Genomic DNA, 72,089 nt, shown 5'->3' with positions numbered 1-72,089 from the left:
CAATGTATTTGGTTTTTCTGATTCGTTCAGATTCTTGTGCACCTTGCTTTTAAAGCCAACTAATATAATAATCAAAGAGATAAAGTTTTAGTGCAGTATAGGCTTGGCATGCATTTAAACAAAAGTTGTTTGACATAACATGGAAAATGTCCTTATAAAAGAATACACTCGGTACCAGTGTGGTATTTTGGTAATCCTGAGCCACTCAGTCATGATCATCTGGCATCAGTGTGTTCAGGTGAGCTACATGGACAGTTTGCTGATTAGGGTTAGACGCATGGAAATGAAAGAACAGACCATAAAAATGGAAATTGGCTGTTGAGCTCACTATTAAAACTGCTATATAAGTATTGAGATCAGCATTAATGCTGATGTGTGAGTGGTTGTAAGAGGAGCCATTATTCACTGAAATATAACATTCTGCTTTGAGCACTTTTCTCACTTTGCTCTTCTGTGTTCACTAAAAGACTGATTTACCAACTTAAGTAATTGCCAAATAGCTTTCACTATTAAGCCAATGCAAATGACATGCAGAGACATACATAAAATACACATATTTCAAAATTCCATCGCTGTGTGGAAAATTCTAAAACCAAAACTACATCTTTATGTTCTGGGATAGTACAGCTACACACCACCTCACATCTAAAAAAAAAAAGAAAAAAGTTTTGACTTTTGAGAGTAGCACTAATTATTACAAATTATGACTGGTAATCTCAGTGTAAATACATTTGAAGTGAGTTATTCATGTTTTCTTTCAAACAAATGCATCACTCAATCTAATATCAACCATGATTTTTATACCACTTAAGTTTTTTTTTCTCATTTGCAGTAAACATCCCTGTGTGAGAGAGTTATTAAGTGAATAGTGGGTTAGAAGGAGGATCCTTACCTTGTCCTCCACAGGAACCATACGGATTGGTGCCTGAAGTTAGAAAGAAACTGGTCAGGCCACTGCTGTGGCAGAAGGTACATAGACCTACTGGTCCTGCTAGTCAAATAAGGTCTAAAGCGGGGCACACAAATTACCGTCCTGGGTGAAAGTTGCACAAAATCACTCTTACTCTATTGGCCCATAATTTTCATACCATATAAGAATTATTTCTTTCTCATTTGTGGTAAACATCCCTGTGTGAGAGTCTTGAGTGAATAGTGGGCCAGAGGAAGATCCTTACCTTGTTCTGCAGAGTTAGCACAGAGAGGATCCCAACATTTCTTGCTGTTTGACCTAGTGTGGTCTGTAGTTAGACCTCTTTCTGCTGTGGCAGAAGGTATGTGTAGACATCCTGGTACTGCTAGTCAAATAAGGTCTAAAGCAGGGCTCACAAACTACCATCCCGAGAAAAAGATTCATGCAGCCCTTCACATATTTAAAATTTGTCCTTTTGATTTTTTTTTTTTTAAATGGCTAAATAATTACATTTGGTGGGTAGATTTGCTTTGTTCATCCAACACTATGAATACTAACCTGAAATAGCTGTATAAAATCTAAAAAAACTAAATCTTACCACGAAAAATATTTTTCAAAGCTAAGTCTGCCACAGTTGTTAGCACCCCTTTTATCTAATACTTTGTGCAGCATCCCTTTGTAAAGATAACAGCTCTTTTCTCCTGAGACTGGGGAACACAGGCAAATGACCTGAGACAATTCCTCCATACAAAACCTCTTCAGATCTTCTACGCTCCATGTTTGTGGAGTAGGTCAGGGGGGATGACCATCGCAAAACCTTCATTTTGTGGAAAGTGAACAACTTTTGTGTTGATTTTTAGAGTGTGCTTTGGATCACTGTCTTACTGGTAGATCCATTCACAGTCCAGCTTAAACTTCCTGGTTGAGCTGGATTTTGATTTAATGTCTGCTGGTAAGTGACAAGGATGGACAAGATTAGAAATGAGCAGATCAGAGGGACAGTGAAGGTGGAGCAGTTTGGAGATAAAGCCAGAGAGGCCAGGTTGAGATGGTTTGGACATGTGTTGAGGAGGAAAAGTGGATATATTGGGCAAAGAATGTTGGAGATGGAGCTGCAGGGTAGAAGGAGAAGAGGTAGACCTCAGAGAAGGGCTATGGATGTAGTGAAGGTGGACATGGAGATGGTTGGTGTGAAAGTAGAGGAGGCAATGGATAGGGCAAGATGGAGGCAGATGATCCACTGTGGCGACCCCTAAAGGGAGCAGCCGAAAGAAGAAGAAGATCTGCTGGTAAGTGACACAGTCTGGGATACCATGTATACAAACAAGTTGTTCAGGGCCTTTAGAATTACAGATCCACTACTATACTTCATAGTGTGGATGAGGTACTTTTCTGCATGGCTGTCTGTGTCTACACCAAACACACCTGTGCTGTTTCCAAAAACCTCTATTTTGGTCTCATCTGACCACAGAACGCTGTCACACAAAGTTTCAGTAACGTTTGGCAAAATGTAGGACCTTCAGTTTGTTGGTCTTTGACAGCCGAGCCCCCCCCCCCGCGGGATTCTGGGATGCTGGGACATTCTTTGTCCAGACAAACCATCCAAACAATGAAGACAGTGCATGGGGTCAGTAGATAAATGAGTCCTCTTCCCTGCTGGTTCATAAAAATGGAAATTGGCTGTTGAGCTCACTATTAAAACTGCTATATAAGTATTGAGATCAGCAATAATGCTGATGTGTGAGTGGTTGTAAGAGGAGCCATTATTCACTGAAATATAACATTCTGCTTTGAGCACTTTTCTCACTTTGCTCTTCTGTGTTCACTAAAAGACTGATTTACCAACTTAAGTAATTGCCAAATAGCTTTCACTATTAAGCCAATGCAAATGACATGCAGAGACATACATAAAATACACATATTTCAAAATTCCATCGCTGTGTGGAAAATTCTAAAACCAAAACTACATCTGTTATTTGTCACGCTTTGATCTGGTATGAATATCCATTTACACCCTGTGCTATTTAACACACTGCAGATGTGAAAAGTAATATATGGGTTTTTCTTGCACTGTATTTTGGCTAATATGTGGATTTTGATAAGACATAAGGGTTTGGTAGGCAGATTGTTTGTGTTTATTTACCTTGATTTTGTGAATGCACCATGCTGTATTCAACTAGTAGAATGAAGGTCATTACAGCAAATATCACTTTCACCATTCTGTATTCGAACAAGCACAATAAAAAATCAGTGTCATAGAAACATATGGGTTTTCATGTAAGATCACTTACTGATGTTCTGTCTGTCTTAAAGCGAAATCAAATTGAATTGGACTACCTGAGTTAGACAGCTTACTGAATAATTGCTATTAACCCTGTTGATTGTAGGAAGTTATATTTTTATACATGAATGTTGCTTGACTAGATCTTTCAATTCTAAGATAGTTTACTGTGTCTTCACTTCAGCTGATCAGCACTAAGGGCCAAATATACAGATATACAGTTGTAGTGCAGAATATGCCCTGATGTGACTGCAGTATGTGGCCACACTGCACCTGAATTTAATGTTGGATTTACTGTGACTGAAGTTTATCATACAAACTGCAAACACTCCTGAGAGGTGACAAACAAGTCCAGTAATGAAGATATAGTGTTAATACATACATTCCACAGGGTGTTATTTTATGTTACTCTGGCTATGAAAACAATGTTTGTGACCAGGAATGGATCTTCATTTAATGGGTTTCCATGGCCGAGCAGCTGCATCCAAGCCTTACATCACCAAGTGCAATGCAAAGCATCGAATGCAGTGGTGTAAAGCGCCACCACCGGACTCTAGAGCAGCTCTCCATCTGGCAAACCAATGGATGAGTCTGAGTTTGGCAGTTGCCAGGAGATCAGTACTTATCTGACTGCATTGTGCCAAGTGTAAAGTTTGGTGGAGGGGGGATTATGGTGTGGGGTTGTTTTTCAGCAGTTGGTCTCGGCCCCTTAGTTCCAGTGAATGAAAGGAACTCTTCGTGCTTCAGCAGACCAATAGATTTTGGACAATTTCCTTATACATATAGAAGTTTGAAGAAAACCGTATTACTAACATTTGACACATATTTGGTCAAAAATCCATTTATAAAGGTGTAGCTTAAAAATGATTGTAAATGTCATAGAATTGCAGGGACGCTTTTACATAAATACAGCAAGCATATATTGGTCTGCTGGCTTGATAAGGTCAGCACACTGTGACTGTGTCATTTACTAATTTACATTTTCAAGTATAACTTAGGGAAGGAAGGAACATTAAGTAAATTGGACTGTGAGTTGAGCACAAGTGATAAGTGACAACGCTGTGCAGAATGCCTTTGACATTGAACTTCACTGAACTTCAGGTAAAGCTACGATATGAGATACGGACCTGGGGCCGCACTCATGAAAAGTCTTGTGTGTTTTTGTTTTGGTTTTTTTGGGGTTTTTTTTATCATTCTTTAGAAAAAAAGTTGAAAAAACATTTTCTTATTTTTCTGAACTATTTACCTAAGAATAATTCTAAAAAAAGTGGTATTCATTAAAAACTGTGTGTACAGGTGTTCTTGGCCTTTTTACAGTCGCTCACCTGCCTATGGCTGTAAGATTTGTCAAGGAAAGAATCTAAATTCATTAAACACATTTGCTTATCTATCTCCATCTTCTGCTTTCTGCTGTCAGCTGTCAATTATCTGATTTTCTAAGGAGGATTTTTTTCATTGTTGGCTGTTTCTTCCACCACCACCTCATTGTTGTTGTTGTTGTTGTTGTTGTTGTTTGCTATCATTTTTTATAAAAAATAATACTGGGTTCGATGCTGTTCCTCTATTATGCTGCCTTCTGAGCAGATTAAACTAAATAACTGAATTAAAGCTTAAACAAATTCAAAATGTCATTCATGGTAAGCTGTAAAATGCCTATCAACAAAGCCTACATAGTAAAACAATGATCTTCACAAGAAAATCTTAAGACAATCATTATTATTTTCTTAAAAGAACATTTGTGAATGATTTTTCTTAGGACAACTTTTGAATATCCAGCCCCAGAACCTTCTGAAAATCACCTACATTCCAATATTATTTCTCCTCACATCTGCATACGTATAGATATTCCTGTCTGCATATGTACAAATGTTAATCCCTCACCTTTGCTCCTTTCTCTTTCTTCCTTTTCTCTTTTTTTTCTTAAACAGCATGTACATGCTAAGCATGTCGTACATGTGTGCGCTTACCAACACACATATCTTATACATGTAACATACATGAAAATAGTCATTTCAATTCAGAAAACCTATTTTAATACCTCCTCTTTCTTTGAAAGAGGGGGAGGCCTTAGCACTGCTAGCTCATTTAAACCTGCCTCCACTGATCAGTACACCCTGATGTTTATTTGTACTAAAAAAAAAATCTATACATTTTGATTCAATACAGTATTTACATCATCCTGCATAACAAATGCACAATTAAGTCTAATAACGCTTAAACAAGACTAAGTAACACAGTCTTCATTGTTCACTTAGCAGATTTCTGTATATTAAAGTCTGAGCAGCTCTCAACATTAGTGGTGTTTAATCAGTAGTACAACAACAACAACAACAACACCAGACTGGACAGAGCATCATAAAAAAAATGAAAAACTTAAACTTAAAATAAACAAATTTAGCAGTAAACTCACCTTTCTGGAATCCAGAATCTGTGCAATTAAAATGACATATAACCCAAAATTACTAGTAGGTTATGGAGGATGATTTTCAGGATCATGTACATAGACGCCACTGATACGTCCAATGAAGATCACACGCTAAGAATAAAGCAGGAATATTCACACTAGATGTTTTCCTGTTCCTTCCTGTGCCATCACTAGCTTTGCAATTTAAATTATAGCAGACTTGTTAAATTCAGATAGCATTAAACAATGACTGATTATCCTGAGTTCTCTACTTCCTACATACCATGTGTTGCCAAGAAATTCAAATATATACAAACAGAGAGGGCAAAAAAAAAACCCTGTCAAGTATAGTTCAGTATAAAACCAGGAAAGTTTATACAGTGCACTGATCATTAGATATTACATCTATGAAAAGAATTCTCTATGTTGTTCAGTTTCCTCAAAAATAACTGGTCACTTCAAAGGAATGGTTCCCAAAAATAAAATTATTTTCTACGTGTCCAAAATGCAGTAGAGCACAGGCATGGTTAGTGTCCAAGTTTACTTTTACTTTAGAACTCGAGCTGCCAAGCTAGCGATGCTAACAAGAACAGAAAGCAAATAGTCACCAAAACAATTTTTGAACAAGTTTCCACAAATATGCAAAAGAAAAAAAATTTAATTCAAAAATTTTTAAATGGCTCTTTTAAGAGTTTGTTGAAAAGAGTTGGCAGACTCGCTAGGCCGGATTACTAAAGGGACACTGCCAAACTGAAACATACAACTGTTGCTACAGCTGTTGTTGCGCATTTTTCTTTACAATTTAGTTTGACAACTAGCTAATGCTAGCCTGGTTGTATTTATTAGCTTATAGAGCAGTGGCTAGGCTACAAGTCAAGATTTCCAATGTTTGCATGGCGTATTTCCTTTATATATGTTGAGTAATGACAGAACACGGATGAGCAAAAACATGAAAATGATTAATGTTGATACTTCAAACATACTCAAGTATATATTTTTGGGTCTAATTTTTGGTACCTAACAATGTGTGTCTCTATATACTCTTAAGTTGTGTCAAGATTCATTACATTTTCATGAGAACAACTAATATGTTCCTGTGGTAGGGAGCTGACTAGGAGGGATTGGCCCAGAAACATTAAGGCCAGTGACGACCCAGTTTTGCCACAGCTTGGCTTGGTTAGTATTTGTTGAAAAGCTTCTGGCCCAACTCGGGATGGATGGCTGTGACTCTGCACCCACTCTTTGATTCAGGGCCAGTGCCATGCGCTGGTAACTCCAGCAGCACTGAGGTAAAGAAAGTGTGGGAATACTATGGAAAATAACGCCAACTTAAATGCAAGGGGCTTAGCCCAATGTGGCAAACTTAGTGACTTTGTTGCTGGTTTTAATGACTTTTCAGACCCCTTTAGTGCCTTTTTCAAAAGAGTCAACTGACATGAATGAGCTGCACATGAGCAAACAATGTTGACAAGGACTCATCATTACCTTGTAGTATTTGCTCCTCCTTTGTTTTAATTTAAATAATTTCATCTGATCGTTTTGACCTTTATCAGTCTCATCACACTCGTGGTTTGTCACCCAGATGTGTAAGAGAAAAAAAATATAAAGGTATATCGCTTCTAACTTTCTTTCCGAGTGATCATTTTACTTGTAAATGTAACCGGAATCAAAGCACAGCCGTTGTCTTTAAACTATGTTTATGTTGAATTTTGTCAGATGGTGTTGAGGTTATAAACTCAGCACTTTAGTAGTGTAGAGCATCAGTTTGGAAGGGGATTGGAAGTGACTGCTGATGAACATGTAGTTTTCAGTCACTTGTTTCTACCTGAATGCCAACATGTTATGTAAATGAGAACAGCCTTATCAGGAATTTGGCTGTAGTAAAATAAAGTCTATGTGTCTATATATAGCCTATGTCAGCAGTAGTAAAGAGGCCACTAGAAATAGTGTTGACACTGTCTGACACTAAGCAGAATACAAATACAAACTCTATCTTAAACTCACAAGAGTGGAGAGCAAATGTTTGTACAAAAAGTCTGACACCTGAGCATTTCTTGTGCTATTCAAGAGTCAGTACAGTCTTATTGTTATTTCTTGTATATGTGAAGCCGAGCTAGCAGGGAACGTACCCACAACCTTGGCTATGTTACTTATAATTCCTAATAATGTTTAAGGAAATCAAATTTTCAAAGAACATTTTAAAGATGTTCATCATTTCTTATAATGTTTCCATAAGGTTACATGTCAGCTAAGACAATGTTTTAACTGCAATATGTTTTGAGGATGTTATCAGAGCCACAGATTGCATTACATGATGATGTTTTTGGAGAACATTCCCAGAAACACATCCTGGGAACAACAACGACAAACTCCCACTGAATAATAGAACATGTGTGCAATATTCTCAAAATGTTTTAGAGCAAACATTTTCTAGGTGGGATCCCACTACCGACAAAGTATATTAAAAAATCTACAAATTGAAGTGCAAAGTAGTAAAGGGAACAAATGAAAACAGTGATTTTTAGGTTTGTGGTCCAGTTATGACAGACAAATTTGGCATCTGAAAAAAGATTCAATCAAAAAGAGTCTGAGATGGGCCGTCAGCATTGGACCAGCTGTGGCACGCTCAGCTGAGCCAGGATTTCATGGCTAAATAGGATGCTACACATTTTTTCTGTCATTAGACATGTTACAAAATTGCTGACCAAGATTTTTCTGTTCTAAATCAGAACTTCAAACAGAGGCCATGAATTTTTTACTTCGCAGGAAGTTGCAGGAACTCGGCCACTGCATGTTTCTGAAGATGTGAGCTGCTTTGTGTTTATGATGCTGCAGGATGTTCCAAATAAAAGGATTTATCAACTGCAGCTCCCTTAGCTGACCAACTGGTACTACAGCACCACCAATTAAGCTGCTGCTTCAATGTAAAAACACAAAGGCACTCTCTAAAGCCCACGTGTCAAACATAAGGCCCGTGGGCCAGGTCCGGCCCATAGCATGATCCTGTCTGGCCCACAAAATTATTTTCATTTTCTGTTAATACTAGCCCATTTCACGGTGTGCTACAATACAATCCCCAACACGCACTGCAAGGTGAAGTGTACTCCAAACCCTCTCCCTGAAAAGCAATGGGACAGCAGTTACACCTCCTACCACACCAGTCACATCACCAGACATGCTAGCTATAGTGTTTCACCAGCAGTGCTAAAAGTGAGAAGTGGACAGTAAACGCTGGGGATTTCAAGATGGGTGAGGGCATAAATACCATTTTACTTCCGATATCTGTCTCGTTTGCAGACATGGTGTGGCTGTTATGAAGGAATAGCACATTAAAGTAGTAATATAAAACAAAACATAGATAAACAGCAGTGGCATCAGAAAAGTGGTGGAGATAAAGAACCTGTTCTCTGGAACACAGATTTGTTGAGATTTTTAAATATGGCCCCTTTAGCAGTTGAGTTTGACACCCTTGCTCTAGAGCCAGTGTTTGGTCTGTCCATTCTGGGCTACTGTAGAAACATGTTGGCACATCATGGTGGTCTTTGTTGGTAGAGGAGCTGCTGTACATATGAAGGGCTCATTCTAAGCTAACAAACACAATGCTGTACATTTACAATAATAATATGTACATTTACATAGTTTGCCCGTAATGAATGAAAAGTGTATCTACTTAGTGCCTTTATGAAGTGCAGCGTGCTGAAAGAAACAAGAAACAAACTTTGGAGAACATGATGCTCAGCCTCTTTTTGGGAGACTTACTTTCAGTTATTCAAAGAACTTTGCAGGGATATTTTTTTTTCACACGTCCAAAGTTCAGTCTTAGAAGTTAGTTCATTTTCTGTTTCTTATGATCCAGGTAATAGAAAACGCATTCAGCTTTGTTGAGGTCTGGGCACTGGGATGGTCAGTCTGTTGTTCTGAGAACTTCAGTGGTTTCATTTGAAAATGTTTCATTCTTTTTCTCAGTAACGACTTTGGATGGACAGGCTGAAAAACCTGTGGATTTTTTCGGAACAGAGAAGTGGAGCTTGATTTTCTTCTTTATCTAAAGTTTCACGTACTGTTAATCTGATGGTGATGACAGAGCATCTTCATCTTTCTTGGAAACATATTTGGGTGAATCCTGAACATAACATGGGGCTGATTGACCCTTTTATCTCTACTATAGTTATGAAATGTTGTGTGTCTCTGAAATAAATGTAATTATACCATTGATACTGCAAAAATGGTGAGGTGATCACATGAGCAGATAACCCAGTCCTGTCCTATACTCCAATTAGTCAAACCACTACCGTCAAAGTCTGTTAGAAGGAAAGGAAACATCAAACCAGCTTTATTACTGAAACGCTGAAAAAATAACAAGCTTTTATAAGATTTTGCTTTATGCAATTCAGAAGTAAGTGAGTAAGTGTTACATTTCTAAGTAAAATGTTAGCATGTAAATGAATGAATATAGCTTGTACATTACTATTAGTATATTACTGCCTTAATCCATGCCCATGAATTACAAATATCCCTCGTATAAAGAAGGCATCTGAATCAAGACTTCAACCAGGCTACTTTTGGATATCTTTCAGAAATTCCATGCACTCTACACATGGTCAGGAGCAGGTGTTTATTTTTATGAACATTTTGAGACAGCAAACACTCGTGAAAGTAGAAATTTATTTACGCAAAAATTTATTTTGCTCACATTTCATAAAACGGGCCCAGTGAGTATAAAGTAAGACAGATGTTCCAGTAACTTACATTTTTTTACCGCCCCTCAAATGGGTTCCTAAGAGTAAAACACAGTGAGTCAGAACTGTAGTTTAGTTTAGACATTTTACTCTGCAGCCCTCAACACCATAGAAATGTGCAAATATCTGTTTGCAATCCTTTTTTGCAACCAATTAAAAAATATCAAAAAATGATTTTGAATGTTTTTGAATTATTTTACTTAAGAATGTCAGTAAGCTTCAAACACACAATGTAAGACTATTTACCAACTGAATAACAGAACTTACATTATCAGGGCCAGTACATAAATGTTGAGATAAAACATACCCTGATGTTGCCATGAAATACACAAATGTAGATGGATCATTCCACAGAACTGGTTTCAAGTCAGACTTCAAAACGATTTTGGACTTTTAACAGACTCGGATTTTAGACCCTCTACCTTGTGTTTATTTTATTAAAACAAGTGCTTGAACATGCCACTTTGTCACTACTGAAACAGTCATAACACTACTGAAACTTTACTAAATGTTTTGGTAGTGGCTGTTTTTGAAATTAAAATTGATAACCAGTACATAACTAGGAAACACAGTTTTGAACAGCTGTACACATAAAATCATAATGTTTGTCATTAAATATGTTTACTTCTAATGGCTCACCAAGTGGCCATGAGGGACAGCGATGCAGCAGATCATAGCATTTTAGATATTTACAACGTTTGTACACTTAATTGTTTTTGATTGATAATTAATTTTTCATAGAATATTCCACATTTAGTGCCCTCCACAAATATTCCCACCCCATGAGCAAAATGAGCTGTAAAATATATTCTTATTTGCTTATTCTTTTGATATTTTATTCGAAATATTAGCAAAAATATAACCTTTATTTAAGATATAATGACAATTTTTTTTTTCATGAAATTTTTCTTAAATCTCTGCTCTGCAATTTACTGGAAAATATATATGAGATGAATCACAGGCCAAATGCCCTCAGTCATCCTTTGTTATGAAAAAGATCCGACAATAGGACAGTGACGTACAAAAGGACAAAAGGTTGTTGAGCTGCACAAATCAGGAAATGGCTACAAGAAAATAACAAAACAGCTGAAAATGCCCATTTGGATGGACAAAGACACTCCAAGGATCACAGATGGGTAAGTACAGACATTAGTTAGGTCTTGGTGTCAGAATGTCTCCCAAACTACAATCAAATACCACCTATATAACCACTGATCGTTTGGGGAGGGTTGGCGGAAGGAGGCCTCTGCTTTCAAGGACCAGCAAAAAATCAGACGACTACAGTTTGCCAAACATTACTGGAACTTTCAGTGGGACTGTGTTCTGATTTTTGCAACAAACACCAGAGGTGAGTTTGGCATGAACACAATGATAGCCATGCGGAAAAGTAGTCCATCTCCATGGTGAAGTATGGTGATGGATGTGTGATGTTGTGGAGCTCTTTTTCTTCTAAAGGCCCAAGACAATTTGCTCGTATACATGGTATCACAGACTCAAGTACCAACAGAAATGAAGTCAAAACCTGACAGCTTCAGCTAGGAAGCTTAACCTGAGCCATAGTTTGGATCCAGGGTTAGGTCCCGGTGAAAAAAATAATGTTATTGATTGTTAATGTTATAATCTAAGTTTTTATACTTTTTTATACAAACCGGATTCCAAAAAAGTTGGGACACTAAACAAATTGTGAATAAAAACTGAATGCAATGATGTGCAGATGGCAAATGTCAATATTTTATTCAGAATAAAACACAAATCACAGATCAAAAGTTTAAACTGAGAGAATGTATCAATTTAAGGGAAAAATATGTTGTTTCAAAATTTTATGGCGTCAACAAATCCCAAAAAAGTTGGGACAAGGCCATTTTCACCACTGTGTGGCATCCCCCCCTTCTTCTTACAACACTCAACAGACGTCTGGGGACAGAGGAGACCAGTTTCTCAAGTTTAGAAATAGGAATGCCTTTCCAGACATGCAAGCTGCCCATGCCACAAGCACTCATGCAACCCCATACCATCAGTGATGCAGGATTCTGAACGGAGCGTTGATAACAACTTGGGTTATCCTTGTCCTCTCTGGTTCGGATGACATGGCGTCCCAGTGTTCCATAAAGAACTTCAAATCGTGACTCATCTGACCACAGAACAGTCTTCCATTTTGCCACACTCCATTTTAAATGACCCCTGGCCCAGTGCAAACGTCTGAGCTTGTGGAGCTTGCTTAGAAATGGCTTCCTCTTTGCACTGTAGAGTTTCAGCTGGCAATGGCAGATGGCACGGTGGATTGTGTTCACTGACAATGCTTTCTGGAAGTATTCCTGAGCCCATTCTGTTATTTCCTTGACAGTGGCATTCCAGTTTGAGGTGCAGTGACGTTTAAGGGCCCGGAGATCACGAGCATCCAGTAGAGTTTTACGGCCTTGACCCTTACGCACAGCGATTGTTCCAGATTCTCTGAATCTTTTGATGATGTTATGCACGGTTCATGATGATAACTTAAAAGTCTTTGCTATTTTACGCTGGGTAACACCATTCTGGTATTGCTGCACTATCTTTCTGCGCAACAATGGTGGAATTGGTAATCCTCTTACCATCTTGGCTTCTGAGAGACACTGACACTCTGAGAAGCTCTTTTTATACCCAATCATTTTGTCAATTGAGCTAATTAGTGTTAATTGGTCTTCCAGCTGTTCGTTATATGCTCAGTTTCCTTTTTCCAGCCACTTATTGCTACTTGGCCACATAGGCCTGATCTGTGATCCATCCCTGTCTATATAATAATAACTTAAACTTATGATATAACTATGCATAAATGCACATCATTTAAATGCTAAAAGTAATATTAGTTAAGCCTTTTTTGCACCAATTTAATCATTTTCAGCATGTTAAGTTTATGCTTTATTGCATGATTTGGAACTGAGTGCCAGAATACAGCACAATTTGGTAATTTCCCTGCTCTAGCACACCAACCAACCCAGGACTCTAGGAGTGTAGTTCCACACCCCTGCTTTATTGAATGTACAACCCCAATTCCAATGAATTTGTGATGTTGTGTAAAACATAAATAAAAACAGAATATGATGATTTGCAAATCCTTTTCAACCTATATTCAATTAAAAACACTACAAAGACAAGATATTTAATGTTAAAACGGATAAACTTTATTGTTTTTTGCAAATATTCACTCATTTTGAATTTGATGCCTGCAACACGTTCCAAAGAAGTTGGGACAGGGGCAACAAAAGACTGGGAAAGTTGAGCAATGCTAAAAAAGGACCTGTTTGGAACATTCCACAGGTGAACAGGTTAATTGGAAACAGGTGAATGTCATGATTGGGTATAAAGGGAGCATCCCTGAAAGGCTCTGTCATTCACAAGCAAGGATGGAGCGAGGTTCACCACCTTGAGAACAACTGTGTGGGCAAATAGTCCAACAGTTTAAGAACAATGTTTCTCAATGTGCAATTGCATGGGATTTCATCATCTACAGTCCATAATATCATCAAAAGATTCAGAGAATCTGGAGAAATCTCTTCAAGTAAGCTGCAAGGCAGAAAACAAACACTGAATGCCCGAGACCTTCGATCCCTCAGGTGGCACTGCATTAAAAACCGACATCATTCTGTAATGGATATTACCACATGGGCTCAGGAACACTTCAGAAAACCACTGTCAGTGAACACAGTTCGTCTCTCCATCTACAAGTGCAAGTTAAAACTCTGCCATGCAAAGCGAAAGCCATATATCAACACCCAGAAACACCGCTGGCTTGTGTCAGCTCTGGAACCAAACTCCTTGATAGGGGTTGGTCCCTGTCCTACTCAGAGGTTGCACAGGGTGAGAGGCGCCGGGCAGGAGTGGGGATGCTCACAAGTCCCCGGCTGGCGGCCGTGCAGTTGGAGTTTGGCCTGGTGGAGGGTGGAAGAGGGTTGCCTCAATGTGAATTAAAATCACAGAGAGGAAAACTGATTGTTGTCTGTGCCTATGCACCAAACAACAGGTCAGAGTATTCAGCCTTCTTGGAGCAAATGGGCAGGGTTCTGGAAAGGGTCTAACTATTAACTGATGTAGTGTATTCCAACACTTCTAACACTACAAGGTGTACAATCTCTACAACATAACTAATTATACCCTCCATTTCTATTCACAGAAATAGGTATCCTCAGAGAAGGCTGGGGCATCACACCACACTGTACTGACTGGTGTCCCTCATTTGTTTATTTTGATCAGAAACCTTAAAAGGCTAATGTACATCTTCATATTTGGCAGTGTGAACCAATTTGCACATCAGCCTACAAATGGGACAACTGCTAAAATACTCCTGTATTCACTGGATCAGTCTGCTTACCTCACATCTTTGGAAAAGAAAACACCATTCTTTTCTGCAGGAATATTATAGATTGTACATCTTCTAGTGTTAGAAGTATTGGAATACGCTACATCAGTTAATAGTTCAGCAGGAACCTTGTCACACTCAGTTACTGAGCAATTAATGTGGAATTGATTGGTAATTTATTAGCAGTTGTTCAAAGAAACCATAATTACTAAGTAATTTTCTATGAGACTCAGTAGTTATTGTTAGTTAACAGTGAATTACCCTAATCATTAGTTCAATATTACCTATTGAGTAGTTAATTAGTAGTCCTTGGTAGTTAAGAGTAGTTACTTAAGCATTAATGCAGATCATTCATTTCTGCTTAGTTCCTGATTAGTTACTTATTAACTATGAAACAGTATTGTAAATTGTTACCCACAATCCTTTGGTACAACAGTACTAAGGGTCTGGGGGTCTGACATGTTTTCCTAGCTGCCCCTGCTATCACTTGTTTATCAGGAAGTCCATGATCCACCAGAAGATAGGATCTGGCACTGACAGCTGGGACAGCAGCAGTTCTGGCACTATGGTGTTGAAAGCTGAGCTACAGTCCACAAACAGAACTATAGCGTAGGTTCCAGGCCTATCGAGATGCTGTAGCATTAAATGCAGGGCCAAGCTGACCATACCATCAACAGGCTTATTAGCTCTGTACATGAACTGCAGAGAATCCAGCAGAGGGTTTCGTAATGGCCCTCAGGTGGGCTAGGACCAGGCGTTTAAAGACCTTCATGAATACTATGGTCAGAGCTACTGACCTGTAGTCATTTAGTCTAGTAACATTTGTTTTTTGGGGAATGGAATGACAGTAGATGTTTTGAAGCAAACGGTAAAAGCAAAGTGAAGTAAGCGCACAGGGAGAGGAGACTGGGAATTAAAATTGTGTGCTGACGCCCTCTGGTGGGCTGCACAAGGAATCGCTCTTGTTTTCAGACTCAGCTTGTTTTAACAATGAAAGAGAGCTCTGCACCTTTGGCCACCTACTTGGATGTGGTTCAGAAACTTTTAATTTTTTGAAAATGTGTAAACATTTTGGGAGACAAAACTTGGATGTAAATGTTTGATACACTTTTGTCTCTTCCCCCCAGGCTGAACTCAAACAGAAGGGCTAAAGGGGATTTTGAGTAGAAAACCACAATAGGCAAAAGAGCTTGTCATGGTCCATGGGAGCATTGAGGAGATCCACTTTTTCTCAGTTACTTAATTAAGCCAAAGTCATCTCTGTCTCATGGCGTCATGGCATATGGACTGGACACAACTCTGTACAGCACTACAAGATGTGCACAGACTCAGATTTGCAATGACATGGATTCCATGAAGTATCTTCTCCAATAGCTTGGCTAGGTAAGAGTGAGGTGGCACTGAGCCTGTGAAGGTGTTTCACTTAATTGTCATCTACAGATTAGTATGGTATATTTTGGTAAGACTGAATAATATCTCTGGTCATTTATTAGCTGGGTAGTCAATTAATTGATAAATGCATTCAGTTGAACAGTTAATGACCATATTAGAAACAAAGTGCACACAAATCAAAGAAGATTAGCTTAACAATGGCCAGAATGGCAATGGCTGTTCTATATTAGTGATTGTAATAGAATACATAATTAAACAAAATATAACAACACTTTTATCAATGGATATGATTTTTCAGAGTAAGGTAAAATCCTTATTTTTACATGAATATCCAAATAGCTTTCACTCAGCCAGTGATGACGTAGATGATAATAAAATTATGTAAAATACAGGCATGTTTTCTTATTTTCTGGATGTGGCGAAAAATTTCAAAATCAAAACATCTACCATTTTGTGATAAAGTTTATGAATGTTTTATGAGGTAATTTTACAATGATTTTACTGTGTTTTGTTCAACTGTTCAATAAATCCCCAGATTCTGCCAATAAGTGGATTTAGAAAGAGTAGGTGAACTGGAAGACAAAGAGACAGATTGCTTTCAAGGTTCATCTCCAGGAGTGCCAATCTGTTCCTAGGGAACAGTGAAATTAGAGTCATTACAGTAAATGGCACCATTCTCATTCTGAATTCAACCTAAGACAGAACAAAAACAAATCAGGATGTCATGAAGGCAGCATGGTCAGATATTGATGTTTTATTTAAAACACTGCCTGGTCTGGCGTTGTTGACGATGATGACCAAAAATGATCATAGTCATTAAGATGTAAACAAAGGTATTCAGAATGGTTTGATGTGAAATGCTGTCTTCTAGAGAAAATCTCTCTAGATGAGTTCACAGCGGTGGTGATAGGAGCCAGACCACTGACGGGTTTAATGCTGTTTACATTAATAGCGCTATTTACACTAAATCTATTTCATAGATGGTTGTGAATATGACGTTTGTTGCCTCAGGCATTGTTTTGCAGTTGCTGTGCAATATAGTTGGCTTGAAACATATTTTTAAAATATTAATATTTAATATTAATAATTATCTATATATATATATATATATATATATATGTGTGTGTGTAATTATGAATTAATATTCTATACATTTTGTTTATTCAAATATTAACACTTTTCTCAGCAAATAAACATACACTACAGAAATAAATAGATTTTGAAAATGTGTCTTGGGTGTCTAAGACTTTTGCACAGTACTGTATATTACACAAAATGGTACTTTTTAACACTAAACATTTAAACACTAGGCTAAATGCTAAAAGCCCACTGACAGCAATCATACAATGTTCAAAATAATTATTAGGATTTGTATTTAATGCAGCTATAAGAATGATTTAACAGACATTCAGAGTCATTTGATGTGAAATGGTTCGTTGTAGAGAAACTTAGCGGCTCAGATTTCTTGACAGTGGTGGTTATAGGAGCCGGTGACTAAATGTCAACAATGCAAATTTAGCCATTTTATTTACTGTCCAGTAAATCTACTCTCTGTGTGTTGCTGATAATGGAAAAATGATTGCAACTCTGACCTGTTACCATTTTGCCACACAACTCCCTGCATGTACTTCACCATAAATATATTGAAAAATATTCATGTAGCCCTGATTGGTGTTCTTGCTTCGCACTTCTTTTGTTTTGACATGTTACGCTTTAATACACACAGAAACCAAAAGGAACGACAGATTTCTCAAAATGTAGTGGAGGAAAAAGTGAGATATTTGACTTTGAAATGTGGTGGAGTGAAAGTAAAAGTCACCCAAAATGGAAAAACTTCAGTAAAGTACAGATGCACAGTAAAACTACTTAAGTACAGTAATGAATTACATTTTCTTTGTTACTGTCCACAACTGATCACTTTAAGACAGGGTCACTTTAGGACAGGGCTCAGGACCTGAAGACCTGAGTCAAGCAAAGTTTAATGATTTCCCTGCTTTGGTATAATATAATATATAACTCAATATAACTAAACCTTACAATTAACTGATGCGCTGTTTCAGGAGTGCTTGAGCAGAAAAATCACCAAACTGTGCAGGAATCTGGCCATTTAGGACACCAGAGAATTTCACATTTTCAGATTTCCCATTTCAGAACCATAAGGGGGCGGTCTTTCAATAGAAATACATTCTGGTGTATAGGTGTGTATGTACACTAAATTCTTCACATGCAAAATAAACATGTAGTATTTGTCAATATAGTGTCATGTCCACACATAAATTCTAATATCTACGTCTATAAGATTGTTGGAGCAGTACTTTTAGACCTGAGTGCTGCTTTTGATCTGCTGAATAGGGTTATATATATATATATATATATATATATATATATATATATATATATATATATATATACACACAACTAAACTAGACAAGACAACTAAAAGTACTGCTCCAACAATAATATATATATATATATATTTATATGTGTGTGTGTGTGTGTGTGTTTGTATACATAAATGATCTTTAGTATTGAACAGATCCAGGCTGCAGATGTACGCAGACAACACTACTCTGTATGCGTCAGCCGAGAAGACAGGACAGGATCTTTAAAAAATGCTGAAGAATTAAAGATAGTGGTAAACTGGGTTAAAGGTCAATTAAAAATCAACTTATACTAAATGTACAGAAAACAAAAAGTCTAATAATCGGGTCCAAATCATCACTGAAAGGAGAACCAAAGTTAACGTTAAATACAGGCAAAGAAGAAATAGCACAAGTTCGAGAGGTTCATCTCTTAGGTGTTACAGTTGAGAACCAATTATCATAGTCAAAACATATTGATAACATAGTTTAAAAAATGGGAAAATTGTTTTCAGTAAAAAGGAAACAAATTTCAGTTAAGTAGGTAGGTCCTTGGCAGCTGGAACAACACTATGGTGTGTTGGGCAGGAATGTAGATATGTGCCAGAATATAGTCACTATAGTTTTTGTAAATATACACATATTTTCTCCAGTGTGATTTTTCCGTTTTCAATCATCTTTCTTATGTTATGGTTATATTGTCTACTTTTTTTTTCCTTAATTTTTGACTTGTTCTTGTATGGCTTGTATTGTTAATTGTACAGCACTGTTTTTATGTATGTTATGTCTACTGAACCCCAGGAAGAATAGCGGCTATCACAAGAGCAAATAGGGATCCTAAAAAGAAACAAATCTAATATAGTCACCCGACATTGTAAATAAAATGTATGTATTTAAGATGTAATATTTTTCTAAAACCCCATGACCCTGAGGGAGAAGTGGCTTAGAAAGTGTGTGTGTGTGTGTGTGTGTATGTGTGTGTAGGTGTGTGTGTGTGTGTGTGTGTGTGTGCGTGTATCATTCTAAAAACCATTTGACATGCTGCGTGGCAAAGACATTATATTTGAATGAATTACTGAGATTTATTTAGCTCCTTCTTTATTAGGTTTAATGCAGTTCAGTGGCATAGAACTGTTTCTCTGTGTTTCAATACTTTAAATGACTTGTTATTATCATTGTCCACAAATCTGTGTGTGCGCTTGTGCATGGTGTATCCACATATATAGTAGTATACTGCACAGGTTTGAACACCCCTGGTCATTTTACATGTTAATTAGTGAATTTACATATTAAGTAGTGATTTGTGAGTTTATAACTTGATTATTCTCTGACCCATTATTGGCAACGTGGTGAGGCTTTGACCCATCCTTGGCCACAAAGGACTAGTCCTGCATGCTTTTTTTATATTGCCCCATATGATTACATCACTTGTTTAAAATGTTTTTTTTTGACATTACACAACTTTTTTGGAACATGTTGCAGGCATCAGTTTCAGAATGAGCATGCATTTACAAATGCATGAAGGGTTTCCCATGTGATGGGTCAGGCCTGAGTGTCCATTGGTCAGTTTCACACAAAATATAGATACATGAATCCACACATGATGGGAGGCGGATGACATTCTTAAACCCTCTTTGTAGACGCATAACTCTGGATGTGAGTCCCATGGAAATGTTTGTGTCATGATTCCCTTTAGCTCTGCACTCTCTTTGGACTCAATCTCCTAGAATCCCCTATATATATATATACACTGTTCAAAAAAATAAAGGGAACACTTAAACAACACAATATAACTCCAAGTAAATCTGTGGAATCAAACTGTCCACTTGGGAAGCAGCACTGATTGACAATCAATTTCACAGGCTGTTCTGCAAATGGAACAGACAACAGGTGGAAATTATTGGCAATTAGCAAGACGCACTCAATAAAGGAGTGGTTCTGCAGGTGGGGATCACAGACCACTCCTCAGTACCTTTCTGCTTTCTGGCTGATGTTTTGGTCACTTTTGAATGTTGGCGGTGCTTTCACACTCGTGGTAGCATGAGACGGACTCTACAACCCATACAAGTGGCTCAGGTAGTGCAGCTCATCGAGGATGGCAAATCAATGCGAGCTGCTTCAAGAAGGTTTGCTGTGTCTGTCAGCGTAGTGTCCAGAGGCTGGAGGCGCTACCAGGAGACAGGCCAGTACACCAGGAGACGTGGAGGAGGCCGTAGGAGAGCAACAACCCAGCAGGAGGACCGCTACCTCCGCCTTTGTGCAAGGAGGAACAGGAGGAGCACTGCCAGAACCCTGCAAAATGACCTGCAGCAGGCCACAAATGTGCATGTGTCTGCACAAACGGTTAGAAACCAACTCCATGAGGATGGTATGAGGGCCCGATGTCCACAGATGGGGGTTGCCAGAGAACACCAGGATTGGCAAATTCACCACTGGCGCCCTGTGCTCTTCACAGATGAAAGCAGGTTCACACTGAGCACATGTGACAGACGTGACAGAGTCTGGAGACGCCGTGGAGAGTGATCTGCTGCCTGCAACATCCTTCAGCATGACCGGTTTGGCAGTGGGTCAGTAATGGTGTGGGGTGCCATTTCTTTGGAGGGCCGCACAGCCCTCCATGTGCTCGCCAGAGGTAGCCTGACTGTCATTAGGTACCGAGATGAGATCCTCAGACCCCTTGTAAGACCATATGTTGGTGTTTTATTCAGCCACATTACAGGGCTCTCGAGGATAAATACCTGTTTAAGGTCTTGCAGCAGCATTGCGTTGGAGTTCAAGTCAGGACTTTGACTAGGCCAATCCAAAACCTTAATTTTGTTTCTTTTGAGCCATTCAGGGTGGACTTGTGCTTTGGATCTTTGTCTTGCTGCATTATGCATGAGCTTTAGATCAGACTGGACATTCTCCTGCAGGATTTAATGGTAGACAACAGAATTAATGGCTCCATCAGTTATGGCAAGTCATCTAGGCCCTGAAGCCACAAAGCATCCTTTCACCATCACACTACCTCCACCATGTCCAATCATTAGTACAAGGTTTTTATTGTGGAAAGCCATATTTAGCTTTTTGCCAAATGTAATGGCACACTTCGAGTTAGCAATCCCAAAAGGCTTAGGGGTTACTAAGGTGTTTTGGCAAATATGAGTTCTCTGTGTTCCTCTTGGTTTTTGCAGCTCTCCCCTGTCTAATATATTTGCCCAGTCTCTTTCTAATGGTGGAATCATGAATGCTGACGTTATCAGAGGTGAGTGAAGTTTCTTAGATGTTCGTCTGGATTCCTTTGTGACTAAGTCATCACTGTGCTCTCAAAGGAATTTTCGTAAACTGGCCTCTTCTGGGAAGATTCAACACTGTTCCAGGTTTTCTCGATTTGCAGATAATGGCTCTCCCTGTGGTTTGTTGGAGTCAGAGCCTTAGAAATGGCTTTGTAACCTTTTCCAGACTAATAGTTTCATATCGTTCTTTCTCGTCTCTTCTTGAAATTCTATCGATTGTGGCAGAGCATGCTACTTGGTGAGACCTCTTAGCCTACTTCACATTGCTGTTAAAGGTTCAGTTTAAGTGATGGTGATGCTTAGATTTAACAAGGAGTTGCAGTAATTAAGCCTGGGTGAGTGCAGTTTAATTGATACCAATTTTCAACTAAATCGATTAACTGCTTGACTGAGGGGGCAATTCCTTTTTTCACAGTCAGGTGGTGTTGGATAATATTTTTCCTTCTGTAAATGAAAGAATGTGTTTACTCAGGGTGTCTTTTTCTTACATTTTGCCAGAAGAAATAGAAGAAATACAGGGGGAGGGGCACTGTATCAGCACTGTATGTCAAAATATCCACATATATTTCGTTTTCAAAATCATATTGTTTTGCATGTTCATTTTCTTTTGCTTGAGTGTAGATTATTCATGAGCATACAGGTTTAGGCCTGAAACATACTTCACACAAGGATGCGAACGCAGATGCTTCAAGCTATGTGGATGGGGTTTCATGAACAGTTGCGTTTAAAAATATGTCATGACACATTTTATAATGCGACACATGCACAAGCTGCATTCTGAGCATTCCAGCAGGGGGCGCTATAACGACAGCCAAGCCTGACCAAGCAGTCTTGTACTGCCAGTATGCTTCTCAGCTGCCATAGTAGATGACCACTTAAGTCTCATGCAAAAATATGATTAACTTTAGCTGTTTAACTGTTGAGGCTGCTGGAACAGCAGTAGATCCCTCTCTGATTTGTACTCTATCGCCCCCTTCAGGACTGAGTGTTTTGACCTCCACAGCAACATAAGAACATGCAGTGAGTTTGTACAGAAGGACCGAACGTTTGCAATATGTTGACCGAGCATTTTCATTTGCGTTCACCTCCTTGCATGAAATTGGTTTCGGGCCTTATTCCTCAATCAGAGGAAAGATTTTTCTAGACGTTTACAAATACACTCTCAGTCTCCCTACGAACAAGTAGTTTGGTTGAATAATTTGGTTGATCTACTGAGAAACACGTGTCCATAAATTACGTAGAACAGGTGAGCAGTTCTGAGTTAATGAATGACCAAAATGATACAGTTGGTCTTGTGCTTTGATCACTGAAAGCATGCAACAGTTTATTTGGAGTGTGGTCATTCTGTGTGTGTGCTAAAGTGTTCACTGAACTGTTGAGGACCTTCCTGAATTGACCTCTCTGCAGGGTGCGTGTGTGCGTGTGTGTGTGTGTGTGTAGCCCTAACATTTTTGTGTAGGACTAACCTATATTATCAGGAGCACCACAGTTTTATAGTTAGGTTTAGGCTTAGGCTTAGAAACCTTTTTTACACATAATTACATATAGAAAATAATGATACACTTACAAAACACAAATATACTACAAAAAGGACATATTAGACAATTGCATGAATATAAGTCAAACGGGACATGACATTGCATAAAAACAATGTCATGTTGTGTGTGTGTGTGTGTGTGTGTGTGTGTGTGTGTGTGTGTGTGTGTGTGTGCGCACGTGTGGGTGTGTGTGTGCGCGTGTCTGTGTGTGTTTGACTTTGGGACAGTATTTGTTAAAGGACTTAACACATTCATACTGACATCCATTAAGCTCCTGTCATTCTCTCAACACACTCATCTCCTGTTTTCACAAATCTCTGTAAACAGTCTGAGTGCTCTCCTCACCTGCACAGCTAAAGCCCAGCAGAGTGATTCTCAAATTACTCTTAAAGCCTGTTTCTGTGAAACCAACATCTTTTCTTCTGTCACCAACAGGAACCCAAAGTGATCATCTGATATGTTTGTTAAGCTTTTCTTCTTTTTTCACAACTACTAACAAAGTGTAAAACGTTTCCCTTCCATCCTGTTTCCATTTCCACCATTGATAAATGATCAGAGGCAGGTATTGTCACCTAAACCCACATTTGAAGTAAACTACAGTTAAATAAAAAAGATCAGGTGTGGAATCAGGTAAGGTATCATTTATACATCCTACATACTGATGTACCATCCAATTTAGTTCCCCCTCAAATTCACATTCTTCTAAATAACACTGCAACTACAGAAAGTTAAAAGGTTCAAGAAAGGTGTAAATCTTTGTTCCAGTGCTGATTGGCCTGTTAAATTGTGGCCTATAACTTTTTGACCTATTTTGCTTTTTCCATTGTTTCAGTGCTTCATGACTGTGCACTCCTGCAGCCATGATTTATTAGCGGATTTGTGGAGGAACTGAATTGGATGTAACACTGCCTTTTGGTAGAGGCTAGCAAGACTGTCGGAGAAGCTGGACAGCCGAAGACCTTCTTATTGAGAAGGCACAGAGTCACTGTGGGTTAGAGCAGTGCTTCCTTACTTAACAATAAGATAATTATGGAAAACCAGGTCCAGCTGGTTAGCAGCCCTTGACTATGTATGTTGCTGTTGTCAGAACAAAACCTCGTATCTCTAAAATAGTAACTTCACAGGAGAAGGACAAAACCTACTGTATTTTAAATGTAAGTCAATGGAACCAGACGTCTTTCCAAGTCATGTTGGGCCGTTTCTTTTGGTCCGTTCATCATGAAATTTACATACAATCTAAAGAACAACAAGCATTTCCCAATTATGTCAAAAACTGGAACATGTCAAAAATGGAGGTATGAGGTTTTGTTCCAACAACAGCGATATGTTAAAGCGGTGAAGGCACTAAAACAGAGAGGGCAGTGTTCCTCTGACAGTCCTGCAAGCCTCCTGTCACAATGTACCTAACATTGGTATATGTCCATTCACAAGCTCTTCTAATTGGGCAAGAATCACTTCCACAGGAAAACCACTTTGGACATCACTTTTTTATTTAGTGAGTGTAGCAGCAGTTACTACTGCTAGCTACATATTGCATTAAATAAGCATCTAGCTCAGCACCAATGCCACCAAAGTTTAGCCTCAGCTCTTAATCATCCTTCCCAATGTCCCACCCACAGTGTTTGATTGACAGGAAGCCTCATTGACAGTGAAAATCAAGATTGCAATTGCATTTTGGCAGAGCTGAAGTGCCAAGAAGAGGACTTGTAATTGCAAATGGGTGATTGTTTTCCTGTTTTAATGTCAGAGTCAGACCATTAAGACAATGAAAATGAAACATCTAAGGGACTCGCAGCCGCTCACATAGGACATGCAATTGTAAATGCACAATTAAATTAGCACAACTCAAATTTGCATTTGAATTTGAATATCCAGAGGAGCTTTTAGAGGCATTATAAATGCTTCAGACGTCTGGTTCCTATCAGCACCAGTGTTGATAATTCTGGCTCTGTAAACATCTTCAGAATGGAGCATTTCACACCAAACCACTGCGAATGACTTTGTTCAAAACTTACCCATTGAATTTTGGACACAGTGGAACTCTCCCATGCTCATTAAGGCTCTGAACCTGACCTGTGAAGCTGCTATGTGGGGCACTGTATAGAGATCACATTCAACTGCATCCATTACTGTGCAATTAAAGGGGAACCCCACGTTTTTTTTTATTTCACCTAATTGAGTATGTAATATTTGAAGTCATTCGCAGTGGTTTGGTATGAAATGCTCCATTCTAGGGAAACATGCAGAATTTTTCACAGTGGTGGCGATAGGACCCAGACGTCTGAACATTTTAATGCCTTTAAAAGCTACGCCAAAATGTTGTTACACATAAAATACTTATCAATACGCTGCCTGACATCTAAGACGGTATTTTATGACAATATTGTAATAGTGATTGTGAAGTTTTGGCCTAATCCGTCTTATTTATCCGTTTATTCCATTCATGGCAGAGGGGTACATGCAGGGTGCTCCAAGACATAATAGTCCCCAAAGAAAACTTTTTTTAAAAGATTTATGACTATTTTAACATTGTCAACAATAAACTCCTAGTAAAAACATGTAGGTTCACTGGTGGCTTTGGATAATAAATAAAATGACTATGTTTGTGCTGCGGACATCCTGACCCCTGATTTCTCTCAGCACAACTGTAAATAAATGAGTCTCAGGCCCAATCCCATTTCACCCCTTGGCCCTACCACTGAGCCCCCTCTGTTTTGCACGTTCACGTTTAGGGGTAGGGTGTCCTGATTTTTGTTGAGATGGAAGGGTAGAGCGAAGTGTTAGGACTACATGGCCCTCCAAACCAAGGTTTTTCAGAAAAAAAGGAAAAACAGCAAGACAGCTGTGTGAGTGACCAAAGAAACCCACAAATGTGAGAATTTTCTCTGTTAAAAAATTACAATTATTATCGTAATTTTCTTAGTTTGATGTCGTTTCAGTGTATTATGGCCGTTTTCTTCATAAAGCATAAAAAATAGCTAATAGCATGCTAATGTCTCTGTAGCTTCCCAGCTAACTGAAGCACCAGAATGTAACTCCTGCACCATTTAAGGTGGAATGGGAACATTTGAACAAGAAGCTGGTGATTAACTTCAGCTTCGTATCACCAAAGAATTAGTGGTGGGTGATAATAAATAACTGTCCCCCTCTTTGAAAGCATATGATGCTCTAATTGTAACTAAAGCCCAGCAGTGAGGAGCTGAACTTTTCCCTCTTCTGCTCTCACTGAAGACGTGCTGGGTCGCCTACAGAGCAGCGCTTACAGCCTGTTAATAAAGCAATGTTGTTTTAATTCATTTTTATTTGAGGGTCCCATTTTGTAGGGCGAGTTTCAACCACTACCCCTTGTTACTCTCCAAGGGGTTACGGTGACACTTCAAAACAAAGGGGGAAGGGGTTAAAAGAAGAAATGGGATTGGGCCTAAGTCTCTGCTATATGAGCTCTGCTATGACCACATTGGTCATGTAAAATGGATAGTAGCTGTTAATGAAAGTGTTTTTATTGATTTATTTATGTTTTTTTTAGGGTTGTCCCGTTTTGTAGGGCAGGGTTTCAACCACTACCAATTTCAAGGTACCTACAAAAAGGGACAACCCTCAAATAATAATAAAAAAAAAAACTAGAAAGAAGGGGTAGGGGTAAAAAGAAGAAATGGGATTGGGCCTAAATTTCTCCACAAGGAACTCTTTCACGTCAAACCACTCCGAATGACTTTGTTTACGTGGTATCGAGTTAATTAACCCAACATTTCGAAAAATCGGTTGAATTTCCCTTTAGACTGTATTGAAGTGAATTGAGCTGAACTCAAGTGAAGCGAAATGTCAGCAGACGCTGTACGAGCGAGGTCTGAGCGGTGTGGTGGGGGGTGGTCGGGTTATTTTCCTGACCCACATCCGCTCCCTGCCCCTCCTCCTCCTCCTCCACGGCTTTGTGACAGGGGCGCCGGGAGCGGAGCGAGCGCTACTTTTACGCACAAGCTCGTGAGAGGAGCCGGGAAGCCCGGGCTGTCATTCCTGCAGCGGGAGGACGCAAGGCGCGAGACGCAAGCTAGGAAGGAAAGCGTGACTTTTAAACGGGCAGGAAAGGGGTCACGGGAAACTCGAGGCGCGTGAGCAGCTGTGGTCAGTCGATCCGGCCGTGGAGGGAGTGAAGAGTGAAGGGAGCGCGGCTGAGGTCAGCTGCAAGCGCGAGCGCTTCGAGTGCGCGGTTCTTAATGTGTCGCTCGTCGCTGTGGCGTAACTTCGTTTGCGATTGCAGGTCGCGTGGTCCGTTTGGACGAGAGTAGGCTGTCGCTCGTTGGCCCTCCGCGCGACTTTCGTGAGGCGGCGGGGGGGTGGGGGTGGAGAAGGGGGGAGTCATAAACACCGCGTGGACACACCCGCGGGCTATGATACCCAACAGCGAGCAAACTTGGACCTCGTTGAGTTTTGGTACAACCCCTCGCAACTTTGACTACGACCTATTGCGAGCAGGCGCTGAATCATTGTGAGTGACAGCTCGCATGGATAGAAGAGCCTCCGAGGGCAGGGCGCGCGCGAGGACTGAGCAATGAGACAAGCCCGCGCTGGAGGACGCTGAAGAGTGCCGGCTGCTGGTGATCTGGTGCTTTGAAGTTTGCTGCCTTGCTTGAAGACTGACCATTTGGAGGTGCTGAACCACCGGCTGAGGCTGAAGATGGCATGGTCCTGGGACGACCTGCTCACCACCCTGTGGAGATGGACTCTCGTACCCTCGCTTCTGGTGCTCGTGCTTGGTGGGACGCAGACTCTTGGAGATGGAGATGGCTTCACCGCTGAGGTGGGTTATTTCAAACAGCAGGGGCAGCGAAGAGCGTAAGTGTGTGTTAGGCTTCTGATAAACAGCCCACTTCCAAAAGAAAAGGCTTCTTATGGGATTGACCTTGTTTTGAAATTGACTTTGTTTTAGCCTACACTTTTCTTGAGTTTTATAAGCTTGTATTTTTTTCTGTTTGTATCATTTGTGTTGGGGTTTGTACCAAGAATAGGCGTAACTACTTGTGTTAATATTTTGTGTACTGTTTCTCTCTCTCTCTCTCTCCATATATATATATATATATATATATATATATATATATATATGTAGAAGAAAACCTCATATCTCTATTTTTTGTCATTTTTCAATATTTGATATAATTTGAACATCCCTGTTGCTCTTTACATTGTGTGTAAATTTCATGAAGAATGGACTAAAAGAAACAGCCTATAATGATCCTATATATATAATGTACTCAGGTGTAATGTAAGTGCATTGTTTTGTGACATCACAAAAACTGAATTCAAATTTTCCGTGGCTTAGTTTGCGTTTAAACACTGTATGACCTGAGTAAGTGGGCCATTTTAAACTGTTAACACACATCTACATCAAACTCTTCTTTCAAAAAAGAGAGAAAACACGGGCCCTTTAAGCCTTCTCTTCTCAGTCTGTTTGATGGTTTAAACCTTGGAGTATAAAGAGAAGAGCAACACAATAGTTCCATTTCTGCATAAACAACACTCTAAATAGAAAGAGGGATTGGCTGCCTGGCATGAAGGTACAGTAATCTCAGGTTGCATGTTTCTGTATGTGGGTGTGATTGTGAGAGAGGTAATGAACTTTGCACCCATGTGAGCTTAAGCTGTTGACTGTGGTGCTTGGGTCAGGTGTAAAGCAGTGGAAAGCTACGCTCACTGCGTGCGGCTCCTGCTCAGGTTAATGTGTATGTGTCTGTGTGTTTTGTTTGCATTCCTTTCAAAACCAAGGGGACTCCTCTCTCTTCAGCCCAGGCTCCGTGCTGACTGTACTCTAAGAGTTACTAAGCTACTGTACTCTACTATACAAATGCCTTGTATGGGCTTGTGGAGGTTTACAGTGTTACAGAGTGGACTTTGCAATGTTGTGATCAAGTCTTGTGTTATTACACTTCTTAGCATGAACAGCAAGGAACTTTGTTTCAGTGTCCTCCTACACTTTATTAAAAGAGTTGTTATATGGTTCTTTAATTAAGACAGTGTTTATAAATAGAACTATGGCAACTCACAGAACCACTTGTGTTCTCAAATGACTCCAGTTCAAGTTACGTGACCCTAATTAGGCCCACAAATGGGAAATTTCACCTCCGCATTTAACCTATCCATGAACTGAAACACCACATACACATTAGTGAGCACACTTGCCCGGAGTGGTGGGTAGCCCTATCCGCAGCGAACCAGCAGCGGGGGCTAGGTGCCTTGCTCAAGGACAGCACACTCTTTTACTGTCAGCTCTGGGGCTTGAACCGGCGACCTTCCGGTTACAAGGCCTGTTCCCTAACCTCCAACTCATAACTTGGTTCTTATAATGTGTATTGTTTTATTTGTGCAGTTCTCTGCAATGTTGTGATTTGCTATTCTATTATCTCTTAGCATGTGCTATCATTATTAATATTATTTTTTGTCTTCGTACGGTTGAGCCTGTTGTATCTGGTTCTTTTAAATCCTTCAGAAATGGTTTAGCAGTGGTACTGTAGAGCACTAGAGATGACACAATACCACTTGATTTCCTGATACCTATACCAAATTAAAAAAAAAAAAAACATAGTTGGATCGACTTCATTTATTTTCCCCTTTGACATCAGATCCATACCAATACCTGGAATCGTATCAGTTCCATCTGTGGAATTATGAGTTCTTTTTTCAGGAGATATTTCTGAGGACATTAGATATAATGTAGTTCTCGTGCATAAGTAAGGATGAAGGCAAATGGAAATAAGTGATCAAACAGACATTTCCTCCTAACCTGAGTTCAGAAATGATTAAAAGTGACAGAGATATTGGGGCAATGCCTGGTAGACCACCGAAATGGTCACTATCAGAAAAACAGTAAAGCTTTCTTCTTCCACTCTTGCTTCACATCTGAAAAAAAATCCACAGGTGTTTCTGTCCATGCTTCCAATGTGAGAACGCTGTTGGTCTAAAAGGATGTGTAGCTGTCAAGAAGCCATTACCAGGAAAAGGAAACAGACGAAAAACGTTTACTCTAGAACACTGGAATGAGGCAGACGAGTCTACATTTGTAACTGGCATCATTTGATACATGAGAGGCAGAAAATACAACCAATTTCTAAAACTGAACTCGGAGGTGTGGAGAAATAGTCCTGCAGATCTCTATGGAAACTAAAAGTCCCCTGAAAAGAATGGAAGCTGTAATAAAGGCAAAGTGTGGACACAATAAATGTTGAAAAAAATTTATCTTACATTTAGTTCATATATATTTTCTATATATATGAACTTCTTTTTATCCTGACGCAGAAAAATGAATAACTACCTAATGGCCATTTGAACTAGAAATAAATGAAGGGCGGTCTCTGACGTTTGCACTTTTTGCTGAGAGCAGCTGAGCACAGAATTCAGAATAACTTGCTCTTCCATCCTTTAACATCTTGAATGTCTTTCCATAGCGACCACATTGACCACAGGAAGGCTCAGTGGCTGTAGGTGTGAGTTCCTCATGATGTGGGTATGTGAAACATGGGTTTGTTCATGGTATACCACCCTGGGCATGAAAGGCCTGCTGTGGTCGGCTCCCTGTCATTAGTGGCCTGGCGCAAACGACAAGAATACACAATGTAGTCTCTCTAAACTCCCACGAGTGTGCCAACTTCCCAGCCAAAAAGGGCCCAGTGAGACTTTGCAAGACAACTTCGTTTTTTAAAAAGGCCTCTAGAGCTGTGTTGGTTTTATCAGGGCTAGATTTCTACTATGCTTGAGCTTCGTCATCGCAGTGTTTGAGTGTAACCTAAAGGCACTTTCATGTTGACTGAAGCTGTCGCTGATGAAGGATGGCTTAAATAGTAGCTTGCTTCATCTTATGTTGCACATTTGTAATTTCCCCCCCTACTCAGTACATGCCTTGTAAGGCCACACTTCCTGCAGCTTAGACTATGTAATGTATGTAGGGTGTTTTGGAGGAAGTGAGAGAGGTTTACCAACACGGACTTTTTCTCAGCCGTGTGGGTGAATCTCATTGTTTGGGGATTTGTATAAAAGGCTGAAGATGTCTGGACCGTTTCCCCACTTGATCTGACCGCTGTATCCGCCAGCCTGTCTACTGCCCATTGTAGGTGATGCTTGAGTCATACTAGACTTGCACTTAGATACCATCTTTGGTGTTCATTTAGCTGGCTGCAATTACACGTTAAGTATTGCATTGAGAAGACGTTTCGGGTGCCTTCTATTTTCAGCACCTGTGTCTCGGCTGTTGACCGTGGAAAAGTTTGAGGGTGCTGTCACGACACTAAACGTACGAAACTAATGAAGACAGGCTTGTTTGTGCAGATTGCAGTTTATCTCAGCAGTACCATGTTGAACAAGACAAGCCCGTGCATGCCATATTGTTTATGTGACTTAAAGTTTAAGTGAGTTTGTGTGTTTAAGCATGCCTGTCCTCAGCATCGTGTGTCATGGAGGATTAACTCGTGTCACTGGAGGTCTTAAGGGAGTGCCTGTTTACCAAAGCAGTCTATTAACAGCTGTTTGGCTCTGCTTACTAAACAATCATGCTGTGGAGATTGACCGATTCTCCTGACAATGCCTGACAGGTGAGGCTTTCAGACTTCACTGAAATCCTCAACAGGTTAAGCTCCTCCACCTTGTCAGGCTCGCCCAAAGCTGTGGATCAGATGAAAAGTTGTGGTAGCAAAAGACATCATAATGATTGAGTTAAAATAGGATTCTTTAGTAAATGATTCAAATGCGTTCATGATTCGATTCAATTGAGTACAATTTAGAATTACAGTTTAAATATAATAGAAATTAGATATAAGCGTAATTCTTTTTAAATGAAAGGGTTTAATGTTGATGTATGTGATACCATTTACAGTCTACATGCAAATTAAATTGCAGAAACATTTGTTAGTGATGTTATTTGTATATATCCACCAATTCAGCCCACAGCAGTGCAGGCCTGCCCATTCATATTATAAGGAGTGTTTCCTCCCAAAGTGCCTTTCAAATGAGGCACAATACAGGGCAACCAATCAGAACAAAGATCATTTAGGCATACTGTGTATCCAAATGTTTCCAGATCCCCATTCTAATTAGTGAATTCAGGTACTTTAAGGTGCACCAATTGCTGACACAGCCATACAAAAGGACACACAGCTTGTGTAATATTCACAGAAAGGCATTAGCCAAAAGAATGGCATTGTGGAGAAGCCATGCATGAGCTTACCCTCCTAAATGCTTGGGGTTTTCTTCTGAGCCCAAAGTTTTATTACACACATCTATAACATAAGAATACATCAGCAAGTTTGCATTGAAACCCCTGTAGTTACTAAATAATAACCCTTAGTATGTAATAAGCCTGAGATTTTAAAGGGTTAAGTCACTATGTCCAAAGCCCAGCATCGACTAGAAGGGTAAAAAAGCCCCCAGCACTGAACTGTTAAGCAGTGAAACTACGTTGCTCCTTTGATGGAGCTCTATCCTTTAGTTGGAGTGCTCCAGAACTAGTCATCCAAACATCAGGCCCTGACCTCACTGATGCTGTTCTTCTGGATTGTTTCTACATCTTATGTAAAGCCTTCTCAAAAAATTAGAGCCTTTTTTTCTGTAGCAAAGGTTGGATAGATGCTTGATTTCAGAGGACACAATAGATGAGAAGGTGACCGCAAACATTCAGATATGTAGTGTATATCAGTCTTAAAGGCACGGGTAACAAGAACACTGTTTCATTCAAGGGATAAAGAAAGCTTGGACAGAGGTCATGAAGAAATGTATTACAGCTGTTTTTGATACATGAACACATGAACGTCATAAGTGGACCTCAGGGAAAAACAAAATAGAAGACAAATGTAAGATATGGGCCTAAACACAAATGTGACCAGGCAAGCAATTTATACAGTGAAATGTAAAAAAGCTTTTTAGATGTGATAAGAATTTTCTTTTGGCTCCAAATTTATTTTTATAAACTGTTATAATTGATTCTCACATATTACTACAGATCAGTGCCTCAGTGGCTTTTTGGTAAATCACAAATTAACGCATTTCCCTTTCGTATTCTTCTTGGCTCGAACACCATTTTTAAAACAGTTGGTGCTCAAGTATTTTTTAGCCAAAAGGGTGCACCTAAAGTTAGAGGAGTCCCAGCTGTAGCACTTGTGAATATCATTAGAGGCCTTTTTTGCAGTGGAAATTGACAATTAGAAAATAAAGAGGGATAAAAAAATGCAGAAATTGCCTTTGCCACTCTCTGTTGAGCTCAGCTGAACTCTTACCAGCCATTCTGTTCTGAGGAATTCTGTTTCTCACCATGCTGTGGTGTGAGATAGGGCAAGAGAGGGTGACAGAGAGAAGGCGAGGTGGAGAACTGCAGGCCCGTTCACTTGTGTTGCATGTGATTAGTGAATACAACAGCTGTTTTCCAAATGGGCCACAAACAGAAACAGAGAGAAGGAGAGAAAGAGAGATGGTTTGGGCTGCAGGGCTCCAAGGCAGCTGAGGAGCAACAATGACAGGTTTTGTCTTTGGCCGACTGTATCTGAGAGAGGGAGTAGAAAGTGGTGTAGGTGGGGGGGAGGGTTTATGAGCTCTGGACACAGGGAGCTGACTGTATCACTTCCTGAAGGCCAGTCTCTGTCCAGCTTTTAACCCCTGCTGTGCCATTCTCAGTCGTTCTCCCAACTTCTGTTAGACTCATAAAGATAACGGTGTCACAAAAACAACTCTTCGGGACCCACTGGCTTCTCCAAACTGCTACTGAACACACATTTCCTCCTAAGGTTCACATATAACTTTAGTGCGGTAATTCATTTGCTATTCATTTTTACATGACCATTTCCAACCCCTTGTCTCTTCAACACACTGCTTTTGTTCCTGTGGCTATTCAGAATAATATATGTAAATTGTGAATACTGTCTTGTATTGTGCCTCATTCAAAAAGCAGAATAGGTAGATATTTGTAAATCTGTGACATCATAAAAAAGCAGATTTTTTTGTAGCTTAGTGTCCATGTTTGCTTTATGGACTGCAAAGAGATCGGTAGATTCTGGAATTTTAACAGTATGTACATGTTTTATTAAACTTTCACTTCAGAAAGGTGAGGGAAATTTAGCTTTTCATGATATGGCTCCATTTATTATTAACTCAACCTGTATTGTAGTTCATGTAGTTATATACAATTATATAATAATAATGATAATAATAATAGAATGTTACAAGCCTGGGGCTTTATGGGGGTAAATTTAAGGGGGATTTTTTTATATCATACGCAGGTTCTTTGGGCTTTAAAAAGGTTCTTCACACTCGCTATCTCATTTCCGTAACTGGCTCAATAAAGAACCATTCCCTGAAAGAGTTTATGGGATATTTAGCCTGTCTCATCCTGGATCTCTCTGTGGTTTCTTTGTACTGGTTTGTACAGGGCTGTTTATGTAGGGCCTGGCCATCTTCATGGTCACTATGAGAGATAATGAGATGGGATGGAGGAGGGAAATGCCACTGACATCCAACAACATCTGTGTTCAGTAAATGCTTTTTGCTTCCAGATCACTTAGCTGTTTACACTGACTGAAGCCACCGGAATCAAAGACAGGAAATCATTTTGCACCGGATTTCTTTTAACCCTTTAACTATGAAGGCCCATATCAGGCACACTTTAATTCCTCGCTCTCATGAGGATATTACTTTCATATTCCATAAAAGTTACCAAACACAGTACTGTGTGAAGTCAAAACCACTGTACATTTATTTACTTGTCAGTCAGTATAGCATTTTTCAGTGTCAGGAAAAAGCGGAAACAACAGAAAATTACACTGAAACCTCAACAAATGAATGCAATGTCACTTTTTTTCAGTATTTAGTGTGTCTATCATTTGCTTTTGTAGTGTCCTGTCTTTTCAGATTAGTTTTTTTCAAAGTAAGCTGCAGAAACTCTTGTCCACACCACCACTTCAGTCTTAGAAGTTGGTTGCATTTTCTGTTTTTTTTTTTTTTTTTACAATAGTAAGTAAAAGTAAGTAAAAGTAATCTCAAACACATTCAGTGATGCAATGGACTGGGTTGGCCTTTCCATTGTTAGGAGAACACCAGCAGCTTTTTTGTGTCATTTGCAAACTTGTGAATTTCCTTTTCACTGTGTTAACAGTGTTGGTGGTCTGCCAGATTGCTAAGAGTCTCTTTTTTTCTGTATCTTTTCATGAATTCCAGTTTTGTAAACTCTTGTTCCTTCAGATACTTTTGACTTTGACTTTCGCCTTCCTTATTCAAGTGGATTATCTTATATTTCACCTCCTAAATATCTCCTGAAAATGAATAACTTGTACTTAGTGGCAATTTGATAGGAAATTAAATAAATAGAGGCTGTTCTATGAGTTTTGCCCAGGTTGTCTTCAGCCCAATACCTGGTATCGGATCCATGCCATCTCTAGTTCAGTGGTTAATTCAGTTAAGAATTTTGTTGCCATTGCCATTGTCAATAAATCTCCATAGGAGTAACCTTATTTCAATGCTAACTTAATCCCAAACCCCTTCAGCAGAGGTCATTGATTTTTTTTTACCAATGGAAAAATTGAATTGGCTGCTGATTGCCCTATCTGGTCCTTTGACCTCATGTCACAGTCCTTTTTCAATTAAACGAACAGGCACTTTCCATCTCCTGCTCACGTTATGAGCCTATTTGAGAATGCTAGGGCTGTGCAATGGAGCAGGCCACTCTCTTTCTGGTGTGCTGGAGATGAGATTTAGCAGAACTAAGGGCCGACCTCAGAGCAAGCGAAGGCCCACACCGATTGCATTGTCAAAACCTAGTGTGCTTTTGACTCTCTTTCTTCCTCTTTTCCTTCTCCCTCTCTTTCTCTCTCTTCCTGTCTCTCTCGTTCCCTCTCTCTTACCCTGTTTTCCCATCTTCCACTTACTTTTTCACTTGATCTTGATTGCTCCCACTCCCTCCCCCTTCTTCTTGCTTAATGACCAGAAACATGGCATGCGCCCAAGCCCCAGGAATAAAAGCGCTCTCCAGTCGTTAGAGTCTTGGCTGACATTGCACTGAACACACACACGCTCGCACACACTGATTCAGAGTCGTTTTACAGCACCCTGCGAATTGTTGGCTCGTAGGGAACCTGGTGATGGCATTGGCTCTCAAGGTCCTTTTGAAGGAGCGTCTGGCTTTTGGGTGTTCTCCGTCCAGGCCTTGCTTTGTATGCATGGCAGAGGACGCTGTGATGGTGCATTGCACATTGAAATGCTTTCTGTTTTCAAAAAGGAACCTTCATATATCTATTGCCTAGAGCTGGAGTGCTGCCTTTGTTCCCATGCCCTTCAATGAATACCCCACCAGAAATTACACCAGGTGCCCTTGAGAGAGCCTGAGAAGAAGATATTTGAACAAGACCAGGAAAGTAGTGGTATTTTATGAGCCCAGGTTAATATAATTAGCTTCACACAGAGCACTGGCTGAACCCCCTCTACCTCCTGCCCAGCTAAAAGCCCCAGGGCCTCTGTGGGACTCACAGAAACACAGGGGCTTATCTGTGGAGTAAGGTGTGTCCCACACAGCATGGCCATTCTTCACTTCCCCCACTCCCATCCCACCATCATACAGGCAGAGATTAAGCTCAGACACAGTGGGAATGATGGAGAATTGCAGCACATTGGAGGTGTTTCTGAAGAAAAGCAAACGTGCTTGGAATTGGGTCTCTGACAGTTTTTTTTTAGGGCAGAGGTGTTTAATTCTGGACCTTGAATCCAGATTCGTATCCTGTATTTTGTACTACCTAATAGTTATTTAAACAGTTGTAACTGAAATGGACTGAAAATTGGATTTGAGGTCTGGATTCTAGAGTAAATAAAACCGTTTAGCCACAGTTTTGGCAAAAATATATATCAGATTTTTCCAGTTTTCCTTGGCTGTAGTTGTAGTTTACATCTATAAAAATGTACAAACGTGCATAGTTAAAAACGATAGGAACAACTCTTGAAACTTGATTTTTTAATAGATAACAGTAAGTCAAAGTGTTTCAGAAACTACATGAGCCAGTCTGTCTGGTTTAGCAAGAACCCCACCCCCCACCCCCCCCCCACCCCGCAGCCAGTCACAGCCATCTCTGAGTACAGCTCAGTTTCAGACCTTGCCACAGAAAATGAATAGCAGCATTACTTGAATTGTTTCATTAAAGTTTGCTGAAAGACATTGTGTCCCACATGGCAAGTCTTCCTCAGCATCTGCTGTTGCTCTGATTACCTGTAATGTTAGCTTTAGCATTAGCTCATCTGAAGGGCCAGCTTTCTTTGCTCCTATCTCCTTGTTACACATATGAAAGCTGTTGCGACCAAGTGAGGTGGGAATTTGGCAGTTGTGTAACAATTTAGGCATGCAAGGGTAAGGGGAAACTGTATAAATTTGATTTTGGTCAAACTGTCACTTAAAGGTGAGATAGAAGAGACCAATGTGAAATGTCTGGGTTGAATAGGTGAAAATACAGAGGCAGTTCCATCCAGCTCTGCTTTGCATGCTGGGCAGTGGATAAATCTGAGGTGCTCTGTGCTCTAGATGGTGGCTATGGGGGGTTTCCCTACTGGCCATGCCCAGAAACAGGGCGATCTATTCAGCTGTCTCCATAGCACACAGAGGGGGGGGGGGCACAAAGGCCTGCCTCTTCTGTAGTGTGAATGAAGAGGGGGGCGTCCAGGCTAGACAACTGTGCAGTAGCTCTGGTCCCAGTGCAGGAAAAGAGGGAGCATTATAGAGGCAGTGACCCTGAAACCTCATGAGTCCAGTGGGACATCTCCATTAACCCTTGGATAATTAAGGCCAGCTCAGCCAGAGGTGGGGTGCAGCCCTGTAAAATCACAACCTAAGTTTAAAGCAATGCACCTTTGTTACTGCACCCCTTGCTGTTCTGGTCGGGTCAAATAGAAAAAGTTTTGTGGCTGTATTTTCATGGCCACTTTGTTTGGAGTCCAGGCAGACCATCAGGGTTCCTAGTAAAGCAGTTTTGTGGGTAGCAGAACTTGTTAGCACATTACAATGTTAGCATATAGACAGATAAGCTACTAGCTGTTCATAGCTAATGTTTATAAGCATACATTGTTCATATTCCATCTACTACAGAGAAAAAGTAATGGTTTCATCAAACTTCTTATTCTGGCTGGCTTAATCGCGTTGCTTTTACTTAGCACCAATAACAATCAGTTACGTTTACTATGCCAGGCTAGCTTAGCTTAGCTTATTTGCTAGCTATGCAAGTCCCAAAAGCTTTAGCTCTCAAGAGAATTATATGTAAAGGGGTTTGCCTTGTCATGGCAAAGTTGTCCTGTATGGGCTTGCTGTGTGTCTGTGTAGTACATTACTAGACATATATTTTTAAATCTGTATAATTATTTTTTAATAGTGAGAACCAGTACAAGCCCTTGCTGTACATGAACAATATGCTTCCCACTTCTTTTGTACCCCATCCTCCACATGCCTTCAATAGGTACAAAGACAAATAACAAAAAATGTGAGAAAAAATACATCCATTGAAAGCCATTTCAAACACGTTAACATACTTCCCCACAAACGGCTGTGAAACATGTGCCGTGACTTTTTGTGTATTTATTTCACAAAACCTACAGTGGAACAACTACTCTTTCTAATTATCATTTCTTCATGTCCTGATTTATTATCTGGTGCATATAAATTGCTGAAAATAAGACGGCTAAATGCTGTAATCAAAAGCTAGAGATGTACAAAGTAAACTCAGTGGGTATCCACAGTTGTTGGTACAGTTGTTGGTTGTCCCTAGCCCCTCTGATCTGTCCAGACACTGTGCGGAAAAGAGGCCAGGAGGCCTGATTACAGTGACCGCAGTGCAGGCATAATGATGGGGTAGCTTTATTATGTAATTTGTGCTAATTTCCTAATTAAGGATGTTGAGGAGTGGGCACAGCCACCTACGCAGAAGTGTAGAGCCAAATCAAGACCCAATTTCCCCTTTACTCTGATTATAAGACCCTTTGGCCATAGGGCACTTCTCTCCCACACAAATGATTGGCTACATCCGACTATTATCATGCCATGCTAATGCCGCTTCTGCCAAAGGGAACGATTCTCTTATTACCACAAAGTAACAGTTCCTTTCTGGCCATATTAATGTGATGATTTGCCCAAAGATCTAATTTACACAAGCCAAAATGTGTTTCATTTAATGCTTGTGTTATCAGGCTAATATAGCTAACAAGTAATGGAAGCTTTTACTTCACCAGTTAGCCTTGTGTGCCTATATTATCACACATTTGTATCAAAATATACTGTTAAGTAAACACTATTATCATTAAAATTGGACAAAAGGACAAACAAATGCAGACTTCCAAATGGCTGTACTGTTTTTAGCTATATTACATACTTTTTTTATAGTTAAGTGTGATAACTAGCCATGACGTTTGCCCTTACTTGTTAGCTACATTCAGGGGTGGTCTTTGCTCTAAGCAAAGGTAAGCAACCACCTAGGCCATGAAAAAATTTAATATACTGGACCTGCTGATGTTACCTAACCTATTCCGAAACACATTTTTAAAAATATCCATTATTTGCAATTGTAATGATTGTTTTCAGTAATGTCAGTGCACCAAAACACCCCTGTCATGGTTATATTGGGCTATTCCAAGTTGTTGAGTGATGACACAGCTACATAATGACACATTTGTATTGATAAGGAAATTGAGTGATAATCAGGATAATGGAGAAAAAGGTGGAAAGCAAAAGGTTTGTCTCTTCAGTCCCAAAGCAAGCATTGTTTTACACAATGCATATGTGAATGACAGTATAAATAGCTCCACTACATTACAAATGTGCATCTGCAGGGCCCCATTGCTTTTCCTGGATCCCCAGAATTGCTAAATCCACCCCCGGCTACATTAGCAGTGCAAAACTAAAGAAGCAAACTTCGAACACTTGGCATGTCTTGGCTAATCAACTCCATTTGTGATAAGGAGAAAATCATACAAATCATACAAGATTTTCCCTTGAAATACACTCTTAAAAATGGTTCTTCAGGGGTTATATAGTAATAAATGGTTCTATTTAGAACCATCAACATTCAAAGAACCCTTTGCATGATTAAAGGGTTATTTGCATCATGAAGGGGTTCTTCAGACTGATGGAGAATGTGTTATAAATGGTTCTATATACAGTCTTTTTGAAAAGGGTTCTGTATAGCCCCTAAAAGGTTACGATATGAGCTCACAAACCCTTTTCAGATGCAAAGAAACATGGAAAAGATTCTTTGAGTATTCATAATTCTATATAGAACCCTTTCCTTTACTAAAGAACCCTTGAAGAACCACCTTTTTAAAATGTGTATCATTTCAGTGTGCTAGCTCTTTGAGAAACCAACTGAAGGATAATATTTGCAGTATTAGCATTAGCATTGCTCTTTCTATCCTAAACAGAAGCAAAGCACAAATTCATATTCATATATGAAGAAGATTAATAAACACATTCAAATTCTACAGACATCAAAAATGGGACACTCCAGGCTTTCCTTCACTCAGGGTCAGCAATTTGACCTACCCAGCTGGTGATGCCTTGCTTCAATCTGTAGCCACATATGCTATGACTTAATTGTCCAATCTGGGCTTGTATTATGTATCTCACTCCGTGTGACAGGTGCGACACACACTCGCACTCTGCTGATACGCTCAGCGCTGATAAACGGCTGTGACTGTCAATCTCAATCATCTCTGGTGTAATATTTCTCTTTCTCTCTCAGTCCTGGCTCCGAATGTATGGCTACCTCCCTCAGGCCAGTAGGCAGATGTCCACCATGCGCTCAGCTCAAATCCTGTCCAACGCCATCAGTGACATGCAGAGATTCTATGGCCTGGAGATCACTGGAGTGATGGATTCAGCTACTATGGAGTAAGACTCTTTGTAATAACTGTACTGTACTGGTGGATGGGCAATAGGGACTCGTTATTGTGACAAATATTTGCCCTAGTATTGCCTTTCTCTGTATCCTATCACAGTACTGAATAAACGTTAGTTGGGGTATTGTAGCTGATCTACAGCCGTGTTTTTTAAAGAGCTATTCCACCGATCAACTGATTTTCAAAATTTCTGCATAATTTAATCACTGAGATGTAAGCGAGGTAATTTAGTTTGTTCTGCTGTGAAATGGTGCCAATTTTTTCACTTACAGTGGTGGTGATAGAAACCATGGGCTACAATGACTGCCACATAAATGTAGCCATTTTGCAACCCTATTTCCAAAAAGGACACTGTGCAGAATGTAAATAAAAATAGAATGCAATGATATGCAAATATACATTTTGAATTTGATGCCAACAACACATTCCAAAAAAGGTGGTACAGGGACACGTTTACCACTGTGTTTCATTACCTCTTCTTTTAACAACACTCTGTTTGGGATCTGAGCATAATATGGCAAATGTTTTCAGTGGTGACAGGTCTGGATTGCAGGTAGGTCAGTTTAGTACCTGAGTAGTATATGGAGCAATGCTGTTGTAATACATTCAGAATATGGTTTGGCATTGTCTTGCTGAAATATTCAAGGCCTTCCCTGAAAAAGACGTCGTCTGGATGGCAGCATATGTTGCCAACACGTATATAGCATTCAGTATTAATGGATACTTCACAGATGTGCATGTCACACATGCCATGTGCACTAATGCCCCCTAAACCATCATGAATACTGGCTTTTGAACTGTGCAATGATAACAAGCTGAGTGGTCTTTAGCCTGAAGGACACAGTGTCCATGATTTCCAAAAAGAATTTCAAATGTTGATTCGTCGAACCACAGGACACTTTTCCACTTCCTCTCAGTCCATTTTAAATGAGCTTGGGTCCAGAGAAGGTGGCAGCGTTTCTGGATCCTGTTTATATATGGTTTTGTGTTTGCTTTTTAGAGTCTTAACATGCTTTTGGATATGCAGTGATGAACTTTGTCCACAGACAAAAAGTCTTCTGAAAGACTCTCTGGGATGCTTTTTTTATAATCAGTCATGTTACTGACTTGTTGCCAATTGACAAACAGGTGTTTTTTTAGCATTACACAACTTTACCAGCCTTTTGTTGCCCCATCCCAACTTTTTAGGAAGGTGTTGTAGGTATCAATTTCGAAATGGGAAATTATTTTTACAAAAACAATAAAATTCCTCAGTTTCAACATTTGATATGTTGTCTTTGTACTATTTTCAATTAAATACATGGTTTAGTTTGACCTCCACATGATTGCATTTTGTTTATAATTACATTTTGCACAGTGTCCCAACCTTTTTTGGAAATGGGGTTATATTTAGTGTCAAAAAGAGTGAATCTACATGTCTCTTAGTATTTATATGTAATGTTAATGTAAAATCTGAAAAAAAATGCTTTCTTTGGGTACTCTTGTGCCTTACAACATCCTGCATGTGTCTCTCTGCAGTTTATGGATTTTAAAAATATGTTTTAGGCTAAAAGCTTCTATAAATACCAAATCATAAAACCGTTTCCTGTAGTACCTTTATGTGGGCTTTTTGGACATCTGGTTGCTATCACCACCGCTGTGAATAACTTTGTTTACATCTCAATGATTTATTTATGCAGAAATTTTGAAATATTAGGGGAGTTCCCCTTAATTCCCTTTATCTTTAGCCTTGCAGACTCGCTAAATATTCCCTGTCCTAACACACTCAATCCAACTTACTAGGTAATTGTTGAGCTCGATCAGATGTGTTGGGCAGAGAACGCTTAAAACTGAGCAGGCCAGGTGGTCCTGAGGTGCCTCAGATTTCTTGCTGTTCAGAAAACCATAGAGGTGCTGTGGTCACCTTTGGCAGCTATGATGCTTCAGTCCAGGCAATTTGTGGAAGCATAGGGAAATTACATAGATACTTTGAACTGTATAAATAGACCAGCCAAATCCTTACAAATTACATTACCCAGCCTCCTCATCCAGTGAGTAGAGCTCACCAGGGTACACAGAGATGACTGTGAGAAAAGAGGGTTCATCTATTTCAGGCTCCTTCATGGTTCTCCATTCTACTGAGTGCTTGTTAAGCTCCCTGTATATGTTAACTGCTCTCCTGTTCTTCCCGTTTTAGAGCCATGAAGAGGCCCCGCTGTGGGGTTCCGGACAAATTTGGGGGTCAAATCAAGACCAATGTACGTAGGAAACGATACGCTCTCACTGGCCACAAGTGGGACAAAACACACCTGACCTTCAGGTAGATATGAAGAAGATTGATCATCAAATGTCTGGACTCCACAGAAATCATGTTAAGTCTTTTGTGCCATCTTCCTTTCACAGCATACAGAACTATACCCCTAAGATTGGGGAGTACAACTCATACGAGGCCATCCGTAGAGCCTTCACAGTGTGGGAGAAGGTAACACCACTGACATTTGAAGAAATTCCCTACATGGAGGTCAAATACGGCCGTCGGAAGGAGCCTGACATTATGATCTTCTTCGCCTCTGGCTTCCATGGTGACAGCTCCCCATTTGATGGAGAAGGTGGCTTTTTAGCACATGCCTACTTCCCTGGTCCAGGGATGGGCGGAGACACGCATTTTGACTCAGACGAGCCGTGGACAATTGGCAACCAGAATTTGCAAGGTGAGTCAGCACACGTTCTAAAGTCTTCACAGTGTTGTGTGCATTTAGAATAGGTCAGCATAAATGGTTTAAGAAGCAATCACACTGTTAAAAGGCATTTACAGTCATCTTTGTAGGCCAGTGACCTTTCAAAATGCCTGCATTTACTACCTTTACAGTGATGCAGTCCACAGTATAACAATATGCTGAATTAGCAGGCCCATTTTACAGCTTACAATGCTCTGACGTTATACACAGTGTGTCTCACAAACAGATTTCAGTGCACAGTTGCCTTTTTTTCCTCTTATTTAACTCTTGTATATTTGTTGTTTGGCTCAGGGCTGGTTTAGCTTTACTTTTTACTATAGTCATTTATATAAAGTTAAAAAGGAACCGAATGATATCACAGCACCTCCCACTGCTGATTTCCATAGTTTGTGACAGAGAGAAGGTCATGTTTTATGAGCTTTTTCTCTTTTTTGATGTTTAATTATTAGTTGTATACTCAATAGTCTCTTTGTGCTGCTCCAAGCCCTTAGATGACCAAAGGTTTCCTCTTCCTACTGCTGGCAGATGCTTTAAGGGTACAACGCATGAGATGGAAAGAATAAAAACCCAGTTAAAAGCAGTATTTTTTGAGTGTTAAGTATACCTCCTTAGATTTTCAGGGAGGGAATTCAAGACATTGGGGCTACAGTCACAAGCTTGGACCATCAAAATACTACAGTACTGTGTGAAAATCAGAGACCATCTATCATTTATTTAATGTTATTTAATTATTTAATGTTTATTTAATTATTTGTTTAATATAAGTTTTTTTATTTTCTTTCCTGATGCTGAAAAATGACTGGAAATTGGAAATTGACTGGTTTCTGACTTATATTCAGTACTGTATTCATCCAGAGTGGCAGGTACAAGACCATGAAGAAGCTTAAGTATATGTAAATAAATTCTAAAAGATACAGATAACAACTTATTGGGTCTCACGCAAGAGTTACTTAAGATTGTTTATAGTAGAACACAGTGGAGGTAAAAGTAGCATGGGTCTGTAGAAATTTGAAATGTTGCCAGGTCCAGCATTTAAGCTGAACTCATTGAGAGTTGTTCAGTGTTGCTTGTTTTAATCATTACCATGAAGCATAGTTGAAAAATATGAATGCATGTGTGCAAAGTTCACTGAAACTGAGATTAGAAAAGTTCATGGATGCCGTATTAATAACACACACATGATTTGTTTTGAGTTGGATATGCAAAGGTACACCTAGTTCCAATATCATGTTGCCTACACTCTTAAAAATAACGACACCGAAAAGGGTTCTTCTGAGCGGTGCAATAGAAGAGCCACTGTTGTTTTCTTACAACAGTCAGTGGTTGATTCTTGAAAGAGCTCTTTTTGGTAAATGTTTGATAAAAAACTAGGGATGTGCATTGTGACTAATTGAATTCAAGTTCATTAACATGAATTCATACCGCAGGGAAGGAAAACAATGGCAAGAAAATGACTGGCTCAATATGATGTAGTGCTGTAGCTTGCTTTTTAGGTGACAGCACTGGTGTTGCACAAAAATCAGGTAGCACACAGAAGAACATACTTAGCTTTTTGTGTTGGATGAGTAACATAGGCTGCCTCTTCAGATAAGCTAATAAGCTAAAAGAGCTAACAAGTGTCGCATTGGATGCTGATGAGTACTTGTTTTGTATATCATGTGTTTTCTCCTCAGTGGACAACGTATCAATATGTTGTTTGTCTAAGACATCTTTTCAATGTTTTTAGGCCTAGCTATCATCAAGTAGAGCAGTCAGCCTAGTTAGCGATACCACCTCATTATCTCTCAACAACATGTACTTAGACTCACATTCAGGCAACCGTGTTCGGATGTAGAAAGTATAACATTAAATAGTTAACCTGTGTTTTCTCCGCCGTTCTGCGGTGAAACATAATGAACACCAAAATATTTAATTTTGTAATTTGAATACTGGCATCTAAAGTTGTTAACCGAGTAGTTGATTACTTCTAAGCCTTCCTTTTTAAAAGTATAGTTGAGGTTTAACTTCCGTCCTGCAGTTTTTTTGTATGAAATGACTCTTAGGGTCATGTCAAAGAGGCTCTCTGTCTCTCTTTTCCTCTCTCTTTCTTTATTTGGAGTCACATGAAAAAGATAAAGGCCAGCCTTAGTTACGCCTGCTTGGGGAAAGACTTAGAAACATTCTGTCTTTGAATACAGTTCATCCGGTGCTTTGCTGAACTGTCATGATGTCATTACATTCCTGCTTAGCATGAAGCAGGTTGGATGTGCTGAATAGAGCTGATAGTCGCTAATGAGAGGCACTGTCAGGCTGTCAAACCTTTGAATTCCTCAAGACGGATTTTGCCAGGATGAATTTGAATTGACGCAACATAATGTACCATTCACATGGAAACACTACATCAGAATATAACCAGAGCTTCAAAAGAAACGTCCTATATGGGAATTGCTGATTAATGCAAGGTCAGCTTCCACTGGCTTTAGATGTCTGAAGTGGCTACAGGGTTTCCTTTGTGGCCCGTGGTTGAAGTCTTGGTCACTGTGTCACAGCTGCATGCCGATGTGCACCATATTCAGCCATAATCAGGCATTGCTATCATTCATGCCGCTCAGACAAGGGGCAGCTTTCAGTGGCAAGTTGTGTACATACATCTGTGCCCATCTGAGCCTCAGTCTGTGAAAGACATCATTGATTTAGCTGCCCAAGACCATTAGAACAACCGTTTAGCACTCCTCATGTCTGTCGAGAGTCATTAATTCTAATACAGTGGTGTCTCTGGAAAAACCCTGAACAAGCAACATTACTCTTCACTGACCTCATAAGGCGTGCAGAGATGGTTAACATTGTCCTCACTGATGAACAGAAGATACTATGACTGGAGGAAGCGGTCAATCATTCTTTTTTTTGCTGACATCATAGCTGAAGAATTGGATGGAACCATTTGTAATGCATTAGATCCACAAATCAGGCTGACAGCTGGAGAATGGAAACAAAATATGATCCAAGTGCAGGGTGTCATAACTTGCTTTTCCATAAATCATTGCAGACTTGTCAATGTATAGTAAGTTACTAATATTCTAAGCCTCATGTGCACTCCACCATATAGGTTTACAAGTAATCACTGTAGGCCATCTGTTGCCGCACAGTTTCTCTGCCCTATTTTACCCCGTCTTTAATGGAAGAGATCACTGTAGGACCACAGCTGACCAGATATTATTGGGGGTGTGGACCATTCTCAGCACACTGTTGACACTGACATGGTCATAGCATGTGGGTTGCAGCAGTATGAGTGCATGAGGCACACCAGCCACTGTTGGGTTGAGACACAGACCACCAACCAAAAATATCCAGCCAGCACTGGTCCTGTAGTCAGAAACTGACCCCTGCTGAAGGACTAAAGGATGACTCACACACATTGTGCATAGAAAAGGAGGAGCTATAGTTATACAAAATGCACCATCTGGGTAGATGTTTCTAATGAAGTGGTCAGTACATGTACCCAGTGTTTACAAAACTCATATCAGCTCAATGCAAACAAAAGCACTATTTAGACTGAGATTAAATTAGAGGTGGGGTAATGTAACTTAACCACAGGATGTCTGTAATGTTTATGACCGGTTTGAACTGGACAGGAAATCACAGTACAATATCATTGCTTACAAATAAAATAATCAGCTACCACTTGGTCTTTCTCTGAAATTGGTTTATTTGATTTCTGCAGACTGTGTTAACAGCTGTAAGAGCTTAGCGGCTGTCTATGGAGTACATTGCAAATAGTGATCATCTGGGTCCACGTATGACGCCCCAATTTATAGCCAGTAGAACCCAAACGATGGATCTCAAAGAAAGATGCCAAATATGTACACATTAACCTTTTCACTTTGGTGTATTATTGGTGAAGTCAATTAAATAAATAATTCCACAGTAATTCCCCTTGTATTTTAGTCTCAATATACACCAGAATTTTCATGTAATCTCAGTACTATTTCAATAGTACGTAATATGGCACTATAATACAGGTATTTATTGTCTCAGTCTGTCCCTCTACACACAATAATATCCAGTCAGTCTGTGGTCCTTTAGTCATTGCTTTCAACTGAAGAAGGACTTGGTCAATTTTGAATAGCAATGGATTGGCTAGTCAGTAATACTTCCAAGGTGCACCTATACAGCCGATGTACTTATGCACATCTGAATAAGAAATGAAGATATTCTCTCCCATCCATTACTTCCTCTTCTCCCTCATCCCAGCACCATGCCTGTTGACCTGGGGTCACCAAGATGACTGGGGTTTCATACAAAGAGCAGATTGAGGGCCTACTTGCTTTCAGCACCAATCCGGAACTAACAGGCAAACCAAGGCCCCTGCTCACCCACAAATCTCCTGCTTCCAACCTCTACCCTATTTATTCAACCCCCTATTTATAGGCCCCTAACATATTTCTATGTTAAGAAAAGGGCAGTGAAGTGTGGGGGTAGTTGTACCACACTTCCCTTTCCTATGTCCACTGTTATACATACTGACAAACAGCATCAGTGTACGTGACCCATACGTATCATGTGTCTTCAGCTAAAGGTTATTTTCTAATCGGCGTGAATGGGGATAAAGAAGCAGCGCTACAAGATGCATGGAGTAATTGTATCACGGCTTCACCTCAATGAATCATCCGTTTCCTTCTTTCTGTGTCTTAGCTTCTGCTGACTAACCAGCAGAGCCCAATTTAATTTGCCTTGTCATTTAATTTGTCTGTCTCTCTCCCTCTCTCTCTCTCTCTCTCTCTCTCTCTCCCTTTCTAACATTGACTGTCTCCCCCTCTGCTTTGTAGGCAACGATCTGTTTTTGGTAGCAGTGCATGAGCTGGGTCATGCTTTGGGCCTGGAACACTCCAATAACCCAATGGCCATCATGGCTCCTTTCTACCAGTGGATGGACACAGACAATTTCCAGCTTCCAGAGGATGATCTCAGGGGGATCCAGCAGATCTATGGTAATCTACACTCTTGGTAAAATAGTTCTATGTCTTTATTGATAAAGACACTTGTACAGAGCTATTTTAAAGGGTCCTTTAAGGAACTACCATGGGGAACCCTCAGGGCACTCCAAGTCTTTTAAACCTTTAATGTACTCACTAAAAAAAAAGCAATGTATTTTTTTATTATTTATTTGTTTGGGGTAATAATAAACCGTTGGTGTTTTTTTTTTGACCTCACAATTTTTTAAATATTCATATATACCAAACTGTCGAGATGCCACTTTGTGGAAAATCTGAATATACATAGTGACTTAAAATATGCTGCTGTTGAGCAGAACATTAAAAGGTTTTAAAGAAGGCCTGTTTTCTGTGTCATTTTAGACAATTTTTATTCAATATGATCATCATGTGTGTCATGCTTAAACTCTTAAAACTCATTTCAGTAGTAAATTTTGGTTGAAAACAACAAAAGGGTGAAAGTCTTAAAACGGCCAATGAAATATGATCCTTTTTGGGATCTTTTTTTCATCCATGGTATGGAGGTTGATACACCAAAGTGAGTTCAACCTATTGGTGAGGCCCTCAGGAGATGGATTGAAGGACTAACATGTCTGATTAACCACAAACAAAATGAAGAACAAATGGTAGAATCAAAGAATCATGGTTGATCAAACAGTTCTGTGAGAAAAACCTCCCATCAACTTTGTTTTTTAGAATAGCCAATAATGTCAATGTAAATCAATGTTATCAGGGCGCAAAGTGCTATGGAAATCTTACAGTGATGCTAGCCTAAGTTAGCATTATTATAGAGGTGTTTTTTCCTTGTTTTTGACATTTATGGGCTGAATTGAAGGCCCAGCTTTAACCGTCATTGTGTCCCAGAAGAACTTACATATAACAGTACAAGAACTAATATATAACCTTTATAAACCCTTTGAAATTTTTAATTACTTTCACAAAATAGTTTGTGACCAAGTAAAACCTGGTAAAACAATATTGTAAAACCTGAATTTTGTGGAACCATTTGCTAAACTAATGCTAGAACCACGAACAGCTCAGCTAAACTATGCTTGAATAGTTCAATATTTAGCAGTTGTTATTATTGTTAGAGTGATTGTTTAACAATTATTTATTTGAGCATATATAATGACTGATGACATTTTTTGAAAGCCACAGGTTCTCTGCATGTTTGTATAAATTGAAAGTCATGCTTGAAATATATTTGACACTGCTGCAATTTTAAAATATAGTCTTTAACTTTAATTAAATTTTTTTTACAATTACAATTAATAAGTTACTGCATGACCTCAATGTCAAATGAGTTCATAATTGTTACAAGCCATATTCTGCCAGACTTTAGTCATTATAAACAAGCTCCTCATGCTGTTTTGGTGAGTTTTAGCTTTTGTTGTGTTTGGTGTTAGCGTCAGTTTGTCGTAACGTTGCTAATGTTTAGATCTGTGGCAGTTTGGTGTGTTTTGCAGGCTGAATGGTTTGTGTTTGGATTGCACTGGTCTAGATGGACACTGAGATTATTTGAGTTTATATTAGTGTAACTTATGGGTAAGTAGGAGAAGACTCCACTGTGAGTGAGCAGGCTTCATTGTGAGTGTATTGCCAAAGAGCTCTAGGCCTGCTGCCTCATAGCATAAGACACAATGTATAAATTATATATTATAATGTTAATTTCACTTTATGTATTCTTGTTGTTTTTCCAATAGGGCCTCCTGTTAGTACACCTACTCAGGCTCTGCCCACTGTAAAACCTCGTCATCCTAACCACCCTAAAGACCCTCCAAGAGACCCTCCAAGAGCCCCTCCCCGCCGTCCAGATAGGCCACGCACCACTGACCGACCAGATCAGTACGGACCCAACATTTGTGAGGGCAACTTCGACACAGTCACCATGCTCAGGGGAGAAATGTTTGTTTTCAAGGTGAGTTGCAGTTTCAGTTTTAGGTAAGAAAGAGAAAAGTTCTCATCCTTACCTTTTTGTATATGTATAGATCACTTGTCAAACATTCGGGGACACCTGACTTTTCAAAATGTTTTTAATCAAAAAGAGCACGTTTTCTTTTGTAGTTGAACATATTTGCATATTATTATTGTGTTGAGTAGGGAATTGATAATTGCAGTGTCAAATCATTAGGCAAATCATACTCTTCCTTCTAGGGATTGACCAGTAATTTGCCAGCCGTTAATCCAAGTCAGTATTGGTAAGTTTCAATAATCAGAATTGGCATTCTTCCTTGCCAGTAAATAGGCTTTTACGTGATCAGTGTACACTCTTTACACAACTTTGACTGAAAGACAAACATCTGACTCAATATTCCTCTCATAGCTTTACTCAATTGGTCGAAATAAGGATGGCATGTTGAATGCAAGCTAAATAAAGGCTTGAAACAAAGCCTGTCTTGTATGATCTTAAATTTAAATATATACTTGATTTTGGGGAGCTATTACTATTATTACTACTACTATTTCTATTATATAATTATACATTTTTTATTATTAAAAAAATATATATAGCATAAAGCATAAAGACAGTGTTTGTGCTGTCTGTGTGCTCCATGCACTTTATTAATGCCTGTTTCATTCAGGTAGTTATTTACATATTATTACATATTTACAGTTATTACATATTCAGAGCTGTTAACAAGTACAAATGTTTATAATCTCTGGAAGATACATTTAAGATTTTAAGATCATAAATGATTTGCATCAGTATTTAGCATCAGTATTTCATTAAACATGATGTTCTGTTAATGTTCATTTTGTGTAGGAATCCTTAAACTTTCACACTATAAACTTAAATTCATGGCAAATGATTATCACCCTTCATATTACCTCCATGTTTACTGATAATCAATAATGTTGGCCCTGAAAGATTTCAATTGACCCCAACTTCATACTATGGAAGACACTTTATGAGCATGTAGCTAATATATACCCAATTTTTAGTAAAGCTGTTTTAATAATTAACACATCATCATCAGGTTTTTCCATTAACAAGTAGGAACAAGAAAATTTCTATTTTCCTGAGGAAGGCAAAGCAAGTGTCTTCAGACTTTTGACTGGCAGTGTAGACGAGTCAGCAGTGCATCCAGTCATGCTGCTGATCTAGTTATACGGCAGGATCTGACAGACGTACAGTATGTTGTTAGCTGGTTAAACAGGAGGCCATTAAGGTGAAAGCGAGGCCCTGTGTGGTTTACTGAGTGAATGATGGTCATCGTGCACTGTGGTCAGGAGAAGCCTGGCCAATAAAAGATCTGCGCTGATTTCCAGCTGCAGCACCTGAGGGCTAGATGGAGGCTTTGGGCCCTGCTGCTCCAGGCCTGCTCTCAATCAGCCTCCGTGGGCTTGTGGACTGTAAAACCCAGCACTGGGCCCGTTTATGGGCTAGCGCTCTGTAAAGAGCAGCACCGTGTCATTCTGCCCTGAAGTTCGTCTGGAGAGCCATAGGAATGGTTTTAATACAGCATTGAATAGACTAGAATAGCAAAGATAGTGCAGCTTTATTGTCATTAAACAAGTACAGCTAGATTAGGTTTGTGGTTTCTGAGTTAGCTGCTAGAAATATTCAAGATTCTGCCCTTTTTTAGGATGTTACTCAAATTTAAGTGAAGTTATGACCATGTTAAGACCTTTGTTAAAAAAAAAGATGGTAAAGTTTTTGTTACTGTCTTGTCTCTTCCATTGAAGCTTGTTTGGCTAATTTGATGAATTTGATGTACTTATCACAGGTTTGAAGCAAAGGGGGGACATACTAAGTGCTAAAAAGTTCTGACATGCATTTAAATATGTCAAAAAATCAACTTTTCACTTAATTTGTTTTGCTAAATAATTTAACTAGTAATGAAAACCTTATATTGATTCAGAAAAGCATTTTCGCTAGTGGTCTCAGACTTTTGGACCCCACTGTAGTTTGCCTTTGCTGGTGTTCAGCAGTTTGGAGAGTAAATAAATGTATGGAGTCTGGGTTGTAAAATTTGCAATTAAGGGGAATTAGTGGAGGCCTGATTAAGCTGAGCTGTTGCTGAGTGGAAGAAACAGCTCTTCAGCGATTTCTAGTAGCTTTACGCTCAAGCTGGGACGTCCCCTGTCAGGCATTGTATGAAGACCCACACTTTAATTCTCATAACTGCATTACCTACACATGAGTTAAGTCATAAGCCTTTATATTAATAACTGAATACCATGCCTGTGGTTTAAAGAGTTAAATGTCCCTGAATAACATCACGTCATATCATGTGATTTCTCTCCTACATGAAAGAAACTGCTTCTTTGTCACGGTGTCTTACTCTCTTGCTTCCCTTTTTATCAAAACGACTTGGAGCGGATCATGTGATCCTCTCTTTTCATTCGATGAAAGGAGTTCTCTCTCTGCCTTTTGGCCCTTTTTTGGTTGTCCTTGTTGTCTTGCTGTGGAAGAGGTGAGGAAGAGTGCATAGAGCAGCACGATAGGATCTCTTTTGCAGTCTAGCCTTATGTAACACTAATGCTTTGCATACCTCACACAATGAACTTTTAAAAATAACGTACAGTATTACTGTTACTCCTGTAGAGCTAAATTAGACTTATGTACAGGACACAATGATTAACCTTGTAACAAACAAGATATACTGTTGTTAACATTAGCTTGCCACACTGGCTTGCTGGATAGCGTTTAATTACAGCAAGCAAGTAGCCACACTTGCACAGAATAAAACAGTTCAACAATTGCTTTTGGACAACTTTATTAATGTTTCAGAGCACAACTGTCATCAAAAGTCCACCAAACTTAATAACAATATTTTGGGAAAAAAATAAACACAGTTTATGTCTTCAGAATACATGAGTGTGAACATGTGGAATGTATGAGAAGAGTGATCGCTAGCAAAGTCCTTATAGCAAAGTTTGTCTGCCATCTTTTCAACGCCACAGGGCAGTTATTTCCAGTCATACAAGATTAAACTCCTAACTCTTAGAATGAGCAGAGACCTAAAACTCGAAACTGAAGGTCAAATTACAAATTACTTAAAACCAAATTTGAAATCTGACAAAAATCTCATCAATAGTTTGTAGCTTTGGCTTAATAACACTCAGAATATATGTTTTTTGGGTTGTTCTGGTTGCTGTGCTTGCGCAGATCTTGACAATAAGGGTAGGCTTTCCTCGATCACAGCGTAATCTGCAAGCTGATTGGCTCTTTTTCTTGACGGGTGGTACTTTCTCTATAGACCTTCATAGACAAATGGCATGTTGAGCATTTCAGGCTTTCCCATTCATATTTCTGGTCTCTTCCTTTGTAATGTCTCTGCTTCTAGCTCATTAGCTAGTTAACAAGCCAGGGTGTGGTAGTACATTAGCATTATGCTAGCCGTCTGATAGCCAAGTGTACAGGTAGAACTGGCTAAAAGCCCTGACTGCACTTTGGACCTCTGATACCCAAACAAATAGTGCATTTTCATTTCTTCATTTCTTTCTGGTTTTTTAAGCAAATTTTTGTTTTTGTACTGTGCACTCCCTCCTTGCTTTTTTAGGTTTTCTCCATCTCTCTCTATCTAGCCTTTACGGCTGAACTTTTACGGTTGTTATCAATTGCTCTGTTCTGGTGCGGCAGCATGTGCCTGATCGACCAACAGCCACGTACTGAGAATGCAGCGGGCCACTAGACATGTGTGCTGCAATATTGCACTTGATTTGTTGTCCCAGGCAGTCTCTAATCATTTTATGTAGCACCACATAAAACTTTTTTCACAAAGTTGAGACATTACAATTACAAAGTCATAGCCTTTGTGAGTTAAAAACAAGAAGTGGGTTTTAACAGTTTCTGTGTTGAAAAGGTCTTACGGGAGTTCACAGATTACGTAATAACTTTGTAGCCACAAAACAAACAGCATTTACTGTAATGGAGCCTCATGTTCATGAGTCTAGAGCTCTGCAATCCTCATCTCTTCCCTTTCTCATATCCATGTGAATGTTTGGGTGGCTTCCTGAGGCCTACTTGCTAACAAGTTTGTCACGTTAAATGATTAATCAGCGTTTTTAAAAAAAGCCAGTAGCACAAATGAGAAAAGGTAAAACCCAGAGCTAATTAGACACATGATATTTCCATTGGCAGGTATTAATAGCAGCGTTTTGGCAGGATTGTTGTTTTATCTTGTGCTGCGGGTTCATTATGCATTTTTGTTCTGGATTCAGACAAGCTTGAGAGAGTGACCACCCACCAGCTGACTGTATCTGAACCATTTGAAAGGACCCTTGAAGGTTTGCATAATAATTTGTGCAGTGCGGGTCAGGTGGGTCGTTGGCTATATTAAGCTTAATAGAACACGGCCTCCTGCTTTCTGCAAGCATGGAACAGTGACTTCTGACTTTTAGGGTATAATGTGTCTTGTCAGAGAATTATACTGGCTGTGTACAGGGCTTGTGGAGAGGCATGGCTGGAGTGGATGGGTTAAATTTAGAGCCTGCTGGCTGCAGGCTTGGCGCTGGCTTTAATTTGGGTCAGGTTTGGAGTAATCTAAAGGTCTTGGCTCAGAGCCCAAGAAACAGGAGAAATGCGAAGGGCTCCCTCATAGGCCCCACATACAATGGATAAGGACTAGTAGGCAGAGTGTGTGCAGTATGTAAAATAAAAGGGTTCTTTGGCAATAAAAGAACGTATGAGGAATCTTATAACCAAGCCAAGAATTATTTATTCTTGGAAGCTGCATGACGGGGCAAAATGCTATATTGCAGTTCCATGGCCATACATTGCACCTTGCAATATATTAAAAGCACATTAATATTTTGTGTGGTTTAAAATTGGCCTCCATTATTTTAAACCAAAATTAGTTGGATTGTGTGAATTAGGCATGTGATGATACACAAATTTTATGATTTCCACCAAAATATGATACATTTTAGAGTATCACAATATAGAAATGTAAGCATAGCTTCTGGTTTTGTATGATTTGTGACTCTGAAATCAAGATATTTTAAAAAGACCTTGATTCTACAGAGCTCTAATATACTGCACGTAGTGGATTTACTCAGATAAATAAAGTTCTCTAGTATAACTTTAACACCCAAAAATTGCAACCTCTAAAGTTTATTCGCTCTTCAAAATAAAAGACCAGTTCCTCACATTCGGTTCCGTGTGATATAACCTTCGCATTTTGAGTTTGAATCTCTGTAAAACTGCAACAAGTGTTGCCGGCCAGTTTGGTTATTGCTGCCTTCTGCAATATTATTATTTTCGACTATGATGATGGCTAACAATCAATATATTGTGCGGCTCTGACAGGCAGTGACAGGTGGAAAACAGTGCTACTGAACTGTAGGCTTGATTATGTTGGTTAGCAAGTTTCAGCGATTGCCCAAGAACTTTTTAAACAGATGTTTTACAATGGCTTGGTCAGTTTTAAGCATGGAAACATGTATTCCCTCAGTGTTTGGATCGGAGGTTGCAAAGAACAATGTGGCTTGGCATAGACAGTTTTCAAACCAGCCTGGTTTCGGCCTCGGTCTGGAGGACGACCAGCAACCTTCACAACTCTGAGCCTCGCTGACAAGTGTGGGAGATCTGAAGTGTCTCCTGTGGCCAAGAAGACCACTAATAGACATAAACATCATGAGAAAAAACTTCCAACAGCCTTCATTGTTTTCTAACACTTTCTGTTTCGCTCCTGCAGGGTCGTTGGTTCTGGAGAGTCAGGAGAAACAGAGTGTTGGATAACTACCCAATGCCCATCGGCCATTTCTGGAGGGGCCTGCCTGGAGATATTGACGCAGCGTATGAGAGACATGACGGCAGATTTGTATTTTTCAAAGGTGATTTTACACATCGATGTTCGCTTGATTCCATAGAAATGTCACTTTTGGCCCTGCAAAGTCGTATGTATAAGCTGTAAAAAGCTCACCAAGTTGTGGAAACCATTACATATGCCAGTTCTGCTTTACGTCAGTTGCCATGCCCAGTGTATGACTAATTCCTGTCTATAGCATTGGGACTCATTGATTTTGATTTATGTCATTTAGTAAAGGAAGTGTCTTTGGTCTGTGATTTCCCTTAAGTAACTATTAGCCTTGGGCTGATGAATTTTACAGGTAGAGCTAGTGACAGGACATGAGTTTTTAAATGGTGGAGCCCCTAGTTGGACGCAATAGAGATTTTATTGCACACTCCATGCAACTTATAGGTTGGTACTAAAACCCTTATGAGGCCGCTTTAGCTATTGCACTTTACCTCACAGTTGCCTGGGTAGCAAAACGCAGGTACATAAAAATAGTGAAGAGTTCGACCCACATTCGCGTTGTGTTTTCTATTACTTTGTTAGGCTGTAACCGAAAACAGCCTTGGCGGCAGTCAGGCTTTCCCTAACTGATTGTTCCCGTGGTCATCGTCCATTGAAATCTTAATAACTTCCTGCAGAAGCATATCTATGCTGTATTTTCATGTTCATTTCTATTACGGAACAGTGTTGCAGGAATAACTGAACAGAGACAGAGAAAGAGAGAAAGGTTTGAAACTTGTTTTTTCTGCTGAGAAATTTGGAAAACGTCTGTAAGGCAAGTGATGTCATTGGCAAGGTTTTCTTAAACTTGGACGCGTGCCAACAGAAAGAAACAAGGGGACCGAAAAATCTTGGAAGGCAACATCTGTTATATTCAAGGCGAGGCCTCACTGTTGCATCAGCCCATGGTTCCCCAGATGCTGTCCGCAGAGGTTGCACTTTTCCGGGGATGAGAATACAGGCCACTTGAGTCAAACTAGGATTCTGCAGATGGTGCCACCATGTCTGCCATGCAAATCATAATAACAATCATAATCATAATAATAAAAAACCTGTAGCTTAATCTCTGTATGTGTGGTGATGCTGGGCAGGGCTCTTTTGTTGGTCAAACCACATGCTGGAATGCTGGAATGGAACCAAACCCAAACTGTTACTACATCTTTTGCAATGCTGTCATATGCAGTGGTTACTTATGTTTTCAAGTTAACAGCACAACAAGCCTGTGACGGAATTGGGGAGTTTCTCACTTGTTTCCATGGCTACCTTAGGGAAAGTCCCCTAATATGCACCATAAAAGCCTATAAATCGTTACTGCCCTTTTTCTCCCTCCTTTTTTTCCCTCTTCATAGTTTTCAAGCCAGAACTCCTTCATCAATCTTTGTGTTCACACTGCACTCAGTATCCTCTCCTTCTTTGTTTTGCACAGGGGGTCAGTACTGGCTTTTCCGAGAGGCCAACTTGGAGCCAGGTTACCCTCAGGAGCTGATGGATTATGGCAGAGATATCCCCTACGACAAGATAGAGACCGCCATCTGGTGGGAGCCATCTGGCTACACCTACTTCTTTAAAGAAGACAGGTGAACAGACCGTCCTGCTTATATTCCATTGACCGAATTTCTAAAAGTACCATACATAATTTATGGTTATCCCTATAGTTTTACATTAACTGAACATTTTTCCTCAAAAAAAAAAAGCAGCACAGGTTTAGCTGGTCATGCTGATTGACCAGCATACCAGCAACCAAAACACAACATGTGGTTTTGCTAATGACCAGCATATGACCTTCCGCTGTTTCTGACCAGTATACCAGCATCCAAAACATTATATATACTAGTTTTGCTGGTACCCAACTATGCTGGTCTAAGCTGGTTCTTCTAGCAGGATGCTAGTGGTCAGCACAATGGAAGCTTTTATGCTAATCACCACACTTTTATTTCTGCAGGGTTGTTAGCAACATTAGCCTTGTGGTTCAAGTGCAAACTAAAGAAGCAATTTTTGGGCACCAAGCATGTTTTATCTGTCTATATTTGGGATAAAGGGAAAATGAACTATAACTTTAAGGCTGCACAGATGAACTGATATTCCTTTGTCTGTAGGTACTGGCGTTTTAACGAACAGTTGCGTGCAGTGGATCAAGGCTACCCTAAGCCCATCAGTGTATGGGACTCATCAGTGCCTGTGTCTCCCAAGGGGGCCTTCCTCAGCGATGATGGAGGTGAGTGGGGGGCAGGGCCAGCCAGGAAACTGCCTGAAAACTCAATCCATTGAAGAGAAAAGGAGGGTCAATCAGCAAGAGAGAGATGGGAGGGGGAGAGAAATGTGATCAGGGAATTTAAGTTAAGAGCAGAGGAAAGAATGACATCACTGAGAGAAAGAGGATTGTTCTCCCTTTGTCCTGTGCTAGTCTCTTCAGCATTGTGAGAAACGCTTACCTCAGAGAAAAGCTCTCACTCTTAACCTGAGTACCATTGATTAGGCAGAGCCATGGTATCATTCTCATTGGGCACTTTGGTGTAATTGTCAGATGTATAATTGAGTTTCTGCTGGTTGCATTTGGCTGTACTCTTCCATTTGCTATCCACATTATTCTACTGTGGGCAAGTGAAGTAAAACTCAGTTTATTACATTAATTTCCATTACTGCATTGCACATAGACTGCCACTGAAAGTTTTGTAATCACCATTATCAGTCATACAAAACACCTTTTGTTAAATATACAAAGAATGAACCTAATATGCTGCTAGTACTCTACACTACTATCTTTAATGTAAAATGCATAACGTAAAAAAATAATGTTTTGATGAATGAAGAACAGAGCCATAATGATAGATGATGCCATAGTAACTGTGAAACCTTCTTAACATAGAGGATGAAGTTAATATACAAAGTGAAATTAATATCCAGGATATCTCATATTTGAAAAGATATCCAATCTTGAGGCTGATAACTTTGAGCTGTAATTTTGTAAGTAGATATACTCAATATGCTATTTAATATCTAACAACTTTGTGTTGTTACTATTGTTATATATCAGTCACAGAAATTATTAATATGACAAGTGATTCCAAACTTTTCAACATTTATGGCACTTGGCAGATGCTCTTGTCCAAAGAAACTTTAATCATATTAGTGAAAGTAATCAAGTAGGTGAAAGTAGGGCAGTCAGGGGCTGGAGGTTAGGGAGCTGACCCTGTGACCGGAAGGTTGCCGGTTCGATCCCCAGGGCCGACAGTCCATGGCTGAGGTGTCCTTGAGCAAGACACCTAACCCCCATCTGCTCCCCAGGCACTGTGGATAGGGCTGCCCACCGCTCCGGGCAAGTGTGCTCACTGCCCCCTAGTGTGTGTGTTCACTAGTGTGTATGTGGTGTTTCACTTCACAGATGGGTTAAATGCATATCACTTAAAAAGGGTTTGGAGTCTAGCCCAAGGACTTAGTATATCATGTTGTAGGAGTGGGCAGTACAGCAGAAACAGGCCTTATTATGTTCTCTTTTGTAATGCAGTTCCTTTGTGTTCATTAAGTACTGATAATATCCATGAAATGCTCAGAAAAGTATATTGTAAATATATTGTAATTGGAATTTATCATGATATAAATAAATATTGTCATATTGCCCCCACCTAGCATGGTGTGGAGGAGAGCACTGTTACCCACTACCTATACTAACTGTAACTACATTATATTTTGTATATTTGTATACATATATATTTTGCCAGCCAGATAAGTGCAGCATATTAGTCAGGTGAAGAACACTAGTAATGTACAACATACATTTCCATTACTCTTGCATGCACCTGCTTGCCTGTGTCCAACAACCTGTCTTTTCCCTCTGCAGCCTACACATACTTCTACAAAGGCAGTAAATACTGGAAGTTTGACAACCATCGTATGAAGAGTGAGCCTGGCTACCCCAAGTCCATCCTGAGAGACTTCATGGGCTGCAGCGTGGACCTGGACCCAGACAGAGACACAGACGTGGACCCAGGCCGCAAGTGGCCTGACCGCCCGCCATTTAACCCAGACGCCGGGCGGGACAAGGACAAGGAGAAAGACAAGGACAAGGAGCGAGACCGCACAAACGATGTGGACTACAAGGAGGCGACAGAGGAAGAGACGAACGAAGTAGACGTGGTGCTGAAGATTGACGAGACAGAGCGCACCATGAACATCATCATGGTGGCTGTGCCCCTGGTCCTGGTGCTGTGCATCCTGGGCCTGATCTACGCCATCATCAACACGCTGCAGAGGAAAGGGGCACCCAAGTACTTGGTGTACTGCAAACGCTCCTTACAGGAGTGGGTGTAACTTTTAACTGTTTGACTTTGACTGACCTCTGTCCCTTGATCTCTGTCCCTGTGTCTTTTTTCACCCCCCCTCCCAGTTTATGTACATGGTAAATATGTGCGCACACAGAAAACACACACCTTATACTCTTTTGTCCCATGGTGCTCTCCTAATGAGTTGACTGTAGTCTATTTATATCAGGAAGTTTGCACATTATTTTTGTTGTTATCCTTTCTTCATCATGGGTTTTCTCCTCCTGCTCCCCCTTTTTTGAGTTTGTATTGTGTGCACATTTCTTTTTATTTCTAAACGAGGAAGTTTCTCTGTTCTGCAACAGGGAGCGATAACAAACTGCCGTCCGGCTCCACAGTTGTACTCTGGACAAGGAAAATGCAAGAATGCAGGACAACAGAAATTGATAAGCGTGTGCAGTATATAAAAAGGGAAGCCACGATGTAAATCTCTCCATCTATGAGATCGCTTTCTAATCGCTCCCTTTACTCAGGTCTTAGATGAGTTCAACACAAAAAGCCTGGTTAAAATGATGAGGGCCATAGCCCCCCTCCTTAAACGCAACTGTGCATCCTGGAGCTCTGCCTTTACCCATGCTTGCCTATGATGAGGAACAAAAATCATACGTGTTTTATTGCCTTAGTCAAACCACTCACGCTATTGTTTTAACAATGGTGCCTTGGTCTTGCCAGCCAAAAGCCTTCCTGTGGTTTCGCCCCTATAGGAGGAGCCCTCTGACCTCCCCCATGCTGCCTGGCGTGTTGCTTTCTCTCTATGGCCCTGTGATACTGTGTTGAATATAATCTTTTATTGTCAGAGGAGCGTAACTCACATGGTGCTTTTCATTTAGGACAAAGGCGGAGTACTGTGAAACCACTCTGCAGGGGATGGGAGGGAACATTTTGAGGTACTAGAGCACGGAGGGAGGGGTTTTATGTTGATGTAGGAGCCATTTGCCAAGTGTAGGCCTGTTTTAAACAATACAATACAAACAAAAAGTTATAAAAACCATACCACTAGTGCATACCACTCAAGCTTTCCAATTGAAAAGTCAATAAAAAGCACTCAAAAGTTTTGCTTATCGGGGCCCAATTATAAATAAAAGCCTTACAGGGCCCCCCCCCTGTTAAAGACTGTTAGATAATCCTCTCATTTTAAAAACAGCAGGTGGTTGAAAACATTGCTAGCTTCCAGCAACCCCAACATAAACCCCCTCAGCACCAAAGAAATCCCTCTGTCATCTGCCCGAAAGGTGAGAGGACAAGCGTGAGGGGCATGAGCAAGCAAGGAAGGAGAGAGGCACTAAGAAATAGAGAGAGAGAAAAAGAGAGTGAGAGAGACATCTGTCTAAGTTCAAAGGGAGGGGGGTTTCAGCTGCAGAAATCTTATCTGCTAAGTCCACTGGAAGAGGCTTACACTCTGTTTTTCCAAAGGCAGGGCAGGCTTATTTTACACAGATGAGGCTGATTTTGAGGGTGGGGGAGGTACAAAGGGGGTCTGGCCTGATGCTGCCTTCATGAGGTATCAGTGTTATTGTAAAGTTGCCACCTAAGAGTTGCACATGAGCGTCCCTTGAAGTCGGAATTATTGAAAATACCAAGAAGAAATTTCTGGGAAGGTTCCATAGTAATGTGGTCATTACAAGTGGAAACTTTGGATACAATATAGGTTCTGACTTTATCCTTTCATTGTGGTGGAGGAAAGGATGGTGTCTGTGGTCAACAGTTGGTAAAATGTTAGAAAGGTACCAAAAAGAGATCAAGAAGACTAATTAGCTCAAACCCTTTCCCACTACACAGCAGTTGAATGCAAAGACTTTGGAATTACGGCTTCACATGTGGAGAATAGGACCGTCCAGCAAGCACAGCGAGGCAGCATGAGTGGCCAGCTAGTAGAGGAGACTAGAGCTAGGCAGAAGTGCATTGCCCATATGGGAGCATGCTGGCATGCGGTTGCAGTGCTTACTCTGCCACGGGTTATTTTAGAAACACATTCTTTGAATGGGAGCGGAAACAGGATCTGTGGCTGGCATCCGTTCTGCTTCCATTCAGGAGCTCCAAGCTGGACTTTGCACGTTTGCCCGTACTCGTCAGGATTCCACAGAGCAGACAAGGCCAGTGACTCGGCTTTGCGAGACAGACCTGCCATCCTTGTTTAGAATATAACTGCTCTCTGAGGTGCTTTGCTTAGTCTACTGCAACTCTGGTCCTGGAGTACCTCGGCCTTGCATATTTTAGTGTTTTCTCTGTTCTAACACACCCACTTTAGCTGAGGAAGTGCTTGTTAATCGGCTGATTAGTAGGATCAGGTGGGCTGGAGCACAGGGCACCTTCTGCCCTTCATAGTGTCAAATATTTCCTGCCCCACCACACTTGATTGACCTCTTTGAGGGCTTCATAATAGAATACTTCAATCTGTGCTAGGCAGGCAAGGCGGTCAGTCCACAGAACTCAGTTAGAGTAGGAAAAGCACCTAAGGGGGGTACTCTAGGACCAAGACTGGGAACCACTGTGATGTTAACCTTGTAACACAATGCAGATTCCAGGATAGAGCCAATAAACGGTCTTCACCTCACTCGTGATGTGCCTCTAATAATCCCAGTTATTCTCCCTCCACAAGCAGAGAAAAGTTGTTCTCTTCGCAAAGGCATTGAAGACATGGTGAAGTGAATGAACAAGTGCAGTATTATAAATATTGCCTTGCCGGGCGAGGTTGAGTCGAAAGTGCTTTCATAAATATTATTGAGAAGGTAGAGGAGACGGAGGACAGTCATGATCCGCATGCTGCCGCTGAAGGAGGCCGTTCAGCACGGTTGCCAGGCAGCACCTCCCCCCTCCCTTGTTTCACCGTGCTCCCGTCATCTGGGGAGACGTGGAGGAGAGTTAATCAGAGATAAAAGCTCTTCCGCCTCTCCCTCCCCTCCTGCCCAGATCAATGAGGAATACACAAACAGGCCTGAAGGGTATCTGGAGGGAGAGGAGACTCATTTGCTCATCTAGACAGGCATAAACCCCCATGCTCGCCCTGTGTGTGCCCATTTGAGCTCACTTTGACCTCAGTCCACACCTTTACTGCCTTGTTTTTAGAGACCTCATGGCTGCTTTTTGGTATGCAAAATGATTGATGTTCTTTTTGTGTTCGCTCATCTAGTGGAAACCAAATGCTATGTCAAGGCCTGCTAGTAAGGACTGTTCTTGCTTTTCTTGAACTGTGGGTTTTTCCCAGAGTGAGACGAGTCCCAAGGCTGTTTTGCATCTTATCACTCGGTGGCCCATTTGATATTTTTCATCACAGAGGTGAAAAAAGTAGAGCATACCTAAAAATGGGTGATCAATCATGAAAACTGGATGTGTATGTGTATAGCAAGGTCTAGTAAACCCAGCTCTTTCTCCAGCCAAGCTTCACTCTAGGCACTCAAAACACTCCTTGACTTTGGTTCTGGACCTTGCTCTCGCAACAATGGCCCCTCTTACTCTGGGCATTATTGTCCTGAATATTTTGTCTTCTGGCCGACAGGAAGAAAGACTGGGCTTTTGGCCAAAGCCAGGAAGCGTCCTCCCACCGTCACTCACTCTATAGCATAGTGATCTTAAAGGCATTGTGTGTGGGTGACCTTGGGGGGGTTTAGTAAAATATTTCCTAGAGATGCAGCTCAATGATCTACGCCAGTGTATGGTTTCTAGCAGCACTGAAATCATGCAGGCTTAATCCACACTTGGACAGGAGACCTGCGTTATTGACATATATTCGTATCAGTGATCTTTATCATTTAGTCACTTTTTTGTGATTTAAGAGGTGGTGGCTTTCCTTCTCCAATGTAAATGTCTCTGACCCATCTGTCCTGCTCACTAGGCTCTTATCCATTCATCCCACAGTTGCAGTCAGTGAATAATGGATCACATGGTGGCTTGCGAAATGTGTTATATTTCAGTGTTACATCTAACCATGTGGTATCAGATGAGTAGACAGTCAGAGGATGTTTGGCAGCATTGTGCCATATACACCAATGGTGACTTAGTTTCGCTACGATCTCAATGTTAAGCAGATAACAAGAATGACGATGTGTCTGGGCCTGCGTCCCTGTCTCAGAAGCCATTGTCACCATAGCTCATGAGCCAAATACCATGCTTTTTAGTACTAGATGTGGCAATCCAAGAGTACTGAGTCAGGTAAAGAAATAGAGGAATCACTAACATTAAGGCAGTGTCATGACAATTTCGCACACAACTTGTGTTGCGCTGCAGTTATTTTTTAAAAAACCTCATTTTTATTAATTAATAATAATTAAATGTATGGTTATATTTTTGTTGTTTCAGTTCATTTGATTTCCTGATCTTATTTGATCTTAATTGGTGTTTTTGAAATTGTAAATATTTTAGGACTTTTGAAAGTTTTTTTTCCTTTTTAGTTTGTTAATAACATTCCGTTCTTGTGATTAGATTTTTTTCTGATGTAGAAGCTGAAGATTTTATACATTTGTGTTGTTTTTTTGGTCACGTCTGTTGAGTGTCGTTAATCCATGCTGGACATGTAAACAATAATAAATAATAAATGCTCTGAAGATGAAATATGTTCATTGTGATCTACTGTTTTAGTAATAATTATAATAATAATCATAATAATAATAGCTCGAGAGAATAAAAAGTATGTGCTTAAAAATAAATAAAGTGTGCCAGAACAAAGGGGTATTTTAAGTATTAATAAAAGTAATTCGATTTATAAAAATATGATTTATAAAAGCAATGTATAGCAATGGCAAATTAGACAGAAAAATAGCAAATAAAATAGTTATAAAAGCAAACACTGAGTTAAATTTTAAAACGAGAAAAATAAGGACAAGGAGCGAGACCACACAAACGATGTGGACTACGTTATTATTATTTTTTTTAAAAACCTTGAACAGTCAAAGCTTCAATACTCTTAAATAGTTTAGAATTCATAGTTGATCATAATTGGTAATATATCTGAAAGTTATGTCCTTAACATAATTATAGAAGTGATAATTACAGTCAGGATAAACATGCATAACAAGAACAGAAGGGGGCCCCATTATAGAGCCCTGAAGGACACCGCACTGAATGCATTTTCCCAAGACACAACCTCCTAAATAAGCACTATTTTCAAGTTAAGTTTCTATGAACCCACATCTAAGTTCAAGAGAGACTAATGCAGTTGTCAGAAACTTTGATTTACCCCTTAACAATCCAGACTTATTACATACTAAGGCATATTATGCTTTAATTACAGGGACTTCAGTGCAGACTCATGGAGCTTTTCTTAGGTTATAGAAGTATGCAATAAAACTTTGGGCAGGCCCATTACTTGGTAAGGGGTTTAGCGATTAAAATGACCAAACTCCGCTTCAAGAAGTCGGAGACCTGAAATTTAACTCAAGGCTGAAATAGCGCTCAGTCAAGTCAAAATAGAATTCACTGATTTCATCAAATTTGAATAATGTCACTTCTCAGTGATCCTGTGCTTTTAAGCTTAATCTATGCATGAAATTTAAACATACCATTTTTCCCTCTATCTGACTGTATTAGCAAGCACAGATCAGATCTCAAATTACGTTGATAGAATTCACCATGGTTGCATTTTCCCATATTTTTCCCTCTATCGGACTGTATCAGTAAGCACAGATCAGATCTCAAATTACGTTGATAGAATTCACCATGGTTGCATTTTCCCTGGCTGTTCATACTGTACAGTACAACCCTGAGATGAGCTTCACTGTAAACAAACCTTGTCTTCCATGCTTCCCAACCCCCTCTCAAGCCTCTCCTCTCCCTCAGGAGAGAGCTCAGGGTCCCTAGTTTGGGCTGCACTTCCTCTCCCTCAGGAAAGAGCAGGGCCATGTGGGCCATGGGAGACTGGGCGGGATATTTATAGAGGCCCACTAAAGGACAAAGGACGGGAGAGGAGAGGAAGCCTGCGGTGCTGCCCAAAAAGCGCAGGTGCCATAGACTGTGTGAATGCAAACATTAGTACATATGAAGACACTATGTTATATGCAACAGATTAATATCCATTCAGTCTTATTTGAGGCATTATCATATTTAATACTAAGTTGCCAATCTGATACACCATAATACAGGATATCTGCTTATCCATAGATGTGAGAAGGCATTCAAATTTGATGCAGCATATAAGGCAGCAGTGTTTTCATGGTGGTGCTGAAGAGTGACGTCTAACACATTTATCCAGAATCTCCTATAGGTTTTCAACTGGGTTGTGGTCTGGTGACTGTGAAGACCATGGCATATGATTTACGTAATTTTCATACTATGAGACCATTCAGTGACCTGTGACTGGGGGTACTGTCACCCGAAAGAGACTGAATAAATGTGATCAGAATGTAATTATTTGCAATGATCCTTTCCTCTAAAGTGGCAAATCGACCCAAACCATGCCAGCAAAATGCCTCCCACAGCAAAAGAGCCACAAGACAGGTCAGTTGTGTTGTCAGTCACCTGAGGAACAGTTTTCCTCACTAATACGAGCATTCCATAATTTACCTCAAATAGTGCAAGTTTGGAGAAAGTGGATAAATATAGATAATGCAATTGCCACAATGCTGAAAAAAGACAATAACACAGCTTAGAAACCAACAGAGCGACCACTGAGTGAACTTTACCAAAGTCTGACTGCATCAGCTGTTAATGACAACAACAAATATGGCAGGTATAAGATGTTGTGCACATCGGAATGCACCCATTTACTTAATTCCCATTTAGATCAGACGGTAAGTACAAATTGTTTCTTTTTCAGAAGGTGTTTTAGAAGGTGAGGAGATTAAATACAACATAATCTAAAACTAAAGATATCAAGAAAATGGAACTTCTGCAAAATCTGGTGGACCACCCAAGCTGTCACTATCAAATAAACAGTATTCAAGATCATGCAGGAAAAAAATTCATGCAGAATTCTGTGAAAACTGAACGCAAGTCTAACGAAAATAATGTAAGCTGTAATAAAAACAAAGAGTGGACACAACAAAAACTGACAACTGTCATAATATATTTAGTCTTTGAGGTTTCAGCGTCATTTGCTGATAAACACAAGTTTTCTATTTTCTTCCTGATGCTGAAAAATGAAACTTGTAAACTCTTGGAAAAGTACAAAATAAATAATAATATAAATTGGTTCTTCAAAGGTTCCTTAGTAAAGGGAATTGATCCATTTAGAACCATAAGTTCTATAGAACCATTTCATGCCTAAATGGTTCTTTGCACTGTAAAATTGTTCTTTGTGTTGTATATGGCTCTATGTAGAACCTTTTTGAAAATGGTTCTATATAGCAACAAACGTGGTTCTACTGTTACAAGCTTGACTGTGACACACACACACATCTAATACTACATTCATAAGTTCCTTTATTTTATTACTATTATTTTCGGGCAGTTCCAGCTAGACAAACCATGTTGATTGACACATTTCAGTGTCTCTGTTAAGCCACTCCGACACTCTGAACCTCAGACCCTACATTTGTTCCATTCCACGAAAGACATCTGTAACGCCAGTCAGTTCACATTATACGCACTGTCACTTTGCATCATCATCTAAGGGTCATATACCATTTAAGCTGCATAAACACTTTTCTTGGCAGATAATGCTGGTGGAACATCTGAGCCGTGGCAATGTTTTTGGTCTGAAAACACCTCTCAGTTCTGTTTCTGCTCCAGCCCTGCTGTGTTTTAATTGCTCACCGAACTCCACCTGGATCCTGTTAAACAAACCCACTTAGCACCTGCCCATCCCCAGGGAGCTGGCTAACCGCTAAGGGCTAACCACAGCAAGCAAAACACCTGTGCAACCTGGCACTCTCTCTGGCATGCCCCAGTTTGCCTCAAAACGCCATCCCTCATTTAACTGATTTTTCTCCTTCTCCTTCCCTTTTGGAGAATGAGGTCACTGTGGAGTGAGTAAAACATGTGGTCTCGGAGTGTTTATTTGAGTATTAGTGAAGGACAGTGAGGGGAGGGTGGGCAGTAACTCTACGTGTAGCGACCCACCCACTGTTAACACAGTATAACCCTTCTCTATAAAACGCACAATATTCTAACAAAGCAGATTGAGCACATTCTTTGTTAGAATTTGTATGTTGCCTTGACAAAGCTGTTTTTACAGCTCATACAGCTCACAATGTACTAAGCCTAAATTAGAACACAGCACCATGTTGAGACAACAACATCATGAAACATAACATCATGTTGAGACCATACCTTCATTTGGTGCGCACAACTAGGGCTAAACGATATCAGAGGAAAAAGTCACACTTGAGGTTGTTGCACAAAATGTGTGAGTCCGATCTATCTAGATGGCGGAGAGGTACATGCAGGGTGTTGTGAGGCAAAATCCCCAAGGAAATCCATTATTCCAGATTTACCTCTGTGCTATCAAAATTACATATAAAACTGCGTATGTGTGAATGTGATGGTTCACTGTGCATTTTACATACTAAATAAAATGGCTACATTAACACTATAGACATTGCGACCCCTGGTTCCTATCACCACCAATAGGCCATTTCATATCTAATCATTTTGACTTTCTTACTAATTCAACTAGAAAATATTCTGAAAGTTTGACAAATTGGAGGAATTCCCCTTCAGAGCGGCATATTCATTAGGCCTGCATAATATGGACAACATACCATATTGCAGTTATACTCCTACATATGAGCAAGAATTAAGGCTCAAACATGTTTAGGCTTTTTAATTCACAAATATTCAATACAATATATATGTTTATACTTCTATCAATAGCACTCTCTACATTTATATTTGAATGTTCCATCAACTGGTCAAAGTTCTGACGGAGGTGTGAGTTGAAGATCAATCTGACAGGTTCTTCTGCCAGACGTTCCCAGCAAACCCTCACTATACGTTTGGGTTTGCCTGGTCTGACTGGCATCTTCCCCCACCACCTGATCCAACTCACCACCAGGTGGTGATCAGTTGACAGCTCAGCTCCTCTCTTTACCCGAGTGTCCAGTACACATGGCCGCAAGTCCGCTGACACGACTACAAAGTCAATCATTGAACTGCGGCCTAGGGTGTCCTGGTGTCATGTGCACTTATGGACATCCTTGTGTTCAAACATGGTGTTCGTTATGGACAAACTGTGGTTTGCACAGAAGTCCAAAAACTGAACACCACTCGGGTTCAGATCAGAGAGGCCATTCCTCCCAATCACACCCCTCCAGGTCTTACTGTCATTGCCCACATGAGCGTTGAAGTCCCCCAGTAGGACAATCGAGTCTCCAGGAGGAGCACTTTCAAGCACCCCTTCCAAGGACTCTATGAAGGCTGGGTATTCTGAACTGCTGTTCGGTGCATAAGCACAGACAACAGTCAGGACCCGTTCCCCAACCCGAAGGCGTAGGGAAGCTACCCTCTCGTCCACCGGGGAAAACCCCAACATACAGGCGCCGAGTCGAGGGGCTATGAGAAAGCCCACACCTGCCCGCCGCCTCTCACCATGGGCAACTCCAGAAAAGAAAAAAGTCCAGCCCCTCTCAAGGAGATTGGACCCAGAGCCCAAGCTGTGTGTTGAGGTGAGCCCGACTATATCTAGTCGGTATCTCTCGACCTCGCGCACCAACTCGGGCTCCTTCCCCGCCAGTGAGGTCAAAAGCCAGTTTCAGCAACCGAGGATCAGAACGCCAAGGCCCACGCCTTCGGACACTGCCCGATCCACAATGCACCGCACCCCTACTACTGCCCCTCCCATCGGTGGTGGGTCGATGGGAGGGGGGACTCATGTAGCTCCTTCGGGCTGGGCCCGGCCGGGCACCATGAGTGAATGCCCGGCCACCAGACGCTCGCTGGCGAGCCCCTCCCCCAGGCCTGGCTCCAGGGTGGGGCCCCGGTAACCCTGATCCGGGCAGGGTACACGAGTCCTGCTTTGTTGTCCTCATAGGGGTGGTTATGGATCACACTTTGTCTGGCCTGTCACCTAGGACCAGTTTGCCATGGGAGACCCTACCAGGAGCTTTTGCTCCAGACAACATAGCACTCCAGACAACATAGCAGACAACATATCTTTGACCAGATATCGGGGGAGGTGGGGGACATTGACTCAGAATGGGCCATGTTCCGCTCCTCCATTGTTGAAGCGGCTGACTGTAGCTGTGGTCGCAAGGTAGTTGGTGCCTGTCGGGGCGGTAATCCTCGAACCCGGTGGTGGACACCCCAGGTGAGAGATGCCGTCAAGCTGAAGAAGGAATCCTACCGGACATGGTTGGCCTGTAGGACACCAGAGGCAGCTGGCAGGTATCGACAGGCCAAGCGATCTGCGGCTTCAGTCGTTGCCAAGGCAAAAACCCGGGTGTGGGAAGAGTTCGGTGAGGCCTTGGAAAGTGACTTTAAGTCGGCTCCGAAAAGATTCTGGCAAACCGTCAGGCGACTCAGAAGGGGAAAGCAGTGTGCCACTAGCACTGTATATAGTGGAGATGGTGTGCTGCTGACTTCGACTGAAGACGTCATTGGGCGGTGGAAGGAATACTTTGAGGACCTTCTCAATCCCACCGACACGTTCTCCAGTGAGGAGGCAGAGTCTGGGGACACGGGAATAGGCTTGTCCATTACTGAGGCCGAAGTCGCTAAGGTAGTTAAAAAGCTCCTTGGCGGCAGGGCTGCAGGGGTGGATGAGATCCGTCCCGAGTTCCTCAAGGCTCTGGATGTTGTGGGGCTGTCTTGGCTGACACGCCTTTTCAACATTGCGTGGACATCGGGGGTGGTGCCACTTGATTGGCAGACTGGGGTGGTGGTGCCTCTTTTTAAAAAGGGGGACCGGAGGGTGTGTTCCAACTACAGGGGAATCACACTCCTCAGCCTCCCTGGTAAGGTCTATGCAAGGGTACTGGAGAAGAGAGTCCGGCTTATAGTCGAACCTCGGATCCAGGAGGAGCAGTGCGGGTTCCGCCCTGGGCGTGGAACACTGGACCAACTCTTTACCCTCTCCAGGATTCTCGAGGGTTCATGGGAGTTTGCCCAACCAGTCCACATGTGCTTTGTGGATTTGGAGAAGGCATTCGACTGTGTTCCCCGGGGTATTCTGTGGGAGGTGCTTCGGGAGTACGGGGTACATGGCTCTTTGCTACGAGCCATTCAGGCCCTGTACAAACAAAGCAGGAGCTTGGTTCGCATGGCCGGCAGTAAGTCAGACTTTTTCCCAGTGAGAGTTGGACTCCGTCAGGGCTGCCCTTTGTCACCGATTCTATTCATAATTTTTATGGATAG

At 40.5% G+C, this 72,089-nt stretch overlaps 1 protein-coding gene across 1 annotated transcript; it reads left to right on the top strand.

Annotated features, from left to right (window-relative positions):
* The first annotated feature begins 27,565 nt into the window (after window positions 1-27,565).
* mmp15b (matrix metallopeptidase 15b) lies at window positions 27,566-65,414 on the top strand. Its single transcript, XM_017709774.2, has 10 exons — window positions 27,566-28,030; window positions 40,959-41,107; window positions 43,292-43,414; window positions 43,498-43,805; window positions 48,638-48,799; window positions 50,506-50,720; window positions 56,446-56,584; window positions 57,974-58,124; window positions 58,644-58,762; window positions 60,386-65,414. The coding sequence occupies exons 1-10, from the start codon at window positions 27,908-27,910 to the stop codon at window positions 60,853-60,855; spliced, it is 1,959 nt and encodes a 652-aa protein (XP_017565263.1). The 5' UTR covers window positions 27,566-27,907; the 3' UTR covers window positions 60,856-65,414.
* Window positions 65,415-72,089: the final 6,675 nt, after the last annotated feature.

The sequence above is a fragment of the Pygocentrus nattereri genome, chromosome 15 (assembly GCF_015220715.1).
Source record: "Pygocentrus nattereri isolate fPygNat1 chromosome 15, fPygNat1.pri, whole genome shotgun sequence".
NCBI lineage: Eukaryota > Metazoa > Chordata > Actinopteri > Characiformes > Serrasalmidae > Pygocentrus > Pygocentrus nattereri.
This window is presented reverse-complemented; position numbering and strand designations above follow the sequence as displayed.

Coding starts and splice junctions, on each gene's coding strand:
- mmp15b (XM_017709774.2), top strand. CDS start 27,908: ATGGCATGGTCCTGGGACGACCTGCTCACCACCCTGTGGAGATGGACT. Junction 41,108..43,291: donor ATGGATTCAGCTACTATGGA/GTAAGACTCTTT, acceptor TTCCCGTTTTAG/AGCCATGAAGAGGCCCCGCT. Junction 50,721..56,445: donor GAGAAATGTTTGTTTTCAAG/GTGAGTTGCAGT, acceptor TCGCTCCTGCAG/GGTCGTTGGTTCTGGAGAGT.